The sequence below is a fragment of the Photinus pyralis genome, unplaced genomic scaffold (genome assembly GCF_008802855.1).
Source record: "Photinus pyralis isolate 1611_PpyrPB1 unplaced genomic scaffold, Ppyr1.3 Ppyr1.4_LG4, whole genome shotgun sequence".
In the NCBI taxonomy this organism is placed as follows: Eukaryota; Metazoa; Arthropoda; class Insecta; order Coleoptera; family Lampyridae; genus Photinus; species Photinus pyralis.
The window spans coordinates 27312980-27379031 of NW_022170511.1; the positions used below are offsets into that span (position 1 = coordinate 27312980).

Sequence of the window (66052 nt, forward strand, 5' to 3'; positions counted from 1 at the left end):
TACCTATACACCAAACGGCGATGGGAACACAAAAATAAAAATAATTGTTCTGAATTCAAGAAGTCGGAGAAAAAAAAAACCGTACGCAAATTTTGTTTAAGAGCTTCGCAAAAACGAATTAGGCTTACCCCCAAATCATCTCTCGCTTCCAGCTGGAAATTTTTGCTACTGCTCCCGATCTCTATGATTAGAGTGAACGCTTCCTTATCCAGTTAAAAGCACCGTTACCGGGTTTTGTTCCAAGTTTTCGACCACGTCTTTATGAAACTGTGATAGGAATCTAACAAGCCCAAAAATTAATAATTCATTTTTATATGCCGGGATGGGAACATCTTTAATACTTCTCCCTTTAAAAAAGGACGCACTTCGTTGATACGCAACTCCAAAAAGTTAATAGGTACTTTATACGTTTTAACTATGCCCCTACTCTTCTTTTAATTTAAATACTTCACAGTTTATATCCACGAATCTTCAACAGATTATGGGCCCAGCAAGTAATAATATTGTGAAGTTATATTGGGGTTAGTCTTTGAATGCGATAATAGTGCAATATAATGACGACCGCAACAAATGCTGTAACGGTTTCTACTTCCGTACCAGCTTTGAAAAATTAGAGGGCAATCCAATTATGGTTCTTGGAAATTTTAAATGAAAATGTGTCTAATGCTTGAGGGATTGCGGAACCAAGTTAGTGATACATTGGAAACGATTGATAAGGATAAGGACAACAGGGCACTTGCAAAAATATGTCTCACTATTAGACATTGTTGCTATATCCACGTATGTAATGCAACAAATGCAAAAGAGGCATGGAATAATCTTCAATCAGTTTTATGAAGGAAAAAGTATGAGTCGAGTGTTTCAATTAACAAGAAAATTGTTTGACATTACCTAAACAAGATCGGTGGAAGAATATCTGAGTCATATTTTATCAACAATTCAGCAACTGGCTCATATTGGAGAAATCATTGAAGATAAATGGATAGCTTTTGTGATGCTGAATGGCGTTAATTTAGAATATGAAGCGCTGATCACTCCAATTACCCATGGCTTGGAAAACATGAAATCAGATGAAGTTAAATCTTACTTGAAGAAAGTGCTAGACGTACTTTAAGAAATGAATCGGTAAATGACCAAACTACCTTAGTTACTAAGGATAATGGAAAAAGGACATTTTTCAAGAAAAATATGAGGTGTTATTCTTGTGGGGAAAGATGGTCATGTAAAGTCATCTTGCCCAAGAATGAAAGGGAAAGTGGGTTCTCAAAAGAAAAGCTCAAGGAAAACAACGGGGGGTCGCTTGCAAACGATTTGAAAAGTTTGTGGAAAACAAACCCGTGTGCACCGCGTATAGATGTCTTCGTACGTAATGATGCACCTGAAAATGAAAACGAAATGAAAAATGAACTAACTTTTTACACATACTTCTATGGGATGAGATGTCAAGATCTATGAAATCTTCACCAAAATGGCGGTTTGCTTACCTATCTTTATAGAGCCTTAAGGCCGATTCAGAGTTCCGTAGCGGTACGAGGTACGAAATAAGAAATAAGCGGTAACGTAAATCCGTAAGAGGTAAGAGAAGACCGTTTGCGTCATATGTTGTCAAACTGACGTTTGAGATTGTAGTACCAAAGGTTATTTTGCTTTTCATAGACGTCGTAGATAAACGAATATGGATAGTGACATCATAATCATAGCGCTTCTAGTGTTAATACACCTTCAACACAAAGGTTTAACGGTCGAATATACCTTCTCATCCTAATAAACAAAACATGATTCCGTAAGAGATAAGGTATGAAATGAAATAGGTAATCCATTTCTAAGAGGTTTACTACTTACGTCTTGCATCTTACGGAAAAACTCTGAATGTCACCATTATAATTTAAATGTTTATTTTTCTTATTAGCGCATTTCCACAAAAATAAAAAAAAATGCGCTATTGTGGCCACTTTGTCCGTCCGTCCTCTCGTTTTGCGACGCTACTAGTTCTTTATCTTAAGAGCTATTGTTCTACTTTTTTCGCTATTTGGTTCGTTATGGTGTCGAGTCTTGTACCAAGGAAGGAATATATAATACCAATGCCAAAAGTTGAGTCGAATCGATTCAAAATTCACAGTGCCCTTTTCGCATCTCGACCATTTATAAACCGAATTGCAAACTTTTTTAATTATAAAAGTATTTAAATGAAATTTGATACATAGGTGCTTGGAATAAAGGAAAATCTAGCGCCAGTTTCAAAATTTTATTTTGCACATGCGCAGTGCCAACCTTTTTATCTATGGAAGCATTTAAGTGAAATTTGATATTTAGGCGCTTGGAACAAAGGAAAATCTAACATTAGTTTCAAAATTTAGGTTTGCGCATGCGCAGTTTCAACTTTCTTATTTAGAAAAGCATTGAAATGAAATTCTTCTCATAAACTGAAATTGAAGTAGCACGTCAACAATGGATTGCCCATGTGCAACGCTATCTTTCATATGTGTGGCCGGATTTTTACGATTTTAACAGAAGTTGCATCTTACAAATGGGAAATGAATGCAAGTGGAAATGCGCTTTATGTAAATCGTTTACGATTACTTTTTAACTTGTTTCTTATCGTTACCTCTTACCGCTTATTACCGTTACGGAACTCTGAATCGGCCTTTACTATTAGCCCTATGCTTTCATAATAAACTAAAGTCCTGTAAATACCGTGATACCATGTACTCGGGGCGTGTAAATTCGGTTTACCCTGCAACTCCCACACCTGGACGATGTCTTTGGCCATATCTTATTTGCAATTGATGGTCCATGTAGGTACTGTATGACCACTTTCAAATCTCTGTAGCAGTCGGCTCGACGGGTTGCCACGAATAGAACTCCTACCGACATCACTAAAACAATAAGTGCCAACTACTCGCGCATATTTTTGATGCTACAAAAAACAAAATTAATCCAAGGCTTCGTTGGACACCCTGTATAGAAAAAAATGAAGAACAATGTGACAAAGAAAAATTAGCTCTCAAGAGAATTGTTTCCTGCGAGAAAATAGCAAGCTGCAAGCTGCTATTTCATTTGTTTACATTTAACTTCGTATCGATTTATCTTTCTTCAAAAACATTTTTAAAATGTGCAAATGCCAAAAGTGGGAGCCCAATCCAATAAAAAAATAAAAATAAGGAAGCGTTGTTGAGCAAAATTTTTTAAAAAACTTAGTGCTGGTTCTTTTCTAAAAAATGTGATATTTAAATAATTTCTGGAACCGGAAGACATGGATACTGCTGCCGCTAAAGACGTAAATGAAGCAACCCCGGCATTAGCGTCTACAGATAAAGAAGCAAATAATGCCGAAGAGGCAGTACGCGATGATGCGATTAGCAGCACTACATCAGATAAGTATTTAGATACCACTACCTCCAGTTTAGGTTGCGATTCGGAAGCCGATTTCCTAGAGGCAGAACTGAGCATTTCGAACATTACTCGCGAAAAAATCACCGAGAACGTTGAGGATATTGTGCAGGATTTGGAAAATTTGTTAGGTGGATCCGGGGAGTATTTTTCACGCGAGTCCAGCTCACAGTCCCTGAGTGTCGATCAGACTGATAATAGCAAAGAAACTATATCAGCAGAGATACCCCCTGTAGAACTCGTGGAATCGGTTGAACCCGCATTGAAATTATGCGAGGAAGATACTTATATCGTTGATAGTACTGTTAGTACGAAAACAGATAGTAGTGGTTGTGAGGCGAATGCAGGAGAAGCAAATAAAGATCTAACGGACGAATTTAGAGAGGATGTTCCGCCAGAAAGTGTTGGGACCACAGAGGCGTATCAAAACCTACCAGAATTTACTTCTGCTGAAAACTCCGAGATTGCAGTAATAGCTGCAGGTGTTGAGCCAAATGAAGCTGTTTTACTTTCAAACCAGTTAGAAGAGAGTGCAGAAATTGAAAGCCAGGAGTCTACCGAAGTAACAACTTCGCAGACCGGTAGCATAGAGTTAGCGGCACCAGTGGAAGTTGTGCATGATGCCAATCAAGCGGAAGCTGTATGCTCAATGGATGTGGACGAAGCGGTAAATCAATCTGAACAGTCTCAGGATACAGATTTGTCATCTACCAATGATGAAATAATCGAAGCGGTAGAGGCCAGTGCTACTACTGGTGATACTCGCGAGGCAAATGAAGCGGAAGCAGAGGTGGCCATCGTAAATCGGTCGGAACATGAAACTGAAGTTGTTAATTCAAACACTACAAGTGAAGCGATAGGTCCAGGATCCAAAGCCGTTAATTCAAGAATGCTTGGAATTGATGACCAAGTAGAGGTGCCTTGCTTAGAGGAAAATGTAAGGCCGGTTGACGGTGTAGCTGCGGAAGAAAATGGAGTAGTGGACTCGGCAACATCTGTAAAGGAATTATCTCAAGAGGACCAAGCAGTTATAGGTAATAATTGAGAAATTGATCACTTAGTAGTAAATTGGGGTGTATGAGTGTGGGTAAACGTAAAGTAATTGCTGTGAATCTCTCTAAATGTGTTATGAATGTAGTAAATCTGCTGTAAATGTCTTGACTATGGTTAATATGAAGCGAGTGGCAAATTCGCAAACTAAGGTCCTAGTCTCGGTCCTAGTACTTACGTCATGCCAAAAGTCCTAAAAAAATGTTTAACTTTATAATGATGTCGCAAAGTCTACTAAAGTCGCTGAAAGCTAGGGGAATTCGTAGCAGATATCGAGTGCATTTGGTACACATCCATAGGTATTTTAAGATTTCCAAAGATATTTGTGGATATCATCCACACAATGAAGGATATACTCGTCAATATTTTGGTGTAACTGACATGTACAAATTAATGAAATGCACTTGACAGGGGAACAGCTTTCATTTACTCTTGAGTTTTTACTTTGGGTGTGGTTCATAAGTGGTGTGGTTTCTCGTAGGAGAGATGAGGTAATTACAGTAGACAAGGGGGATATCAGTGTAAAATGTTGGTGTACACTACTAGTATTTTATAGAATTTTTTTTAAATCCTTTAGAATTTTTTTAGAACTTTTTTAGATTTTTTTAAAAATTTTTTCGATACGTTTTTACCGAGGTTTTTACCCAAATGATTATTTAAAAAAATTTTAGAACTTTTTAGAATTTCTTTTAGAATTTGAGTGTATACAAAATTTGAAGTGGTGCAAATCACTGTAGAATTTTGGTGTACAGTACTAGAACTTTTCTTGAATTTTTAACACAATTGTTATTTTACACTATTTTTAGAGATTTATAGAATTTTTTTGTAGAATTTTAGTATATAAAAAATTGGAAGTGGTTTACCCCGAGGGGAAAATCACTGTAGAATTTTGGTGTACATTACGTGCATTTTGTAGAATTTTTGAGAATGTTTTTAGAACTTTTATTGAATTTTCTAGATTTATTTCCCAAGCGCATATACCCAGAATTATTTTATACACTTTGTAGAATTCTAATAGAATTTATTTATTTTATTTTTATATTAATTTTATTAGAATTTTTTTAGAATTTTAGTGTACACACAATTTGAAGTGGTTTACCAGAGGGGAAAATTACTGTAGAATTTTGGTGTACCCTACTAACATTTTGTACAATTTTTCTAGAATGTCTTAGAATGTTCTAGAATTTAAAAATGCGCTATTGTGTCCCCCTGCCCCTATCGCTGTGACATTGTAAGCTATTGTCATACTTTTTTCACTATTTGATTCATTATGGTGTCAAGGTTTGCAACAAGGAATGAATTTTTTATGTGCCATTTACGAGCTAATTTGAAAACGCACGTCAAAACATTGCTTGCGCATGCGCAACCGATTTTCACTTGTGAGCGAATTTTTTTCAAATTTCAACAGAAGGGACTTCTTATAAAAGAAAACTAAACGGCTATTTCAAAGAGTGGCATGCGCATGCGCAGCCCTAATTTTTTTATTTGTGACCACCTTTTCTAAAATTTGAACTTCAACTTTTTATAAGAGCAAATTGAACTCGCACCTCAGACAGAACAAATTGCGCTAGCGCAATCAACTTCCTCTTGGCAGAGCGATTTTTTCAAGATTTTATCAGAAGTTTCTACTTATGAAAGTAAATTGAGCGCCTCGTTGAGCGCCAAAGAATGGATTGCGCATGCAACCCAATTTTCGTAATTATATATTTTCCAGAAATTTTAACTGAAAGCAAATTTGGTTGAGGTAACTACTTTTTCGTAAAAAAAGGCTGTTAATTTGGATATGCGATTTTTGTAAATCGTTTACCATTTGTTATAGACTGTGTCCAAAATAACGATGTCTATCATGGGAATTTCGGAAACCCTTGAAGATATGACGATGGTAAAATTACGGAAAAGTTGCGCAATTAAAGGGTTATAATAATGCAGTGAGAAAATTCCAATTACTTCCGAAGATATGCCAGAAAAACCGAAATTCGCCGATTTTGTTTTTATTTTTTTCTTATGTTATTTGAACAGATATAAAAAAATTAAAAACACTTTTTCATTGCCACTTTTTGAGCTCTACAAGACAGCGTTGAGAGATTTTTAATGCGTTTTGTTTCGGAGAAATCATCATCGTTTATTTTCTTATATGTCCCGCAAAAAAAGTACATACTGTATTGAGTAGAATTTTTTATTACGAATACTCACTTCGCTACTGTTAATTACACTTACTTAGGTAATTGTCCAGGTTGAATTTTCAAAATTCGGTAGTCCTTGTTGCGTGGAATTTCGGGTCAATCGCAAAAAGGTTTCTGTTATCTACGTGAACTGCACGCTACGGCGACCTTGTTGGTTTTGTATCAACATAGAACATTTGAACTAAAACAGAACTGAAATCATAAAATATTAATTTCTCATCATCTTCTAAAGGACAACAGCTTTTGGATGCTGCAGAGGAATAATTCCAATATCTCTATAGGAACAATTATAAAACTGATCAATTATAGATGAGCACTAGTTCCCTTTTCGGCGGCTAAAACGGCTCTACAAATTAAAACATTACTCTTAGCTTCTATTTCCTACTCCTAGAAGAAATAAATACATTTGGAAGCTACAGTTACTTTAGTAACGAAGTGCCCATACTAAAGCGTTTTTAGACACTGGATGTTCAGGTGATCAGAAAAACTGTAGGTTTCTCGGCGCTTCGTTATACAATACTCAGAAAAGCTGCCTTTGGTCTACTGCTATTTACGCCTGCGTGAACACTATTTGGGGAGGCGAAAATATGTTCGAATGTTCTCAGTTAATTTCGACGGTAAAATGTGAATAACTTATTTATACAGTCGTATGAACAGAACCATCTGACACTTTTACCAAATTTCGCCAAGATCAGACTTTTTTCACACCTCGTCGTTCAGAGGTTCACCATCTCGGGGTATGAATGTTGGAAATCTTTTACTAAATCAAAAGGTATACCCAAAAACCTGAAGTGAGACCTGAAGCAGCAAATCATCCTTTTATTTGCTATGGTTTCCGAGAAGGAAATTAGAGCAGAAATGGAAATTTTGAGACTTTTGGGGGCGTAGCTCTTACACCAAACATTTTAGTCCCTTCTACCCCCTTTTTTGACATACTTAGTTGTAACACACTGTACATTTAACATATCGGCAGGTCAGCTGATATCAAAACAGATTATTCTATTCCAAATATAAAACAAAATTTCAGGTTTGGACTGTGATAGCACAGTTTGCAAACAATGTCCCGATAATAAAAACTTTTTTATTTGTAGGAATTTTGAGAAACGGTTTTTACTTTTATTTCCCTTAGTCGTTTGGACCTACCTATGTCAAATAGTACCTAAAAGGACAATGTCAACAAATGGTTCACGGGTTCATTTACTTTTAAAAATATCAAAAAAAACTAGAAATTTATTATTTATTTATACTTGAGCTTTACATTCAGTTATGTTTTTTTGTACTTTTATTTATTTATTTATTTACGGTTGCCCATTATATAACAAAGAGAGAAAAAAAAACACAATAATACATATAAGAAAAATGAAACTTTATTATTTATTACTTTGGTTTTCAAGGGAAAGTAATAAGTTGTGTTGTTTTACATGGTAATTTTTTTTAATGTTACTGAATTTTTTTTTGCAAAAACGGCAGGAAAACGTGATGTGAAATTCGATTATGAGCAACTTTTTTTGTTTTTTGATATAAGTGAGGCATTTTTGCAAGTGACTTTGACAACCTCGAAATTTCGAAAAAATGGCCCAATTCGTATTTTAAAGATACCTCGCTTATTTCTAGAAATATCGAAAAAATCGAGGAAAAAACATATGGATCAAAGTTATTTAGAATCGAATTTTTCAGTCAATTTGAAAACAATGTGCCTTTTTACACAAGTAGTGTAGTACATTAAAAAGAACGGGTGGTAAGTATACAGGGTCTTCCAGTAGTAGGTCAGTCTTGCCTAGCTCATACCTGGTACAAAATATAAAAAAATCTTTTGTGCAAATGTCAATTATAGATGGTTGCCCATCTTTAGAAATTATTTTGCCATGTACAGGGTGTCCTATTTTTACGATGAAAATAAATAACTGATCTTTTAAATAGAACATCCAGTATAGTTGTAGTTCTTTGGATGCCATTTGTTAACCTCTACATTGAAAGCTGTTCACTTTTTGATTTTTTGTCAATGTTACCATCTTATTAATTTTTTTAGGAATACTTCCCCATAAGCAAGCCTCACTTTGATTAATCGTGATTTCAAAGTTAAGAAATAAATTTGAGCAATAATGTTAAGTCAAGGGCAACACTTCGATAATGAAAAAGTTGGATTTAGTGATACAGGGTGTTCACAAGGAAATGGTAAACTTTTCAAACTTCAAAGTGCCATAACTATTTTTTTCACCGATATTTTATTTCGCTATTCGATAGTCTTTTATGTTCTCTTCAATTTTTGTAAGGGGATCCTGTGCTTAAACTCCGTAGTTTTTATCTTATTCCTAGGGTTATTCATTATTTTTCACAAAAGCACCTACCCATTAATTAATTAAGTACATGTTTATACACCGGAGTAGGCTGTGATAATAAAAAACAAAAGAAAGTCAAAAAGTAAACAAGTGTCACAAATTAACTACTTATTATTTTGTAATAAAAAGACTGAAATTCAAAATTTCCATTATTCAAATCCATGGTGTAAATTAGATAGAGATGTATGAACGAGTGTATGAACTAGTTTTGAGCAGCATCGTGGTCAATCCAACGTAAGAAGGAAACCGCAAACTTACACTCAGTCTATCACGCTTCTGCTAGAAAAGTCAACGATTTTTTTTGCGAAAATCATGATCCCACGCAGGGCAGACCGAAATAGATACGAAAAAATGGTTTAGAATTATGCAACCAATTTTGGGGATTTATTGAACTAGTTTTTTTTCAACGATGCTGTTGAAATTGACTTTGACAAGATTTGTACATCAATTGTTTTATTTCCTATGAAGACTTCCAGTCAGGTAGGACACTGATTCTCTTCAAATCATGTTGAGATTGATCTTGTAATTTTTATTTATTTTAAAACTACAGTACTTACAAAACATGATACTACCACGTACCACCCATGGTGGGTAACGTAAAACATGATTGCGTATTTATGGAAAATGGAATCCTGGAGTCATTCTCAGAACAAATCCGTGGAGTGTTTCCGTGGCGCTCGGATTACATACAGAACTGTACTCGGACAGTGCACAATATTGTGCAATTTATACTCATACTTCTTGGGCCAATTCCCACTTTTTATTGGGGGGGGGGGGGTTAAGGGGGGGGCAAAACAAGACAATTTTAGCGGCAACTAATGGTAAATGTTGAATAAATGTGACAAAATATAGTAAATGTCAATGTGGCGTACGAGTTAATTTCAAGGGTTATGTAATGTTTTAGGTGAAGACACCTTGCAAAATGAAAACAATGCAGAAGATACGAATGTTGCAATAATTTCCGAAGATACTGAAAATTATAGTGGAGAAGGCAGAGACACTTTGGAAAATGAAGGGGGCATCGAAATGGTTTCCGAAGCAATGGAAAATTCCCATGTCGAAGGAGACGAAGATAAGTCGGAAAATGTAAATAATGCGGGAGTTGGTGGTGTTCAAATGGTTCCAGAGGGATATGAAAATGTCTCGGAAAATGTCAAAGCAGAATCAGATCAAATAGAAAATGTCAACACAGATGAAGTTGGTGGTGTTCAAATAGTTTCGGAGGCAATGGAGACTGAAAATATCGAACGAAACACAGATATGATGGAAGATATCAAAACTTATCACGTTGGAGACGTTCCAGTAGAGGCAATGGAGAATGAAAATGTCAGCGGAGGAAATATCAACACGGATGAATTTGGTGACATTCAAATGGTTCCAGAGCCAATGGAGAATGTAAATGTCGACGAAGGCGCAGATAAGGGGACTAATATCAACATTGACGTAGTTGGTGATATCCAAATGGTTTCGGAGGCAATGGAGAATGATTGTGCACAAGAAGGCGAGGACAAGATTGAAGATATAAACAGTGTAGAAGTTGACGTCCAAATGGTTTCACAGGCATTGGAAAGTGTATATGCTGAGGTACGCGAAGATAAGTTAGAAAACGAAACCAATGCAGAAATAGATGAAGCCCAAACGGTTCCAGAGCCAATGGAAAACGCAGAGGGAGGCAAAAACGTAAACATCGCAGAAGATTGTGATCACCAAACACTTTCAGAAATGACAAATGATAGTGAAGGCCTGTTAGAAAGTGTCAACTATGTAGAAGACGGAAATATGCTTCCAGAGTTAGATACCAAATTGGAAGAAAGTGAAGATATTGATGGGTCTAAAACTTTAAATGAAGGGACCAATTTGGATTTCAGTGCAGAAATCTCGGAAGATGCGAAGCAGGTGTACTTTGTAAATCAAGAAGAGATACTGCCAAGTTCAAACAATGCCGAAACTTCGGAAGATGTGAGGGAGCCAGAAGTTATCTCTTTGGATCAACCAACCAAATTGTCCCAAGACGAGAGTACAGATTTTGGAATTCTTCAACAAGTTGGAGAGGAACGTTTAGCCGAAACAGAAGAGGAGGAAAAGGCTGCAGTGGTAACGCAAGAGGATGTTGTTCCACCAACACTCCTCCAAGCCGAAGATGAAAAATCAGAACAGTGTATCGAGGAAGTTGAAAAAGAAGAATTTGGGGCAACTGAATCTCAAAGTCCAGCTGGATTAGAAGCAACTCAGTTGGACTGCGCTGATTTGATTGAGAGTGTTCTTCCAGAAATTTCATCTGGTGTAGATGAAGCAGCTAGTCCGGAAATGCCAGAATCTCAGAAACAGATGGAGATTTCTGACATAGACATGACACCGTTCATGAATCAGGTCCTGGATGCCGAAGGAACAGAATCTCCTACGTTTGCGCAAACGGATTCCTTGGGAATCACTGATGAAATGCTGGGTCAAATGAACGAAACCGAACCGATTTCAACTTCGGTCGAATACGCAGGAACTAGTGATTCAGCATCGGAGTATATCAATCAAGAAGATTTGCCGCTTGGTATTGATGAATCGGAAATGCAAGCCGCAACCCAGTACATCACGGAGGACACCTCGGAGCTTGATCTGGCATGCAAAAGCATACAGATTGAAATGGTATCGGAGAAGGAGCAGGACGATTTCCTCCAACAAGGCAGCTGTGGAACGAGATATATGGAGCTTGCTCCTGACGAAAGTATGAGCGAGCAGAGTATCGCAATAGCCTCAATTATGAGCGAAATGGGCGGGGAAGAGGGGGAAATTCCAATGTTAGGTTTAGAGGAGCCGGTATCTCTATCTGATTTGTCGGAACCTTCAGCGCCATTTATGGGTGAGAAGGACAACTTGGATGACCCGGGAAGCAATATGGACGGCGATCCGACGATTGAATTAAGACAACCGTTAACAGTAGAAGTCGAAGGAGCTATGAGCACAGAAGATATAACCGAAATTGAGGAGCCGAGTCAAAGTGATGTCGAATCGTTGAAAACTCTGACAAGTGAAAATGTACATTCCATATTAAAAATTTATAATCCCGAGGATTCAACTGTGGAGGCAGCTCAATCTGATACTTCCGTGAAAGTTGAGCTTCCTTCGACAACAACTGAATTTTTGCAGACTGCCAAAGAGGATGCTGATTCACCCGAATCCAATAGAATAACCAGTACAGAGTTTGTTTCCGAGACTAATGCTAGTGATACAGGAGTTTCATCAACTTATGACGCGGTAATGACGGAAGAAGCAGCAGTAGTCGATAAGCAAGAGGTCACTTCAGCGTGCTCATCTGACGAGAATAAGGTTTGTAACGTTTGTTTGATTTTGTACAATGTTTTCTTTCTTTTGTTTCTGTTTTATGCAGTCTGCTGATCGTTCTATATTCACTTACATATTTTTTATTGTCATAACACGGTAGTATTTGCGCAATTCTCTGACATTTTTTGTGTGTTTTGTTTTTTATTTCTATTGAAGAATTTAATGTCATTAAGTTGTCAATTTTGAAGGTAAGTTTTTATTTATTTTATTTCAATTTAAAACGCCTTTCACAATTGTTTATTGTGATTTATATTTGTACAACGCGGAAAGGAGAGGGGGACAATGGCAATCATAAGCATTTAAATTTGATTTGCTGATATAGATTGATCTTAAAATTGACACATGAACTGCATCGCCGTGATAAATCAGTAAAAAATCAGGTGGCGTTTAACGAAAATTGGACGCATATGTGAAAAGTCGAATATTTGATGCACAGAAGGTAAAACCAACTTTCTCCGTAGAGAATTTTAAAATAATATTGAATGTTTTATTTTATTGTAGTCCAGTTCTTTTTTGCATGGTCGCGAGGAAAATATTGCTAGCTGGATAGAACAGACATTAGCGTACGCGCACGCGCAGAATAAACTTCATGTCCATTTGTAATTGTAATATTAGACATTGTTGTTTGTTCATTCTGTATTGTTATAACGTTTAAAAATCAAGTCACAGACTTGGAAAAGTTGAGTTGGACATTATAATTTTGATTAATTGTAGTATATGTATTGCTATCACGAACTTGTAAATTAAGATGGACTGCCGATCAGTTGCATAGAGGTAGAAATGGTCCTAGCATGGTCGCCGCCTTGATGTGCACGTTTTAGTTATTTTCTAGGGGAATTTTCCTAGTGCTCAAGTTTTGAGACTATTGCAGCCTTGGAAAATGACATGTGTCACAGTAATTTATTTAGAAAACGTGAGGTTAATGTTGGGTTAATGCCATATATATAAGAGAAGTATATGGATAACCGCCTATGATTGCAATGTGCAAATTGTTCGCCATAAAAGAGAGCTGCCCTATTCCTTAGTCCTGAACTCTGTATTTATGCGCAAACTCCCCAAGTAAATATTTACTTCTCTCCGCCTACTTTTAAGTAGCGCCAATTTCAAATTTCATAACCTATAACTCGAAAATAGGGTTAAAATTTTATTAAACCATTATTGTGTGCAATTACCATATGTAAACACAACCACGCACCATTCGGAAACTTCACCCAGACTTCTATTCGCTTCATGCAAGTTCATATTCACCACATTGGCCCCATTCCACCTGCCGACTCCTATCACTATTGTCTGATCCTGTGATGTCTTTAGATAAGTATACTAGCTGGCCGAGGCCCACCCTCCCAAGACCAATCGCCGCCGAAACGTTTCTTACCTGTTGACTATATCGCTTCGATTCCCCTACTTGCATCTTCACCGAGAGGGACGACGACAATTTGAATCTTCCCTTTTTTGTGCCCTCAACATTGTTTTCGGCACACAAGGATTCGGGACCTGCAGTCAATGGCCTACTTGAATGATTTCACTGCCAACTCAAATCAGCGCTCACGTGCCCCCCAGTGCGTTCTGGTTCAAAGTACTCCGTATCGTTCTGCTTGGAAACTGTAGCATTTTCACGGAGAACTTTCGAGCTTCCTCAGCGGAGTTTGTTTACAGTTACACACTTCGAAGGCAAACTTTGTAACGATTTAGAAACTTAAATTGCAATTGAAATAATGAAATTGGATAAGTTCGAATCAGCTATAATATAAAGTGATACATTACCAATGTTCAAAGAAACACAATTAAATTAAAGACATTTACTGATTTTAAAATAAAATTAACATTGTCGAGTTGGAAATCTTTTAGGTGTTAAGGGACCCCCATATAACTTCGTGCCCCCATCATGCTTGCGTGCATCCAAATCAATGCAGTCATAGCGGTTAAAATGACGAGAACACAACCTTGTTTTTACATCATCGAATTCCGATAGTTCACATGCTTGCAGTCACCGATTCTTGTTGCTTTTTTCACTTGGGAATCTAATAACAAGTATGGCATAAATGAATTGATTGCAGATAATTGCATTGTAACTTACTTGTGCCATGAAACCGAAAAATCCACTTTCCCACAAGTACCTGCATTTCTTTATTTCTAAGTAATGAACACACTAAAATTGCCAAACATTAGGTATTCCATTACAATTAATGTGTATCACTTACGTATACTGATTTATATAACTACGAAAGGCTTCTTTACTATTAAAATTAAACAAAAGTTCAATAACTCATAAACAAAACAAACAATTTAACCTCAATCCGTTATGTCAAACTGGAGTAAATGCTTGGTAAATAACACTACATAATAACAGGCAAGCGCATTAGCGCCTAGTTCCCAACTAATGACAGAAGTATATTTCCATCCACTAACGTTGGCGATAGGCGTGTCCACTCGTTTATCCATATACTTCTCTTATATATATGGTTAATGCTTGTTTATTAGTTGATTTGAATTTCGCGCGTGAGTGGACATCATGGCGGCCCTCTTGTAGGTGTCATTTGTTAATTTAGCATTAGCTGTCCATCTCAATTTATAAGTTCGTGATTGCTATGCGCACTGGAAAACCCCAAACGCCCAAAAAAAGATTCATTTAACGTCCGGCTCTTCTATTTAAAACATTTTTTCCCTTCTACACTTTCCGCCTCTGCTTTTTTTTATCAAAATTACTGCGCGTGTTTGAATGATCCCAACACCTGTGTTTACATTCCACGCATATCTGCTATCTGCTTACCTGTAAGCTTAATTAGTTTTTACGCACCGATAACGAACTTCTTAGCGATGTGTAGAACTTCGATATGCTGATGTTGCATAATAAATATCGAATACCGATATACGTTTTGCCGCATTTTCATTTTTGCAGTTATTCTTTACATATGAAACAAGTTAAAAAAAACATTACAAACATTGCGTCTGTGGTCAAATCAAACCCTTGCTTTGCTTAACCCAAGTGTTTAACGCTTGTGATGTTGGGTTTCTAATTAACTAATTTAACCATTCACGATATGGACACAATATAGCAGTGTATTGTCCTTGTTTATCTGCTTAGTGGGTGCAAGCACTTTATAAGGGTGCCGTGAAATTTTTAAATATTTACTTAATTTAACATTACATTAATTAAAAAAGGAATTAAAATAATTATAAAAAATGAATATTCGTTTTTTATTACAATTCTTAGTTTTAGTTTCTTATTTTATTTATTTCTATGGTTCATAATTAATAATTATTAAGCAGATAAACAAGAACAATACACTGCTATATTGTGTCGATATCGTGGATGGTTAAATTAGTTAATTAGACACCCCACATCACAGGCGTTAAACACTTGGGTAAAGCAAGGCAAGGATTATGCAACATCAGCATTTTTCGAAGTTCTACACATCGCTATTCGATATTTCAATGTCGATATTGACGAACGATATTTCATATATCGATATTCGATATATCGATATTCGATATGTCGATATTCGATATATCGATATTCAATATGTCGATATATCGATCGTCGAGGTTTTGCCATATCGTCATATATTAGGATATTAGGAAAATATCGATATATCAGCCCACCCCTAGTGATTATATAATGAACTACCAAGCAAAGTTATGCAGGGAAAAGTTATACAATACTTTTAAATGTTTGAAATGTGCACACTGTAACGGCATTATCTCTATATATACAGGGTGGTGCACAGTAAGTAGGAACATTGAGATTTAACATGGGAAATTAGTTTTATGCAAAATCCCGCTCTGCTGTACATTTTACAGAAAAAACTGTAGAGTTTAAAGTTGTTCAGAATTAAAAGATGCATACAAAACTGTTTTTACATGTTTTATTAAGCTTTTGGTATATTCGCAAATTTAAAAATAAGTATTTATTATCTATACAGTGAGCTGCTAAAATATGGAAAATTTAAAATAAAAAATAAAAAATCAGGTATTGGGTTAAAAAATGCTCGTACACGTCTATTATTATCTTTTTTATGCATTTTTTGCTTTAAAAAGAATATATACAGGGTGCGTCAAAAAGTAGATTTTGGTACCGAAGTTGATTTTTTTAAATGGAACAATGTTCGATTCCTATGTCATATTCTACGCATAATAAAAATAATTCGAAAATAGATTTTTTGTAATTTCGTTATCAAATACTGAAATTTAGTTGGCGTTTTCAGTTTTAAAACAGCAGTCATTTAGCTACAAGTGTCACATTTTGACACATTGGCGCACAATCTAAATTGGCGCACTGGTACATTAGTCCCAAACTATAACTACATGACTCTCAATAATTGCCTGAACTACTAAAATTTTATTTTTTCTTTAACTTACAATTCAACGTAATCGATTATAGGAAAACGATTATTAACGAAAATACGCTAATAGGTACCTTCTCGTTAATGCTACTCAATTGTCGCTGCGTAACCCACACCTCAAAGCGTGCATATGCTGGACGTGAGTTTGGAGGAAGTAAATACGATCTAGCTTCTTTTGCAGCCGCTTCAACGTCGGATGAAATACTCACATTTTCATCGGAATGGTTCATTTTGCTAGCAAAAGTTTCCAAACGCGATTTAAACATAAAAGACGCTTCAAACAAAGATGACAGTTTGTTTATCCATAGCAACGCATTAGGTATTGCGATAATACATGGGTATTCAATCTTAAAATAAAGGTCTTTTCCCATGATAATAATTCACATTTTATCAATTTCTTGACGAAATTACAAAAAAAACCTTGTATGCAACACGTTGCAAATTTTGTCTTTGGCGCACACGACGTGTTTGTCCAACTCGCAGCGCTCATTGGACAAATACACGTCTAGTGCGCCAAAGACAGTCAATTTGCAACTTGTTACATAAATAGCTATAAAAAAAATCAACTTTGGTTGGTAATCTACTTTTTGACGCAACCTGTATATTTATTTTTAGTGCAAAAATTGCCCAAGAAAAAATTATGGTAAACGTGTGCGAGCATTTTTTTAACCCTAACACCTGATTTTTAAATGAATTTGTTCCATATTTTAGTCTCACTCTATAAATAAAAATGAATGAAATGTCTGTCTGTCTATCTTTTATGCCCACCTAAACCGTTCATCCATTGCGATGACACTTTGGGGAATGGTTGGACGTATGCCCGCGAAAGTTTCTAAGTTAGCAAATCACTTTCAAAAATTCCCATGAGAACGGGAAAAAATGCGATTTTACGATTTACAGTCGAAAAGATACTCGACATTTAGAACGTAGTTTTCTTTGAAGGCGTCAAGGTGTACTTCAAAAGCACTTCCTGAAGTTACCACGGGAACGATGAAAAACGGGAATGGGGTACGGGAAAAAATGAGATTTCCCAAAGGCGGAACGAAGTTCGCCGGGACTGCTAGTCTCAAATAGCAATCACACACAAAAATTCACATTACACAGGATGACCGATCATTACTATAGGAGCGAATCACAAAGAAAACGTCCGCATGACGTAGTTTACACAATAGTATTTATTCATAATTAATAAACGAAATGTGAAAGTGTTTTAGTTTTCAGTAATAATAGAAAATATTATATCCCATCCTCGTCGCCATTATAATAATTTCTATGATACTGATACACTCATTTTCACGTTTTGTTTATTAATTAAATGACTACATACATACATAGTTGACAATTAATCAAATTTATAACGTGTAATTCAACTTTTTCCAAATCTGTGACTTGATTTCTAAAAATTATAACAGGCGCTGTACAGTTGCAACACGTTGAGGCGTGTATTCATATAGCCAACGAATTCGGCCGAATGGTTTCGTTCTGCTAATGTGTACGTACAACCAATCTCGAGCGAACGAATATGTTATAGCATTCTCTAGATTTCGCTCACCAGGCGGCACTTCAAAGAAAATTCGCGATGAGTTCGTTCAGTATATTTTCTAGGTGTACGGCCCACAGTAATTCGCAATTATAACTCTGTTCAATAGTTAATGGATGCGTTCACCAGACGAAACGCTTCATGAGCGCTACCTAAAGGCGGGAATACTCTACCAAGGTTTTCCGCGCGAGCTGCTGTCTGATAGCACTTTTGAGGTGTACATATCACTGTAAGTCGGACAATAGATTGGTATTTACATCTTGACAGTGCTATCAGACAGCACCTCGCGCGAGTATTCTGGCCTTTAGGTAGCGCTTATGAAGCGCTTCGTCTGGTGGACGCGCCCATTGTCCTGGCAGGTAGCAATGGAATTTTGTTTTAATGTTTAATAAAATTAAAAAGTACAGGAGTGCCTAATTTGACTACTTGAAGTTAAACGTACAATGTTGTCAGTGCTTCGCTTATTGTACCATGGTCTAACTAAGGTGCTTCCACTTTTTTTTCCCACTAGACATAATATGTTATATCAGCGTCATGGAAACGTATCTGTTGAATACATTGAACCACATACTTTGTCACTGGAACGGCACCGCCCGTAATCAGCCGTTGCCAGGGGCCGTGGCGAAATTTTGTGAGAGAGATGGGTAGAGGTAGGTATCCCTTACCTTGTTTCACTCACATGCGCTTATGGGATGGTTTATACTACGTCTTACATTTTGCTTATTTTTGTCTAAAATAAGTTATTAAGAGATTTGCAAAAATGGTCATGAATTGTGATGCATATACATGGAATCATTTTCATAATAAAAATTCAATTTCATGGGTACGTTTTGATAACATTTTTCAACCTCGACGCGCGCATTTAATATTTTTGCGCATGGCGGCATTTGCACCGCTTAGATGTCTTTACTAATGTACCTCCCACTGGTTGAATATATGCCAAAAGTTATAAAATCAGATACTAAACCGCAAGGCCTACTTTGGGCTTTGTACTATTTTCGGTATCAGAAAAAAACCATTCATTTGTTTTTCGGGCGGTACACTTTTGAATTTGAACCTTCTGGAGTATATAAAAATTTTTCATTTCGGGAAGATTTGCAACGACAGAATTTGGAATTATCCCTAGTGAAATGAACACTTTACTTTGGCTGACTTACTAAGGGACGCGCGTGAAAATTTTGGTGTTGATAAGGGAAAAACTTTATATAATATTCTAAAGTCAATTTGCAAGGACAAGTATATCCACACAAAATATTTATACGATAACTGTTTAACTTTATATCTGACGAATTAATTTATATAATAAATTTTTTAATAGTGACAACAACAGTACATGTTTATTGCAGCATCTCACCAATCTCCAGGATAACGTGTAGTATAATTTTATACAAAACAACTTCAGCGTTCCATTTTTAATTAATTATACAAAACTAACACAAAATTACATAAAACCACTATAAAACAATTAAAATTAAATCTCGTAAAATTGACGTGGGTCAAATTTCGTTTCACAAAACGCAGAACTGCCTTGTGATGGCGCTGTTAATGTTGGCTTCATAAAGCAATCCAGTTATTTTTTTCATCCAAGATTTCATTACCCTAACATGGCCTACTACCGGGACAATAACTATTGAACGGAGTATACTATATACTGCGTATACACTCGCCAAAATAAACAAGTGCTTGAGAAAGCAGTTGTTTGGATGTATGTGGGCAGAAATATTAACGTCGAACGAATTTGGGAGAATTTGAATGAACCCATTCGTCCGAATTCGTTCTCTATATGAATACGGGCCTTTACGTAACTTAACGGGGTACATCACATAAGATTTATTGTTTACAATTTGTCAATTTGATTCTTCGTGTGTCAATAATTTCATTTCTTCCTTGTACTTAACTGCAGGGAGTTCGTAACTGCGTGCTTTTTCATTACTATTTTGCAATATTCATTCTCACATTTTGTTTTGTTCTCTTGACTTCTGTGTGGATGTGCCGTATTTGCATTATCTGGATCTGCGATCACAATGAATATAATAAAAACAATCGAAGAAGATATTAAAATAAAACATTGTCCACATTTATGTTGTTCTTCCGCTGGTTCCTTTTGGATTACTGCTATGATTAGTTATTTTATTACAGGTCGAAGTGGAACAAAGTTCAGGTGTAGTTGAGGATTTACCAAAATGCTCTAACTTAATATCGGATATTGTAGTTGAAAAAATTGAAAAAATGCATAGTCCAAAAATAACTATAAAACCAATAGTTAAACCATCGGACAGTCTTGGTATGTGTAGTCCCAAACCCGCAATTCTTAAACCCGAGGATGCAGAAAGGGAGAGTCTAAAAATAACTTTGAAATCGCTACTAAAGTCATCAAGTGAATCGCACTACGTTCCAGAAAGGTACAATACTAAAATGACTAGAAGGCAAGCTATGAAACAAGCGGAGCTTATGGCGGCAGAACAAGAGAAAGCTAACAAGCTCACGATAAAATCTATGTCCAAATATGACGGAAACGAGACAGAGGATCGGCATAGTCCAAAGATAACCATAAAACCCATTCGAAAGCCTGATGAATTGCAGATTTCCAGATTAACGATAAAACCAATTCCTCATTCGACGGAAGAAATGGAAGAGCAAAGGCCGAACCCAAAAATCACGATCAAGCCGATCATGAAACCAGTGGAGGAAGGTGACGAAGTCTATTCGAAGTTTAAGTCCAGGTATTCATCAGATATGGAAATTGAAGAACGGCACAGTCCGAAAATAACGATAAAACCGATCCCAAAACCTGACGATTATAATTCCAAGTTGATTATTAAACCGATTCCGAAAGGTGTCGATTTCGAGAATGCGCCCGAAGAAAGGCACAGTCCGAAAATAACTATAAAACCCATAAAACCTCCCGACGATATTCAAATTTCCGTCGAAGATCAGCATGGCGCAAAAGTGACAATTAAGCCAATTCCCAAAGACGAAACGGAGGACAGATCGTCACACAGGATGTTGCGAAAATCGATTGCTAAGCGCGAGGAGTATCAAGAGTCGTCGTCGAGTCCGCGTATTACGATCAAACCGATCGTGAAACCGCAAGAGGCGTACGAGCGAATGGACGAAGGCCCCTCGCACACCTTCAAATTAAACATTAAACCGGTCGTACGGCCCGCCGAAAGTAGCCTAAGTCCGAAAATCACAATAAAACCGATACCGAAAACCGATCAGGCGCAATCCTTTGAACTCATCGACTTTGAAGAACAGATTAAGCAAGAGCGAATAGTGCTTAAGATTCCAAAAAATCGAAAGGAAAGTGAGCGCGTTAATAAAATAAAAGTCAAGCTTTCCAAGGATCATGGAGTTGCGCAAATTTTGCCCGCCAAACGTCCGTCATCCGAAGCGATGGAGTCGGAACCGAAACTGTTCAAGACTGAGTTTTCATCGGATATGTCGATTAGCTTAGTGCCGAATCTGCCCGAGGTGAAGAAAGAAAATATCGAGATAAAACAGGAGGATACCGGTGATCCATTATCCGAAATACCAGTGTTTGAGATTCGGCTTGACTCGACATCCGGAGCGGGTACGGCGCCGAAACCTTCGTTGCCGGTACCGATTAGTAGGTTTTTTAATGCGTTTTGGAGTGAGGTTTCATTTTACGGGTTGCAGGTGTTCCACTGCCTACGCCTCGCAAACGAGGTAGGCCGAGAAAGGTACCGTTGGAGGTGAGGGAGGAGTTTAAAGACATCAAGGAAGAAGTGAAGGAGGAGCCGGTGGTGGAAGTCGTCGAGTCGAGTAGACCGAAGCGAAGCTGTAGAGGACCCTCGGTTCGAACGACTTTGGGTATTAAGCCGAGAAAGCCAAGGGGTAGCGGACGAGGGCGTGGTCGGCCACCTGGTCCTCGATCTGCAAAAAAGGTTTGTTGCATATGTTTTAATTTGTAGATTGTAATTAGTTTGACATTTTCATTTAAAAAAAAGACATCTCGTTTTCGAGAGCTACAAAGGTATAATGTAATCACAAATACAGAGGCAGTTAATGGACCAGTGTTTACTTGTTAAGTGTGTGATCAAATAAGATAGAAATAATGATAATTGTGTCAATTTAAAGCCATTTATTATGGCAGACTTGAAACAGTTTGGCTGCCATTATACATTACATATTAGGGCCATAAAAATTAATTGCGCTTTTACTTTCACGTAAACGAGGTATGGTATTTAATTACATTACATTTTTGCTACATGTGTTATGGTTGTTTGAATCACTTTTAACAAAAATTAGTGCATAGAAAATATACAAAAACGGAAATTTCAATAGTTATTTTCTTTGAACTTTTGTCTCACATCATTTTTGTACTGTACACCTGTAATAAGTCTGACAACACGCCGCTGAAGTTTGAAAATGTGTTTCGTTTTAGTGCAAAATCCTCAGACGATGATTCTATAAGTCATATAAGAAACAATAAGGCTATGAGTATTCAAAAACTACTGGGGACGACAATGTATACATTTTCCTTATTAAAAACATCTTCTTCGAAGTCTTCTTTGAAATATATGATATATGTTGCTCCCAAGTAATTGTGTGGTCTATGTATACTCCCAAAAACTGTACACTGCCATGATTCTTCATTACAGAAATTCATTTTTCCCATGAAAACGTAATTTCTGAGTTTTTGAGCTATTCTTATTTCTATTTATCCATTCGGTGGTAATTTCGAGTAAAAATTCTATTGTGTTAATTATCACGATCTACACTTTCTGTCATAAGATTAGGTTCGTCTGCATATAGAATTGGAAATGACGTAGGTATTGTTGGCAGTGGGTAAGGTTTTCCTAATATTATTAAAAGTCAGTATTAAATAATATTTAATTAATAACTAACAGAGCAACACATGAACAGTTACATGGCGTGCGCATGACAACAGACAGTCGACGGAAGTGACGTATAGATAAAAATGTAGATAATAATTCAAAATGTGAATTTACTAACAGGTATGTGTTTTAGTAGATCGTTTACATTGATTAAAAACGTAAAATAAACAAGTTGTAAATCAGAATATGCATGATGAAAGCGCATTTTTGGTAATACCGATCAGTATTTTATTAGCGAAGTTTAAAATTATCTATCTCATGAGTAATCTAACTCAAAATAGACTAGACCCCTCACATCTACACTATAGCAGAAAGCTTTTGGTGAAAATTTGAGGTCTAACTATTGTAATTGCTGAGATCTCAGCCGGACAGCCAGCCAGCCAGCCAGCGTTAACGAATATAATAGCGTATTTTTTTCAAAAATGCGCTAAAAATACATACATCAAGAGATCAAATACAAAAATCGGAGTAACTATAACAAATTCTAAAAATTAAAAATATTTTAAGATGGAAAATTACGAAAATTCGAAATACGAGAAAATTCAGACAAAATAACAGTCTAAAATTCAAATCTATCAAAATTCAAGAAACTTAAATTAAAAACTAAATCTGCGATGGTGTAGGCTCCAAGTTACAAGCCAAACTACCGTCTCGATCCCCTATGAAAATGTGCTTCCCCCTACCCCTGGTTTCTCTTTAATGAGACAATTTGTCAGAAATGCTCTAAAATATGTATGATGTTGTAATGTTCCTAGGGGGGTCTATCAAGCCGACACGGAAAACGTTGACTTACCCTATACTTACGGTTGGCAACTCTGGCAAAAACTACAAGCAGAGCCACCTACCTTTCAAGTCGAAACGATGGTAGTCTCGCGGTACTTTTGAATTTGGATGACAGTCGGCTCGATATGGGATGGTACGAATGGACTCCTACGTTGTGTAATCGGTTCTTTTATGTGTTGGGACGTGAGACATAATCGGGAAGGGAATTAAATAAAAGACAGAACTTTTGTGCGTAAGAAATGACAAGATCAAATAAATATATTAACGCACACACAAGACCATGCCAGGGAAACCTTCTACGGGACTAAAACCCTGGCATAGGCCATACAAATACATAAAATAAATCACCTACAGCAATAAAATGCAAGAGAAAATACACATAAATAAGACATCTCAAATGGTATGATAAAAATCAGATAATCAAATCAAATGCAATTAAACAAGTTCATAAAAACAAAATACACAAGACATCATAAATGCAGTGGAAAACATGATAAATCAATTCAGTGCAAAAAAACATCAAAATACCTGTACGATAAATAGAAATAACAAATACAACTCGTCAAATAAACAAATTGCATGTACATAGGAAACATGTAAATGGTGTGGCTCTACTCCATCCTTCAGTTAACATAATTTAATTTAACACGAAAAGTACATGTGAGAATGCCATTGGCCAAATAGCAAGTATTCATGTGAAAATCGATTATCGCTCAAACAGAACATATTTTAAATAGAGGAAATGTAAATGAGAGGGCCCCCACTCGTATTGCTAAGATGTTAAGAACTACAATCCGCACGAGACGAGTAAGCAACAGATACAGCGAACGATCTAACTGCATTAGGTACCTACTCCACGGAGACAGAAATACCCACTCGCACACACAAACATCAAAACATCAAATAAAAGAGCCCCCCTTCGTATAGCTAACGCACAAGAACTGTAGCGAGCCACGAAACAGAAAGTAACAGATACAGCGAACAATCAAACTGTATTAGGTGCTTCCCTCACGGAATTGTTACGGGTCAATCGAACAGAGCAACATCACACCGATAATCAACTCCTCATGAATAACAGAAGTAAATTACTTAATTAAACAAAATAATGGCATAATCATCTGTACAGTATTACACAAACATGATTCATCTAACGGTACTCACTCAAACAAAGGCATGGAGTACGCCGTGATTCAGATATCGTAGTTTATGCAAAATCAACAAAATGTAAATATCACATTGTGGCAAGAAATTCAATGATTAAATATCTAGTACATACATCTTCAAAACACCACCACCAAAATAATCAAGAATAATTTAAAAAACCGGGAAAGCGTGTGTCTTCCGTCGACCTCGTCGCCATCTTCTCCATATTCTCCCCTAGCTTCGTTACCAAAATCCCCTAGTATTCGGCATCTGCGCAAAACGGTCGTTGGTTATATACAGAGCATATTATATTTTTGTTTCGGATGTAAATGTGTGTTGCCTAACCATCAGGGTGGGTTATCACAATGTGAAAACCAAAAGAAAAAGACCGATGTTGCCCTGCTGGCCGAAATACGCTCTAGCACTTCGCACTCGGCCCAGGAAACCTTTTTAGGAAACAGATTTTATATTGGTACAAAGTAGATATAAGGACGGAGCCAAAAAACTTGGTGGGATACCAGGAGCTGATATATTCAGTGTTGTCATAATCTCTTCTTTTAACTTCTGACACTTTGCACATATGTACTTTGATTGGTAGGTAAACAGTATTAATTTACATTGTTACAAGTTTTCTTTAAAATGTAAATTTACCGATATTTTTTGCAACTTTCACAACTTCTGACAACCTTTTAGCTTTTTCTGCTGCATTTGTTTGCAACGAGTGATCGTTGAAGCAGAGTACGTTGAAAGTGTCGTGCTGAGTTTCTTTGTAACGGCAAAATCTTATTGTTTGCAATTAATTTTTTAATAATGAAATAATACCACGGCTAGCTCAGTAATGAATAAACTTTCAATGACTCTTAGCATGCGGAAAGTTGGTATGCACTTTATTTCTCCTTATAATCTCAAAATCAAAACATGAATCTTTGGTTTGATCACTCTTAAATAAATACCCATGTAAATTGGAGTGCTGGAATACACATATTAATGAAAATAATATCCGTCCAACTGCACTTTTTTTACATTTTTTTGTGATGTAAAATATCGAGGTGATGCATGTAACAAATACACAATAAAATCTCAAACCATATCACCATAATGTAATTAATTATCTAGAATAAACTCCTGTAGGTCGACCTCTTCAGGAAGTTGAATTGACTTTAAGCGTAAATTTTTTTGCAAATGCCCAAAACGATCGTTCTCGAATTAGACGAGGAACAGACGGACAAAACCATCACATAGCTAGTTCTTCCTCCTTTTTCTATTAATTTGACGTTGTTCCCTTACTTCCTGCAATGTCATTTTGTCCTCCGAACTGCTTTGAACATTTTCATCAACATAATTCATGTCAATATCTTATGGCGTACAAACCAGTGTACCGTTTAGACTTGGGGGGCCGTTCTGATATGATTTGCAAATAACCAAAATAAGTTTATACGTCCAATAAAACGTTTTTTTACAAAAAATGGTTCATACGTGTTTTTGATATGATACCTTCGATATGTAATTATTTATCTAGAATAAACTCCTGTAGGTTGACCTCTTCAGGAATGTTAAATTGATTAAGCGTAAACTTTTTATGCAAAATGCCCAAAACGATCGACGATTCTGTTTTTATATCAGTGTATGACTGCTCATTGAAGTTAAATTTTGAGAGATGGTTGACTACCCAAATCAGTTTAATAATTGAACTTTTGTTTATTCACTTTGCACCATTTGCCAATTTTCCGCAGTACCGTTTTATTTATAATCTATTAACCCTGTATACCTACACAAGAGACGTGCACGAATTTGGGTAGTAAACTTGTATTTTAATCATAACTAGCCATTCCAAATATAGACATAATGATCGTTCTGCACCTTGAACCACAACGCTTTCGTGGTAATAAAATATCACGCACATCTACACGGCTGACAATTCTTTCGTATACTTTGATTATATGGCTTCGTCTCGAATCTTTAATTGAAAATGAAATTTTATGCGATCTAAAAAATGCCGCGCTCAACGCACATGTAGTTTCGCTTCGAAAATTTGGCGAACAATTTAATATTACGCTATCTAAAATGTCGTGCTCGAGTTACATAGTTTTGCCTTGAAAAGGTGGCGAAGAATCTTTCTCTCCCACTTAATTTTTAGTTATGTACTCGTCAAGTTAAAAAAAACGGAAACGGACCCAACGAGAACCACGTTTCGGGTATGTTTTTTATACAGGCAACAATGTGGCGTTTCGACTCTTATCTAATTTTACACTCGCTTCTTATCTTAACGCACATCTCATCCATTATGAGACGAAAAAGTCTCCAAATATTGCTGTCATCTTTTAAAATATGCCTCTTATTTGTTGAAACCCCTCTTCTTCTTGGGTACAGAAAATATCATGGGGAGTTCTTCATCTTCCTCTTCATCTTCTAAATCATCACAGGATCGCTATCGCCCTGCTCTTACTGGTTTGTTGGATTACTTCATCCAATACTTTTTTGTTTTTTTTTAATAGAACAGCTTTTATGAAAATAACTTTCACAACTGAAACACTTAACCTTTTTAAAATCGCTGATTTTTTACAAAAACCGCCCTGATGCATTGCAGACATGCCGTTATTTTCCACCATCTTGTATAATATGCTGCAAAGCAATGCGCCTCTGAGATCAGAAACTGCTCACAAGATATTTGACACTTTCAAACTGAAAGTATTGCTCTCAATGCTATTCTTACAATACATAAATTAAATGGTGGTAGTGGTTTGCATTTTGATATTGACAGCAAGATCAAATATTTATCTTTTTGAGCATTTTGTCTTTTGCGGATTTTATAACGGACACTTTTGAGAAAAAGACTACTGCAATAAATTACCAGTTGAAAAGTATGCGTATGATTTTATTGTGAGTGGACAACAATTTTGAAGTGGCGCTCGTTGAGTAATACGGTAAGTGTGCAAATCAATTATAAGATTCATAATTACAGATTTTAGGCTTTAGCTAACCTGATGGGAAGCCAGGTTTAATTGTGTTACATGGAAGTAAAAATGTATGACCGAATGGATGATGGAATGACACTTATGAATGTGTATCTGCTTCTATTAGTAAAGTTCATGGTTGGCTACCGACTTTGCTGTCTAATTAGACAAATACATAAAACTGCCATCACTTTATCGAACATTGTTATTTATGGACGTGGAGAAAATAATAGTGTTGTCACATGTAATTGCCAATAACAACTCCACCTACTTCTTGCGAGTGAGTTACTGTAAGGACTATCTTTAACTATGGTCTTTTGTAAACATTTTCTTCAAAATTCCGACCCTAAGGTGATGAAGATTTTAACACCCATAAACTTGTAACAAATATAGCAAACGAGCTCATGGGTCACTGAAAATTGAATTAGTTCTTCCTTTCTCTGTACATGATAACTCGTGACCTGTTTTGAATTTTCCAATTCGGTTTTCAGTAAGTATTAAGTTTTATCATGACCCAAGCAAGAACTGATTAAATTTTCAGTGACCCAAGAGCTTGTAACAGACGGACGGACCCACAGGAGCTCCTGGGTCACTGAAAATTTAATCAGTTCTTCTTTGGGGGATGATAAACATAATACTGAAACGGGATTGAAAAATTCGAAACCGTTTGTTAGTTATCGTGTACACAGACAGATGGACGAGCAGACAGAAAGTTCATAGTTGAAATTTAATTCATTAATTAATTTTAAATTCCAAGAGCAATTCTTGACCAGACAACAATAGTTAGATATGTACCAAGTTTGCTGTCTGTACTATTTATGCGCATTTTCTTTATAAATATGTAACATGTGGAATGATTAAAACTTAAAAGTAAGGCTACATTCGTTTCCTTTCACGCAGTGGTCTTCAAATAAGATATTTATTCAAGCTCAGAATATTTTTTGTCCTTTTGGTTGCACCATTTTAGGGTAGGAATTTAAAAAAATGTGTGCAGCGTGGTTTAAATTAATGACTCACCATTGGGATCTCCTCGACGGTGAGAGATGTACTGTACAGGTTAAATGTGGGCAAAGTTACTCCTTTTTGTTACTAAAAAAATGCATTTGAAATTTTTATAAAAAATATCTGAATATAACTGAGATATCACCAAAAAACTGCAAATGTCAAATTTCGTTTTCATTTACTTCTATGGGTATTTTTTCGGAGAATCTGAATCTGTTTATCACTCATATGGACGCCATATTGAATTTTTACGAATAGATAGAAGACTAATGGCCGTTGCACCGACAAATTTAAGTGGAGCTTAGCTTAAGCGTAACTTAACATCCATGGCAACGATTATTGAGACAATGGTTGCCATGGATGTTAAGCTACGTTTAAGCTAAGCTCCACTTAAATTTGTCCGTGCAAACGACCATAAAAAAAATAATAGTGTCACTTCATGCCTTTACATAAATTTACAAGAAAAATTTCAAAATCAAATAGTTTACATTCATTTCTCAACAAAACATCCACGGATAACTAGATCTTGCTGAATCAACATGGCTATGATGGCGATGGATTTAAATGAATTTCTTTTTTTTTTTTGGAAATTATGATAACAACATAGAAAGTGATAACGGGAACCGTCCATTTCCAACTGTTGAAGCTACGGAGAAACCGTTGCGGTGATCCCAACGGTGAGCCACGAATTTGAACCACCCTGTGCAAGATCAGGACACAATTCCTATGTTAAGATAAAAAGATGAAATGTAGATTTTGGAATTTTGGAAAACTAGTTATCAAACAAACAATTTAGGTAGGTCTGTTTATTGGGAAAAAATGCTTCTTTTGCTACTGTCTACAAATTTTTTTGTTATGGTTATCTGTCACGCTCGGTATAACTGCTACACCACGATTTTGAAGGTCAGAAAAGTTGGCAACACATTGTAAGCAGGATCACTTAAACTCGGTGCCGCCATAATCCTACTTTAAAGTCGGGTCAGCAGCACCACTTATTCGAGATATGAATTTTTGAAATTTTGTTTCTAAATTTCTTCCCAGCAACACATTGGAAGCAGGACTCTAAGACCATCCTGCTTATGCGGAAATACATCCACATCATCCTGCTTCAAGTTTTAGGTCACGGTGAGGGTGCTGCTAACTTGAAATTTGAAGCAGGAGGAGGATGGTAGCAAGTAGGATAGTGCAAACCCTTACCTGTTTTGCCACCTTCCTTGACCTCGATTTTTACAAACTTTTATTCCGAGTCCAGGTTTAGTAGATTAGGACATTACAATCTTCTGTTGAAAAACATACAGGGAGATGATAATGCATGCGACATATCGTGTAATAATTATGATTTCAAAAACTAATAAATTGTGCTATTTTGATACTATTTAGTGCTATTTTCTTAAATACCATTAACTTGCTATTCAACGTTTTATTGAATTTTTTTAAAAGTATTGAAGTGTATGGGGAAATTTCGAGGGAAATTTAGATGTGTGATTACATAGATGTGAATTAAACGGGAATATGACCTTAGCTGTCTCACTCTCATAAAAAAAAAAAAAAACCAAAACGTTCCAGTGGCGTCAAAGTGAAAAGTAATAAAATGTTCGAATTTAAAGTGTTGGAGTTATTTATTTATGAATGTTTATGACCTTGCTTCGATCTACTATTGCAAGAATGACAAAATTAAATGCAATCTATTACATTCACAATGAAGTAGTAGTTTATCCAAAGCGATGTGGTAGACATTGTCATTCTAGAAGATTCAGATGAGCAGGAATAAAATGGTGTGATGTGTCCCTGCAGTATGAAGGAGCAGTGGCGGGGTAACGATTGTAAAATACAAACAGAGTGGTTGCAAGAATGAATTGGACCATAGGAATATTCCTCTTCAAGGTTGATTCGGGCTATCAAGCACCCACATCTATGAAGCATTTTCTAGAGCTCAAAAGGTACCCCTATGTTAGGTTTGTTATTCAATGGTATTTGAAATGTAATATTAGCTACCACAAGAAAATACACTTTAAGCAATGAAATATCCAGGTTGTTTCATTCTCAAACAAATACTGTGGAGCAACACAGATTTAAACAAATAAATACCACAAGGTTTAGGTTTAGTCTTGGGTACATGTTGATGCAACATATTCATCATCGCAATATCATCAATTGTGCAATAATTCCATTTAAGCAAAAATAGCGTAGATATTATCGTCTCTGGATAACTGGGGAAATATCGAAAATTATCTTTTTTTTTTACTTAACTTCCCTTCATTTTTGCTTCTCTTGTCTATCAACGGAAGGTAACAGGAGGGAAGCATTCTTCATTTTTCAAGTTACTATCTTGAATGGAAGACCTTAGGAACAGATAAAATACAAACAATCCATATACACTGTGTCTAAGACAAAGGATATCTATCATGAAGATCTTGGAAACCATAGAAGATACGACGATGGTCAAATTAGAGAAAATTTGCCTACTTAAAGAGTAGTTATCATGCTTTAAAGAAAATTGGAAAATTCCAATTACTTCCGATGATATGTCATCAATACAGCGTTTCGTTTCAGAGAAATCATCACGAACTTTATTTTTTATATGGCACACAACAAAAGTACATACTGTATTGGTTAGCATTTTTTATTACGAATACAAAGATGTACGGCACACAAAAAAAACAAAAGTTGGAAACTGTTGGTTTAAACAGGATGCTGCACCAGCACACAACGCCCGAACCATGTGAGAATACCTATTGGACAATTGGCAATGAGAAAGTATTTTTTTGTATATTTTCAAACATCAGAAAAAAAATAAAAACGAAATCGGCACATTTCAGTTTGTCTGGTACTTCAGAAGTAATCGAAATTTTGTGGTTTTCTTTAAATCATTATAAAAACTCTTTAATTGCGCAACTTTTCTTTAACGATCTTCTATAGTTTCCGAGATCTCCATGACAGATATCCTTCTCTTACACACAGTGTCTTTATTATATTACATTGACCCAGTTAGTGTACAATTTTGAGGTGAAGCATTGCTATTCTTTTTTGGTAACATTTTTAAATTTTGTATCTTTTTCCAATTTCATCCTGAAACGTAACTAGATAACTGAATTGGTAACCCCAAAATAAAGTGACAGGTGAATTGTTAATTGTTTATTTAAGCGTACTGTTTATAGCGCAAAACGTTGATGTTAATTGTAATCGAATGCAACTTGCATTTTTTTGCAATTGCAATTTTTTAATTAATTTTTGAGTAACATTTTGACTTTTGCTGATCGTCCGAGTCAATACACAAGAAAGGTAAGGGAATGATTTCGTTGCGTTATTTGATTGTATTTCCATGTTGCTCAAAAACTGACAATGGTCATCCCTCAACTTCAGTTTTCACTAAAATGTACCCACCCCAAATTTAATACCATTAGGGTTTGGGGAGTCGGTCGGTTATAACGTAACTGTATTTGCCCTCTAAAACTATATGACAGACAGTAAGAATAATTTATAGTTACGTGTAACTCTTTTACTAAAAAATGACAGAATAGAAATATTTTTTGCAGTGATCGTTCGTTACCGATTCAACTAAATGTTGGTTCTCCATTACGAAGATAGTGGCCGGCAGGAGTGTGTGAAACTAAGTTACTAAAACCGGACTGACTATACATTGTGTTTAAGTTTTATTTTTGCTAAAAAATTGTTGTTAATGCGTTAGTAATAAAAATTACTAATGTTTTTTTTGTTATATCAACGTTTAATATGTTTAAGTTTCTATGTATAATATTTATGTCATGAAGTTGTATTTTTGATACTATAGATTTAATTGTAGTGTATAAAATGGCTAATGCTTGTTAACTGATCAATTCTTGAGGTTAGTTGATTGGTTTAGGTGCAATTTGTGATTAGTGTAATCTCAATAGGTCATTTTTGCTTTAGATTTTTATATTTTTAAATCGTATTACTAGAATATATATTTTTTTTGTTATTTGATATCAGAGATTTTGTACACTTTCAGATTCTGTGTAAAACTTTGAATTTAGTAAATTACCTTTTATTAATAACTGTGGGTATTTTTTTTATGTATAACAATTTTGCTCTGTTCAAAATGCTGAAGATGGGTCATACTAAATATAGCTAAATTTGTTTCAGGTCACTGCTTTAATACAATTTTTTATGACTGCAAACAGTCAACAAATTACAATGTTTTACTATCTCACAAACTGTCTCATCTCCTTTTTTGAAAGTGATGGCAGTTTTTTGTTCTTTTCGAAAATGTACAGGGATATTGATTATAAATTACCCAATAGATATTTTTGTTATTATCGCAGGTATTCAAACATCTCAAATCACAGTGGCCCACCATAGCTTAGGGGTACAAAAAATTCGGTATACATATTTTTTAAATAGAACTGCCCATATTTGTCTGAATTCAAAAATATACTTGGCTTTTGGAAAATTATTCCATCAAAGTCAGCGATAGGACTTCCATAATATTGTTTCTTCTTTCTTCATTTGTAAAAACAACTCATCATACACAGTGTGACATTTAAGTATGTAAAAAAAAATGGCTGGTAGGGAGAGCAAAGCAAAATATCTTTTTATAATTCAGTCATTTTCTATTACATTCTGAAAATTTGCGTTCACAATTTTTTCTGGCTTTTCTGCTTAACGAATTTTTTAGATACTTTCATAAGTTACGAGGATAGCAACTTTCTTATTTTAAATAGAACACCCTGTATTTTATTGCATTTTCGAAATGTACATGACACACAAATGATTGACGTTTGACAGTTTTCTTTTGAGTCCTGTATCTATGACTCCATTGACTTGAATTGCAAAAAGTCTTCCAAAATCAACAATACTCACTACATGCTATACAAGAATGATTTCAATTTTAAATTTTGATCGGCTTTCTACAGGGTGTTTTAAAATGAATGGTCAATTAAAACTTCAAACCTTAAAAAGTTGATTTTTTCAAATGGAACATGCTTTTTTTGCACTTTCAAATGTCGAAAAAATTCTACATCGATCGATTGTTACATTCCCTATATCTATGTCTCATGCTTTCCGTTTTATTTTAGATTTTCTAAAATGATTACTTTTACACTTAATTTTCTTAGGAGGCTTTGAAATAAATGCGTTAGTATACCTGCCAGACAAATCTGTTTATGGTTATAATTGTTACTATTTGTTTTTGATGGTAGTTTATATCACTAAATATGAAAAGAATCCTATTTACTTTAATGAATAACAAGTTAAATAAATGTTACATAACAAACAGAACAGGTTCTACATGGCCACAGTTTTTTTTTCAATACATAATAGGATCCTTCAATGAATGCCGTTGGTAGTCACCTCTCGAATTTCTACTGTATCCATTTTATTAAAAGCTCTTCGAGAAGCAACTGGTGTGACAGTTTAGTGGAGTTATATATGGACCCAATTCACCTGTCTTCAAAAATGTTCTTCAAAGACATATAAGCATCATGGGTAGAATGAGTCGGCGCTCCGTCAAGTTGAAACCAGTAGCTTTCCCAGGTAATGTACAATGATATCACAGTCAAATCTAAATCTAATTGACCATTAGTTTTAAAACACCCTGTAGAAGGGCGATCAAAATTTAAATCATTCTCATGTAGCATCAAGTCAGTATTGCTGATTTTGGAAGACCTTTTGAAATTCAAGTTAACGGAGTCATAGGTACAGGGCTGAAATGAAAAGCAGTAATACGTCAAAAATTCTGAAAAATCTTGGATAACTTGAAAACCTTTGATGCTGGGTATAGGGCAATGTGGTATCAAATTACGTAGATTTCCATGGACATTTCGAAAATGTAATAAAATACAGGGTGTTCTATTTATAATAAGAAGGTTGCTATCCACATCCGGTAAAACAGGAAGTGCAGCAATCGTGATAATATTTTTGTTCGATAGATCATGAAAGCTATTAATGTGAATGTATTTTTTCTTTCGGTCTAAATACCCACACTATCAGTGAACTCAAGTTTACCTTAAGTGAAGTTCGATCTTAATTATCTGAAAGGGCTCATTTAATTTAAATAGGTGGATATTAGTTATTAACCCCAAATTGCGCAGGCGGAGAAGTGAGTCTTTTCTAGTTGGCATTCCGCGCTACACGATCATTTTATCCACATCCAATTTGCATACCAGAATTGTTGTATTGTTTTAGATTAGACCGTAATCTACAGCAACTTGGAATCGGGCAATAAGGGTTGAATTGGATGTATTTATTTTAATGACCTTCATGTAATTAAGTTCGAACTATGCTTAAGGTAAGTGTGCTTGATCTTATACTTTGTTCTTGTATCTATATCTTCAGTAAGATAATGATCAATATTTTTGAATATAATATGTAGAAGGCATCTGTATGTTTGAAGCTGAAATTCATAACAGAAAGTGCACATACGAATTCGATGAAGCTTGGTGTATAAGTTATCACTATGCCAAGCAAGTTTGAATCACACAGGTCAACTACCAGTGACAGGGGTCATAACGGGCTACCAGTGCTAGTAGTCTAAATAAATATAGCAAACTAGCTCCTGGCTATGGCTGTAGCTTGGCATTGCTTATTATATGGCTAATGCTATGCTCATTTCATGCAATTCAGTTCATAACTAACGGAGATCTCAAAAGAGTCTTGCTGAGATGGGGGCTCTGTGACGAAATAAGCCCAACCAATCAGCGGCTAGAACCAGATGACATCACAACTTGGCAATATTCCAGGAGAATTTCACAGGCACATGTCATTCCCTTTCACGTGGGAGTTTGGGCCTCGCGCAAGGTTGTCGGCTTACTTCTACGTGATTGGTTGTAGGTTTGTGACGTATTTAGACTGAAGCGTTTCAAATTCGGACTAAAAACACAGCTTTTCAATCATTTATTTTGGGTTTATTTTACTCGAAAATAAAAATTGAGGATACACGGTTCTTTTTATTTCTAATGTACTTCGTCGATCAGAAATGAAAAATGAAGCCGGGATGCCCCTTTTAAAAAAGAAAAGTGGAGTTCTAGAAGCAACATCAGTTTTTGTGTTTGTTTGTGCGTTCTGTTTGTTGAAAATCGCAATTACAACCGCATATTTTGAATTAATACGTTAAGGTAATTGTTGCAATCGACTTTTTGTGCGTGGTGTGTTATTTCGCCCTGAGCGCCTATTTTTCTTTCACCTTGATTGACTCATTTTGTCAAATAAACTTGTTTCATCTATAAATTTACGTCAATATCGAGATTCTCGTAGCTGGATGGACCTTGGAAAAATTTTTACTTCCTGAAAGGTTTTCGTTGTCTCTCCGTCTGTTTGTCCGTTAGCACGATATCTCGAAAACAAATGGATCGATTATCGATAAAATTTTGCAGGTGGATTCTGTATCATATTTGTAGATTGAAGTTTGTTAATTGGCAATGTAGTACAAAAAAATGGAGGGCCCTTTTGACATCTCTTACCCAGGAGCTCGTTTGTTATATTTAATTTATTGTTGTCACAAATTTCCAAAAATGAACAGAAGTTGTGGCTATACACTGTGTCCAAGATAACGATGTCTTAGCATGGGGGTCTCAGAAACCATAGAAGATACGATGATGTTATTATCATGTTTTTGGGCATTGTGCGCGGGTGCACCATCCTGTTGAAACCAACAGTTTCCAACTTTTGTGTGATGATGATTTCTCTGAAAATCTCTCAACAGTATTTTGTAGGACTCAAATAGTGGCAATGAGAAACTTGTTCAAATAACATCAGAAAAAAATATATAAACGAAATCGTCAAATTTTTGTTTTTCTGACGTATCTTCGGAAGTAATTGGAATTTTCTTATTTTCGTTACGGATTGATAATAATTGTTTTTTTCCCTAATTTGACCATCGTCGTATCGTCTATGGTTTCGGAGATAGGCATCCTTATCTCTGACACAGTGCATACAAGAGTGTTTTTCTTTAAATTTTCTGCTTCAGTGTAAAGTACCCATCAAAAAATTCTATGTAACTAGTTAGCGTTTTTCCAGTACTAAATCTGGGATGTAGGGGTTATTCTCTAAGTCTAAATGACTTCAACATGTTGAGCCTTGTGGCCCCTTCAATTGTTGGGCAGAGTGCAGTTTTTGTGTGGCGTTCAATTGTGCTTCAATAACTTTCATCATTAATCGTGGTTTTTTCTGTAATGTTTTACACCCTCACAGTCGCCATCAATTTTTCAGATAATGACTTGGTTTTGCCTTTTTTTGGGAGCGTACACGGTCCACCTACTGCATTGATTCCTGTTTTGTGAGAGGGTACTAGGCCCGTTTTATCTTTAAAATTAAGGCAGGGCTCCAGCATCATCATGAAGTTGCATCTGTGATCTTACTAAATGGGCTTTATGAATGACGATACCTAACAACCCCCCCCCCTCCCCCAGCGTGGAGTTGGAAACGTAATAAATTTAAACCATGTTGTACCTTGCTACTTCCTGCCCATTGCATTATCTCCAATGACATTTGGGTATCTATTTTGTATACAGGTAATAATCAAATTGAGACAATATTTATATAGAATTTTCTCCCTTAATATGTTGAACGACTATTTCGATGTGGATTTTTCAACACAACCGATCGCATAACACTCACCTGTTAGGATTCTCGCGACCATGTAAGCTAATAAGCGAAATTGTTATAAATAACTTGGGTACTAAAGTTCCTATTTTTGGTTGGACGTAAACACAGAGATTAGAGTGGTGTTTATTTGTAAATAAATCGAAATTGAAGTATATTAATCTACAACGTTAATGCATAATTTTTGTTACATTAATAGCTTTGTGGAGTAGTATCAAAATAGTTTGGTTTATTTATAGAAATTTAGCGAGCGTTTTGTATTACCTTAATTAAAATGTGTAAATTACTAATACGAATTTATACGTTTAGGAACGCAGGCCGTACACTAGAAGAAGTCTTCTCAAAGAATCTATAATACCGGATTTTGATAGCGACTTTAAACCCGTTCCTTTGCCAAATGAATCTGGAAATAGAGATGTTGTTATATATGAAGAAGAAACGCGTATGAGCGCTGATAATAGTAGCCGTGCACAAACGCCCGCCAAGCAGGTATGCGTGGTCCAGTTTGAATGTTATTATGAGGTTAAGTGTGTTTGTAGGTTTTGACATCGACCTCGGAGGTTATTGAGGAGTCGCAAAGCTCCATACAAAGCAATACCACAACGGAAAGTGGTGAAAAACCTCAAAAAGCTCGTAAGGGGACGCGATTGGAGGTGCATCAAGAGCCGGAAGGCGAAGTGATTTCCGCCGATAAATTGGCCGAATATTCTTGGGGAGGTGGTGGTCCCTATATGTTACAGGAGCAAGTCGCTCAGTTTCTCGGAATCAAATCATTTAAACGAAAATATCCTGGTAACTTTGAGAAATAGTGATTAAATGATCTCACACAATTTTTAGGAATTCATAGGCGCCCTGTTGATATGCAAGAGCGCGATTTTATACGCGAAAGTTGTTTAGCGTCCGAGGCAATGTGTGATATGGGATTGACTGCTGTAAAAAGAGAGGATATACTTGACATTATGTACACTGACTTTCAACACAAATATGAGGAGTACTGCAAACATCAACGCGACCGACAAGCAAAAGATGTCTCTAACAAACAGAAAGCGCTAAGTTTGGCGGCCAGTCAGGAAAAAAATAAGATTGATATTGTCGAGCAAGCAGTTCAATCTGCTTTTCAGTGGAATGCTAACTTTAATAAGGTATACTATGAATAATATTACTTTCAGCTGACCACTCACCTTGTAGACTCGCAAAGAACAAAGGCGCGCATGCTTAGATCTTCAAACATTTACAGTACATTATCCTAAAGGCAAAGTAAAACAAATTAATAAACCCCCACCGGGTCCATACCCTCTTGCGTTGGTTCCTGGTCAATACAGTGACTACTACAAGGTGATAACTGCATACATTTTTTTAATACACAAGTTGATTGCATGTTTTTAACAGCGATACACTCCATTTGAGTTGAGTAAATTACCATTAAATACTGTGGGAAGAAAGGCTATGAGCATTTACCATGATACTGAAGACAGCCAGTCCGACGGTTCTGGTTCCGATTCGGATTCGAGTAGTTCCGATTCTGATAGTTCCTACTCGGGATCGTCTGTTGAGGATTGCAAAATGTGTGGACCAGTGCCTCCGACGGCCAAAAAACTTTTGGTACATTGATTATTAAATATAACTTTTTCTATAGATACACAATTTTGTTAAGTATTTAAACATTAATGTGAAAATTCCTTTTTGTAATCTCTTAAATATTAAAGACATAGTTTGCTGTTAAACAGTTTATTGCCAAAAACGCTCGTGAAACAAACAGGTTAAGTTATCCAATGTGATTTTTAATTGTTTGTTTTACTGACTTATCACCCTGTTTTTAATCCTGGCCTTGACAACAGAGGGAGCAATTCCAAGGGCAGGCTTGGGCCTGACGAAGACCCCACCACTGCCTTCACGAGCCAGCTTACCCTAATAGACTTACCTAATCTATCTAGAGTTCGCCTGCAATAAAGCACCGTTGCCGATCGGAGCTTGTCTGGTAACAGCCCTCAGCACCGTTTGACTGTCACTGTATGTGTATACAGCGTGTTGCATCGACAGGCGGGACAATGGGACATAGGAAATCCCATGTAAATTTAAAGGAGGTTAATTATTGGGCTTCCCTAATTATTTTAAAGGAAAAAGTATTTAGGTTATTTGAAGAGCATTAAAATCCGCATTCTTTTGATGGGGGCATCCCACCTTCATTTTTTATTTCTGATCTACAAAGTACATTAAAAATATGTGTCCTCAATTTTTAATTTGCTAGTAAAATAAACCCAAAATAAATTATTGAAAAGCTGTGTTTGTAGTCCGAATTTGAAATGCTTCACTGTAAATACGTCCCAAACCTACAACATGCTACAACCAATCGCCCAGAAGTGAGCCGGCAACCTTGTGCGAGGGTCTGACGTTTGTCGGATTTGACGTTTTTAGAGGCATCTTAACGCGAAAGTGAACGACAAGTGACAAGTACCTGTGACAGGTGACGCAAGTTACAAATGACATTCTCCTGCTATTCTGCCAATTATCTGAATTATCTGAATGGTGTTAGGAGCTGATTGGTCAGGCTTATTATGACACAGAGCCCCGTCACAATCATATCGTTTTGAATAAACCGCACATGTTCATTATTTTTTATTAGAACTACGGAATTCAACTATACTGTAAACTCCCATTCTATCAACTGTTGATTTTGTGGGTATCGGCCTGTTCAGATACTGAGCAGAAAACATGTCTGATACTTGTTGATAACTATTTGATAATACCATTTAATCATCAATACCTTCTCTTCAGTAGTGTAATTCATCTCTAATAATAGAAATAAAGCATTAAGTTTCAACAAACTTCATTTGACAGTCAACCTTTACCTTAATTGTTCCCTGTAAGTACGCAGAAATTACAAAATATTTTTGGCAATATCTCGTTAAGGGGTTAATAAAAAATTATCGAAAGTTTAGATGCGGATTTTAATGCTCTTCAAATAACCTAAATACTTTTTCCATTAAAATAATTAGGGAAGCCAATAACTAGCCTCCTTTAAATTTACATGGGATTTGCTATGTCCCGCCTGTCGATGCAACGCGCTGTATATGCTTATTATGGTAACCTCTACGGAGGTTCTCCTGTGCACAAGTCATGGTTTCTGTCTGAAACACTTATACTGGTCAAGGAAGCCAATCACCATATAAACCCTTGCCCGTTTCTCTTTCTGTTAGGGATCCATCTGTAAACAACACAAATCCATCATGTTTGAGGTACGGGCAATCCGAGTTCAGAAACTGCTCTCTGTCCTGGAGGATGACTTTATATAACTCTTTGGTCTTAGTAAGCCAGTCCGGATCACATCCATTCTTGCGAGGAGGGCATCAGATCTGAGGGTTTCTTCCCATATCCGCCCATTCCCAAGGCTGCCTCGATCCACTCGTCCCAATCGTTTAACTGTATGGAAGCCTTCCGAGCTTCTGCCTCCACAGGTAAGTGTAGAAGAATTAAAAGTTGGCTTGGTTTTCATAGCTCCAGTGACTTCCAGGCAGGTGAGTCTCTGAACCATTCCTAGCCGCATCCCGTAGGTTTCCATACATTGACCATATCACTACAGTGTAAAGCCAATATTCCAGTCGAGGGTTCAAGTCCCAAAAGCTGTTCTATATACCCATGGACTATGCAGTGACCTTTTTGCTTATTCGCCCAATGGGACCTTTCCAGGTGAGCGTGAGGCGGGAGTGTATGATGACTCAAATATTTCACTGACCTCGTCAAACCCAGTTGACATCTTCGAAGAGTGAGCTCATCAAGGTCCGCTCTCCTATTCGTAAATGGAACAACCTCGGTCTTTTCCAGGTTAACGGAAAGGTCATGGCTACTGCACCACCTATCCACCAGTTCAAGAGCTCTTTTGTTGTGTTCGGACACTTTTCAGTTATCTGTGTATACGCTCCTTCCTCGGTCATAGTGCGGAGGAGCCCGTCTATAGTACCAGGCTTCACAACAGTGGTGACAACACCCCACCCTGCGGACATCCTCTAGTAACCGATGAGTGGTGTTAAACGCACCCTCAATATCTCCCTCCCTCCATGATCTTCTCTTAGACATTTGAATATGCCCCTTATACCTGCCCTAAGCGATCTTAATATCTTCCCAGTCCGCAGGCAGCTTAGTTCGCATGGGCCTCCAGCGAACCTCCTTACGCACCTTTGTAAAGCCTGACTTCCACCAAGGTGTTCTCTTCGTTTATCGAAAGGTGCGCAGTTTACAGCTGTCCTCGAATGACGCTGTTATGTCATCGTTTACTAATGCGGCTGCCCCTTCCACCTGCCTGCTTTCCGACAGTATGCTAATGTGAGCTATTGAAAAGGAGCCCAACGTCAAATCAATAACCCACGCTGTGACGAAGGTAGGGGCTGCTCCCTGATTTTTAAAACATTCAAATCAGTTGTTTGAAAATAAGTACTCCCCAAGGTGGTCGTCCCACGCAACCGGAAAATCCGGAATTTTCGCTTTCGTAACAAAAATGACGCGTGATCGCCCCCCCCCCCCCCTCGTGTGTATGAAAGTTTTGCCGCTAGAGTGCCTGATATGATGCCGACATCAAATGCGAGGAGGACTCTACCAGGCTTCTCCATGCGGAAGAACGCCCTCTAAGATCGTCCTGAAACCAGGATTTTGCCTCTGGATGTCCTTCAAGATGGTGGCTGTGCCATCCGGGAGCCCGTATAACACAGCCATCACCTTGGTGACCCTAGAGACGTGCGTGACTATAGAAACTCCCCGTTGATCCGACCGTATCGCTTATTTTTTAGGAAGATATGATATTTCCCTCGTAATCATGACTTTACAATAATATTTAAAATATTTATGTCCGTTTGCACCGACATTTAAGTGGAGCTTAGCTTAAGCGTAGCTTTAAATCCATGGCAACGATTATTGAGATAATATGGTTGCCATGGATTTTAAGCTACGCTTAAGCTAAGTTTCGTTTGAATTTGTCGGTGCAAACGGCCATTAGCCTTGTGATATATCACTAACGTTAAACTGTACGTGCAAGTTATCTGTCAAAAATGTAATTTTGCGTTATAACGCAAAATAACGTTTTTTGGCAGCTAACCTGAACGTTGACGTTTCTGAAACATCACAGGGCTGATTGTGTCACCATCTTACACGGAATAAAAGTTACTAATGGCCGTTTGCACCGGCAAATTTAAATGGAGCTTAGCCTTAAAATCTATGGCAACGATTATTGAGACAATGGTTGCCATGGATTTTAAGCTACCCTTAAGCTAAGCTCCGCTTAAATTTGTCGGTGCAAACGGGCATAAGGCTGTTATGTTATGTAAAGTAACCTGACTGTTACACCACGGTCTTACGGGCGATCTTTGATTAGTACTTATATAATCGAAGCGGGCGAAGGATATACATACATTGTTGTGGTTTATGGTTTTGTATGTGTGGCTAAAGCTCAGGCACCCGCCATTTTGCCCAGATACAATGTGGAAAATTCCATTTTATAGATACGTAAGTATACAAATAATCTTACAAGATATCCTAAATTGTATCAACGCCCTGTATATTAATCTTAAATGAAACACATGAACGCGATACCCTAAAGGACTAAACTATCTAAACACCCTCTGTAGGTACTAATATCTCGTTTGCGCCATAATTTGTAATGTTTATAAACGTGTACCTAATTCAATTTACGTTGTAGTGTACTTAACCCCCTGGTTCTACACTAACTTCACAGTAGAAGAACACGGAAATAAAGTCAACCGACAAGGTTTAAAAATGGCCACCCGAATGACTATTCCCTCCAAAACTAAACAAGATCCCGCTTAAATTTGAAAAGTGGCACGTTATCAAACATCTAAGGCAGGGCCCCCTTACGCTAGTTGTAAACAACGCTATGACCTGCAGCACAGTAGGGAAGGAACGCTAAAATAAAACACTCAAATTGTGAAAAGTTTGTTTAATAATTATCGCAATTATTATTGACTGTAAAAGCTCAGAAATTTTACTGGAAATAAATTACATTGCAAAAATAAACTTTGAAAATGGAAGTTCACCGAATCAAAATAGAAATAGGCTGGGAAAAAAAGAACTTACCAATAAAAAAAACCCAGCCGCCAAATTAATATCAAATTGTGTTGTAAAATTAATTGTTTGTAATGATGTGAATGCATAACATAAAATTATAACATCACAAAAAGTAGCAGGTAGACTTCAAGAGGTAACATATAGGTTAAAAACAAGGGAATTATGGGTCAGGTAAGCAGGTACCAACATTCTAAAAAAGGGTGAAATACACAGGATGTGACTCATCTTTGGTGCAATAAAGTCCTTTTCTTAAAAGCAAGATGGAAAATTACATGGCCTTGTAGGCAAATTTAACTAATAATAAGATATGTGGAAATTACGAATCGTAACTCAGTTATCACACATAGATTCTAAACTGAAGAGCTTTGATTAGCGTAATCCCGCTCCGGCAAGATAGGTAACCAGCCCCTGGTTTCGGGGTTTCGAGCCCACAGTTGGATGTCGAAGACAATCATGGAATTAGGTTCACGACCGCCGTTCAAGACAAGATGCCCAACGTAACCCCCGTCCGCGCTTTTTTTAGATGGGGCAGGCAGCTTTTTCCCACCTAGAAACTGCATGGTTGTCAACTCTCAAAAGTGTATGTAAGTGTCGTAAGTTGTATATACAGGGTGGCACCTCTCAACGTGATCAACGAAATTGTAACGTGCATGAGAAAGTATTCCGTATGTGCCATCCCTTAACAAATGCCCTTCAGTACAACCATAACTGACTTGATCTCATTTAAAAAAACTTAAACAAAAGTCCCTGCAAATTTGAATTTATAATAACAAACACCTAATAAACCGATAGCAAACAGAGACAACAAAACCACATTGTACCCCCATTTTACATTTAATGTTACAATCACAAAGAAAAATTAAAGGAAAACAATTACAGCCGATCCAGCTGACAAGACGAACGCGCGTTGAGCGGCAAATTCAAATATACCAAATGGCAGCGTTACTGGTAGAAATTCTAGCCAATGGTGGTTTCAGGTCAGTGACGACGCTCATTGACTTCTTCAGGTCAGCGTCAGTGACGACGCTAAGTTGCTAGGAGATGGCTGCGTACTTGTGCTTTAGCTTAACGCAAGTCGCCTGTACCTGACACGTACACATTGAAAGCTACTTATTCTTCTCCCTTCTCAACAAAGAAATTGGCATTCTCCTTTCTCTAGCTCAGATGAAAACCCATCATGCGCATCTGCCTGTGAGTCTTCTTTCCCCGAGTATCACATTAACTAAGACACCGTTATTAAAGGGTGCAATTGATAAGTAAGCTTGCGTAAACTGGAGCTAGCAAACAATACTGATCAGTTTCGGGAAAGATGTGATGCCGTAACTTTGCCATTCTTGACTTGCTTTTAATCGCAAGCAATATATGTGGTAGGTACGTATGATTTTTGCCATATTATGTATTTCCCCTCTTTAGGCTAGGTTTCTTGTTATAACAAATTGGGGTTCGACTATTTGCGAGGAAACGATTGATATCCAGGTTGATTTCAAAATACAGATTAAAATAAACACATAGGTAGGTAACTACAAAATAAACTTATTTTTCAAAATTAAGAAACATGTTACTTATAACACTTTATTGTTTACCAAACATTCACAGTAAATATTTATTTACTTACGGGAACGGGAATTAAAAAAAAAATAAGATTCCCATTTACAACTTCTAAAGGCACAGTACCTACTTTAAGTGTAAATATGAGGTATGTCTGTAGGTGTTTAGCGGTGTTGTAGGTTATGCACTAGCATTAATAGTGTGATGGCGCTTATCTTATTTACCTACCTATATATTAAACTCGCTAAAACGGAATTAAAAAGAAAGGCAGTGAAGTTGCTTCGTCGTGTATATTAGAATCGATTTTATTGTCGTTTTTTAAGTACCTGGGAGTGTCGTTTTTATTTTTTAAAAATACATTCATTATTTAATTCAGATAGCCAATAATTAATTTAAATTTTTAAATTTTTCTTTCAACAGTCGAGCTGCAAACGATGGGGTTGATTAAATAGCAGCTGAAATAAAAAGAGAATTTGATTAGAGTGGAGGGAAATGGAAAGTTCAGTTTACATAACAAACCAACACTGTCATGATCTTGAGTGAATGATACAAGGGGCTATAGGTATACAAAAAAATCGAAAAATCGAGGACAGCAGAAACTACCACTACATAACTCTATATACAAAAATCACTACGAGCCAGGTAAATAAATAATTGCAGACTGTTAGGGTTAAAGAATGAAGGATATGGGGGTAAGGAATTGAGTTTTGGGATAACGACTCATTGTTTGTGATCAAATTATCCAGCTGTCCTTTCCAAAAAAGCCCATAGTTTGACGGAACTGTTAATGATATGGACTAGACTTACCGAAAGGTCTGACGGGGTGTTTGTCCCATAGGTAAGTCCTCTTGACGGGAGATAGGTACGAATCTCTGAGGAAATATGGGGATTTTCCCCACTTGCTTAAAGGTTCATAGGGTTTTAAAGCGGGATGATTCCACCACCAGGGATCGCGAGTGATGGCAGACAGAGGCAAACTAGGGGATGGATTTAATAAATCTGACCATAGAAGCTTACTTGGTCGCAGACCACCACGCGTGTAAATTGGTTGACCGAAATAATTAAAAGCGACTTCGTTTGGCCTTGGTGCAAACTCTCCAATCTGTAAGAGCAAGGTCGTTATTCCCGGCGTTGAAAAAATTGTCAAGTTTTTACCTTAATGGGTGTCGGACTCCACCATTTCGGGAACATGCTGGACAATTTGTCGAGATCGTTCATACGATCTAAGTGATCCAACCAAGAATCATGGGGATTTCTTTTTTCCTCATCAGTTAAGCGTGGCCTTTTTGCATGGACCAAGTAAAGAGGGTAACGACTGAATGGATAAGTCGTGTGGAAATTGTCGAAGGCGCTGGGATACATACGTTCTCTTTCTGCTTTACGTGCAAGATGATCGTCCCAAGCTTGTTCAGCGTCAAAAGGCCTGACTTTGGGTATGTGGAACACTGCGTAGATAGCACAAAGTTTATTTACGATCACTGGTGGATGTTAACACATTAACGTTACGAGTAAGTATGACAATGTAGCAGTAGTATGCGTGTGGTTGCGTTAAACTTTTCGCTCAGTTTTATTATTGGGTGGTGGGTACCAAAAATATCTCACCTGGTACTGTGCCAAAAATATTAAAAGTTGCACATCTATTTCACAAAAATGTAAAAACTATTTACATCTGCAATTAAAAGTTTATTTCATTAAAGGGATGGGGGAAACGGTTGTCGGGTAAGTAAATAAAAGAGTTACATCGCCCGGGCAAATGCTAGAGCGATAGGATGATGAGCAAATGTTAAGTAAGCATAACGGCACGACGCAGCAACAAAGCATCATGCTTTAGTGGTGATTGTATGAAGAAATTCGGATTGCGCCACTTTTTACTTCAGAAAATCGATACGGCTCAAGCTTTTGCAGGGGCAATTTTTTTTAATTTTTTATCGAATTTTTTATTTCTATTACAAACATATTGGCATTATTTACAAACCACCAAGTAAATAAACAGCTTGCTTAAGCTTTTTTTATAAATTAATATACAATTACGGTATTATTATAACACGTGTACTAAATCGAGTTATGGTCGCGCAGCTGAGTAATAAAACACACTAGTGATCATTAATGTAAAATTTTGTACACAGAACACGTGTTTATTCCATTACGATAAAAATCCAAAAATTTCGCAATGGATGTTTGGGAAAGTTTATCACGTTAATCAAAGGATAACTCTAATAAATTTCTCTAAAAAACTTAACGGTATCACTAATGTCGCGGTAATTAACGTGATAAACAATCTGATGTTCTAGATTCTGGTAGATGTTTAATTTTTACAGAAGATGCCTACAGAGAGGCGCCTCTGCGGTGCCCTAAACAGTAACTAAGTAGGCATGATAGGATGTTTTCAAAGCTTTGTTGTTAGTTCTTACCAGGCCGGTATCTTGCTAACGGCGAATATCCATAGTTATGTGGGAAAATTCGGCGCGGTGAATATCCATATATGTCGCGGTGAAGTGGATCGTAACGATATCCGGGTACGTTAACGCGTTCACCGGCATGAATGGGATCATCGTAGATCGATTTGCCGTATGGCCAAGTGTCCCATGTCGATGATAGTTGAGGGAACTCACTTATCGGCCGGAAAATTCCACGGGGGCTTCTGTGGGAACCTTCTGGAGCTCGCAAATCTTCGGATCCTAAACTGTTAAGATTAGCAGAGGCAAGCCACTTTTCTACTTTTACCTTTTAGGGAACCGACAAACGCTTGCCAGAATTTTGCTTTCTTCGAAGCCGTTTCGTTCCGGCTTATCATTTCTAGGTGGTTTTTAAACATTTTGACGTTTTCCTCGATCGATCGCTGAAATTGACGTCAACAATTATTTCCGTTCAGATCGAGGCCAGGCCAGAAAAGTTTCACTTTTCAAGTGCAGAAATTACGGAGGCTATTTTTACAACGTTACGTCAAGTGTTGGTTCGATATCAAATGGCAAATTAATTTCAATCGAATTTGTCAGAAGAATCTAAATTTGAGAATACATTTCCAATTAAAGAAAAAAAAGAGCCGAAGTGAGCAATCGGTAATGTATGGCAAAACACCCACTTGATAGTCTCTAAAATTATTCGTCCCTGCATCGAGACCTACACGAGGATAATATGGACCGCACCCGTCTTGGTGTTTTCTATTTTTAGTATCCCAGCGTCTCACTGTTACCTCACCATGAAACATATCATTTGTAATTTGGTACAAACGTCATTTACTCTTCGATACGTCCACATGCTGGACCTACGATTATGAAAACTGCAGTTTTGCAATGAGCATTACAGAGTTAGTTATTTTTGATTTGCAATTTTTTCTGCGTAAGCACGCTTATTGCCTGACCAATGTAGGGCACGAACCGAAATGGCGCTCCTATTTTAGATCTCTGGATATATTTACATCGAAAAATCCACTCGCGTTTTATAACGGAAGCGCAAAACGGACGGAATCGAGAGACGCGCGAAATTACTTTGGAAATTGCGTTTTTCTTTAGGGTAGGTAAATTATAAAGCTGCTCTACTTACAGTTCCAATAGAAAAAGAACTAACACTAACAGTGCCTAATTTATTTTACTGACCTAGTGGTGTGTACGTGACGTGATAAGCGAATCGTTTGCGGCGACTGGCGTTCGACACTGAATTACTCTCGACGCTTAACGTCGGCAGCGTCCACGGATTGGAAAAAGGGGCGGTAGGGGGTCAAATCTTGGAAATGTTCGGCTCGCTTTTTGTTTATAAAGCCATCTGAACGCTACGTAGACATTTAAGAGTTTTTCATTCTCGTACTATTTTGGGTATGTGTCGATACAACAGGTGTGGGTGACTTATTTTTTAAGCACGCTGATGCAGCGTTTACGTAGGTACTTACTCGAATTGCACTGTTATCAAACAACACAGTTTATAGTTTATATTTAAAAATGTTAAAACGGTCGATATGAACAAAATAATGTATATATTGGAACATTTCTTGGAATTTCGCCAAATATGCGAAATGAAGATTCTATAAAGTATCAAAATACCATTTTCAGCTGTGAATAACACAAAATGACGTAGATAATTTCAGTTTGGCTCATATTGTTCGCACCAGTTGCTTTATTATTAGAATGGAAGGTATATTTACCTTATATAGACTTTTCAAGAATGATTCAAAGATGAATGAGCGTCATGCATGTACATGCAAGAGGTAAAACTCAGTAGTACAGTGCTGCACTGCATTTACGTGTAATGAACCCACAAACTAATATCCTTATGAAGTGACTAAATATTTTACTGTTTTTAAAATTATTCTTTTAGCGAAAGTGCACTGCATTTATTGTACCTACATACATATTAATTATTGCGAGAAGATGTGAATCTCGCGGCTAACAACTAGCTCTGTGTTATCACAGACAAATGTTGTGTGGTATTATTTAGGGCTGGTTTTTCCTCGTCTTTTAAAGCGATCTTATTATAGATAATCTTATTCTTTGTGAAAACATTTGCTCCCGTTGAAAGTAACTGTCGGAGAAATTTAATTGGGGCTCATGCAAGAGGCCAGAGATGCAAAATGTATGGAACTTAACGCAAATCAGCTTTACTTGCATAAAATACAGTCCAACATGTATCTACGTATACAGAGTGGCCCAACGAGAAGCATACAGAGGGCTTTTAGGGTATTAAATTTAGAAATTTCAAAAAATCCTCGAACACGTCAATTTTGTATTCGAGGGGGACAACTTTTGGAATACAAATCACGAACCCAAGTCTTCACCCCTCTACGTAGGGAGCTTAACCCCTAAAATTTTAAATGGAATCCTATGGCAAATGGCACACTATTTGAAAGCCAATTTAATCGTGATTACTAATCTGCTTTGCTTTTTAAATTCTATTGATTCGTTTCGGAGATATTCGCATTTGAAATGGTTTTTTCTAAAAAAAAACCAAAACAAATGCGATCTAAGTCACCTTGTATTAAAATTTTTAAATTGGTTTAAATTGTGCAAAAAATAGCAAATAACTTTAAACACACAACATTTATTTCAATAAATGCTCGAATTGCCTTCCGCCTGCTTCCATGCAATAATAAAGATTTCCTTCAAAACGCTGCCGTACATGTTGCAAAATTTCAGGGGTAATCGCTCGAAATTGTTGAGTTATACCATAGTGTATTCTATTCTTACACTATGGTTATACGTGCTCGCAACCCTTGTAATGTTTCGGGCGGAGTAGCATAAACTTTATTCTTTAAATATCCCCACAAGAAGTAATCTAAAGGACATAAATCAGGGGAAAAAAACCACTTCAAATGCGAATATCTCCGAAACGAATCAAAAGAATTTAAAAAGCAAAGCAGATTAGTAATCACGATTAAATTGGCTTTCAAATAATGTGCCATTTGCCATAGGATTCCATTTAAAATTTTAGGGGTTAAGCTCCCTACGTAGAGGGGTCAAGACTTGGGTTCGTGATTTGTATTCTAAAAGTTGTCCCCCTCGAATACAAAATTGACATATTCGAGGATTTTTCGAAATTCCTAAATTTAATACCGTAAAAGCCCTCTGTATACTTCTCGTTGGGCCACTCTGTATGTATGTACCTACAAATGAGAACTTAGAACTTCATGAGTACGAGGCACCATGTGTCAATATTTTTTCAATTCTATCGGGAAAACACTCCAAGAAGAAATTTTACTCGTACCCATTTTACGTTACACTGCAAACTGACCTAGAATGGGTAAGTATATATAGAACTTAACTTTGTTTGCAAAAAAATTTCAAACGAATACTTCTCGATCACTGTCAAATCAGCTGTTATTTGCCAAGAGGAAATTGTAAAAAGTATTTTTATTACTTCAGAAATTATCATAGAGTGTTAAAGTTGTCCACTACTTTCTACTTTGATGTATTATTAGCATTGTATATGAGTATATGTTATTAGCCAACAATGAATTATGAAATAATAGTTATTTATTACTTATATAAGACAATAAAAGGGTATTTTAACCAATGAGATGGTTAGTTTCCCTTTATCGTCGTATATAATAGACAATTTTATTTTATAGCAGAAACCATACAAATCATTGTATAACTTCCGACGATTCTGAATTTAATTTAAAGGTCAAAAATAGCACGTTTAGAATCTGGCGTCGTTGTCGTTTCTATAGAAACAGGATTGTTGTGTTCTGAACGTCAGTTTATATCGTGCTTGGCGACCCATTTGAAATAAGAATGCCAGATGTTTTTAGAATGCACAATCATCTGTTTCACTTTATGTATCCTTACCACAGAATAAAAACTGGCGTACACTTTATTCTGTGTCCTTACGGTTAAAGCGATCACGTTATCAACCCCACGGTTAAAGAGTGACTCATTTAAACCTATTAATTAATGCTATAAAATAATAGTATTTTGCTTACCAAGGACGAGAAGTGAGTTTTCGCTGACAAGTCGGAAGTATTACGTAGGTGCCTCGTACGAAAATTCCGACGTATCAGCGGATCTCACTCGTCCGTGGTAAATACTAATTTTGTTATTAGTATACTGGAATTGCTTGTATTTAAACGGGTAGTCAGTACAGATATAGAATTCAAAAGAAGCAGAGAAGTAAAATTTCTCTGCCTCTTTTCCGCTTCTCTGCTCCTAGCAACGAAACAATAATTCGCCGTTTGAATATGATCAGCGCAATGTTCCATTTGACGTACCTACGTGTAAAAAATAGTTTGGGTGCCATCTTGAAATAATATATAAGTTAAAAGAGGATATTGCATTTAATGAAGTCACATGCAACAAATAACAGAAAACACTGCTCAAACATCGAATAGGGTTGAACTATACACGGTATACATTTGAGGAAGTACTCTGTCAAGAAGAACATTATTGTTCAAAAATTGCTAGATTATTTCGGGGTGGAGTTGATTGTTGAATGCAGACACTTTTGCATCTCCTAAATGAATTAAAGATATCCAGATTTACATTTACCTAAGTTGCATTCTCTATCCTACTGAAGAAAAAATCACTCATTGGGGACAACTTTACCATTTGATTATATTAACGAGCTCCTAGCGAGTTTATAATTTTGCAGTGTCTGTCCGTCCATCCGTCTATTAGCACGATAACTCATAAACGAATGGACCGATTACGATGAAATTTTGCAGGTGGATTCTTTATCAAATTTTTAGATCGGAGTTCGCGAATTGGCAATGTAGACAAAAAAATAAAGTAGGCCCTTTTGACATCTCCGTTAGTTATGAACCGAATAGCATGAAATTCAAAATGCGCATAGCTTTAGCCATATAGAACACAATTTCAAAAGTTGAGCCTAATCGACCAGCATTCACATTGCCCTTTGCACATCTCGACCATTTACAGACCGAATTGCAAACTTTCTTATTTATGGAGGCATTTAAATGAAATTTGATACATACCACTTGGAATAAAAGCAAATTTAACGCCAGTTTCTAAATGTGGTTTTGCGCATGCGCAGTGCCAACTTTCTTATTTATGGCGAGGCATTTAAATGAAATTTGATACATAGCCACTTGGATTAAAAGCAAATATAATGCCATTTTCTAAATTTGGTTTTGTGTATGATGTGCAGTGCCAACTTTCCTATTTATGGAAGCAATTAAATTAAATTTCATACACATACACTTTAAATAAAAGCAAAACTAACATCAGATTTAAAAGTTGGTTTTGCACATGCTATAGCCATACCCAGGAGCTCGTTTGCTATATTTGCTATTCAATGAACCTACGAAGAATATAAGCGTTTTCGAGCATCTGTGGCCGAGCTTGTAGTGCAAACTATTCACTGAGAGATATTCAAGGAGGAAAAGTAAAAAGGAAATATACAAAAACCACAATAACCAGATTACAAAAAAGTGAACTCTTTCTCGAGAGCCGCATTCATTTCAAGATCTACTAAGAAAATTATGCAGAACAGTCACAATTTTATAGAATCTTAAATAATACGAAAAGCATAACAGATATGTATAGGGAATTTAATAATTGCTCGATGTAGGTTTTTTTTTGTACATTTGAAAGTGCAAAAAAATAAAGCAGGCTTCATGTTAAACAATCAACTTTTTTTAAGGGTGATCGAAATTTGAATCATTCTCATGTAGCATCAAGTTAGTATCGTTAATTTTTTGAAATTCAAGTCAACGGTATAGGACCCTAAAGAAAAGCAGTCAAACGCCAACAATTTTGAAAAATCTTGATTAACTTGAAAACCTTTCATGCTGGATGTAGGGGAATGTGGTATCAAACGACGCAGATTTTTATATAGATTACGAAAATGCAATCAAATATAGGGCGTTCTATTTAAAATAAGAAAGTTGCTATCTACATCCGGTAAAACCGGAAATGAAACGGTCATGATAATATTTTCATTCAATAGATCATGAAAACCTATGTTGGTTTGCAGATTTTCAGGTTTAAATTGTTAATGGTAGTCTGAATACTTTTACGTAACGGTTTGCGTCAAAGCATGATTTAACAGGGGAAATTAGTTTTATGCAAAATCCTGCTCTCCTGTACATTTTACAGAAAAAACTGTAGAGTTTAAAGTTGTTCAGAATTAAAAGATACATGCAAAACTGTTTTTATATGTTTTATAAAGCTTTTGGTATACCCGCAAATTTAAAAATAAGCTTCAACATTTCTGTTATTAGTAGCAATAGCCATCATGACTGTTGTTTTATGAATTGCCATTAATAACAGAAATGTGGAAATTTATTTTTAAATTTGCGGGTGTACCAAAAGCTTTATAAAACAGTTTTGTATGCATCTTTTAATTCTGAACAACTTTAAACTCTACAGTTTTTTCTGTAAAATGTACAGGATTTTGCATAAAACTAATTTCCCATGTTAAATCCCTATGTTCCTACTTACCGTGCACCACCCTGTATAATATATGCATATGCCTGACGGTTATTGAACATACAAATTTATCAGCAGTGTACAGGGTGCGCTATCTAGACCTTTCCTATTTAAACATTGAATCACTCCGCTATTTCTCTGCCCATTTTGACAAATGAACAAGATTTATTTAGGATATATAATGCCATTTATTGAAAATCAATTCAAAATACAATTTGGATCAAATAACCGCCGCGATCAGATACCTACATAAAAAGCGGGCCTTTTCGGGCATTTTCCATAGTGTTTGACAGCATTTCGGGCGTAATAGCAGCAATTTCTGCTCTTATATTAGCTTTTAGTTCTTCAGTAGTCGGCTTGCTAGCATACACCTTACTCTTCAAGTAGCCCCACAGCAAAAAGTCCAGTGCCGTCAAATCCGGAGAACAGTCGAAATTGCCCTTCTTTGACACAACGCGTTCCGGGAACTTGCTCTGCAAAAATTTCATAGTAGCGACTGCGGTGTTGAAAATAGAAGTACCTCCAGACCATGTTTACTCATTTCTGGACAAATAAAGTACGCCATCATCCAACGATAGCGTGCGCCGTGGCCGGTTTTTCCAACTTTGAAAAAAAATGGTCTAATAATCGTTCTTGAGCACACTCCGGCCCAAACAGTAACCTTTCGTTGTGCAATGGTGTTTCGTGAATGACGTGTGGATTCTCTGTTCCCCAAATTTTACAGTTTTGTAATGAAATTTTGTAATACTGTTGTGAATTGTGCCAATTGATGAATTTTGCTTATAGGGATATTTAGCGGCAAATCATTGTGAGTACTGAATTAACTACACCTGTAACATTTCCATTTTATTCACAATATAAGTAATAATCTTAATTTAATAAATAATTTAGATATTGACGTTTATCGAAAAATATTTAATAAAGATGAAAGTATGTAAGATTGGTTGCATATTTTAAGGGGTATTTGACTTATATATTTAAGAATTGAACATAGGAGATTTGGATGTTCAGAGTTAAAATTTACGCACTGCACATATGATTTATCCCAACGATTATTTTTGAAGTGGGGTGTACTTCTTAAAACAAAATTTTAATGATGTTTTTGTTTGCTCAATTGCTTGATTATACGTATTTTATATTTTATATATTTATATTTATATTTTATATTTTTCTTCATATCTACAAGGATTGCCTTGATTTGGAAAAGATTTTAGATAAGTCTCTATAGTGTATGATGGATTGGTTAATTTAACACATTTCTTATATATCTTCTTACTCATACAATCCCCTCACGTTGTTAGCTTATTATTACATTTTAAATCTGTTCTTAATCTATGTAATTAAGTTCGTAATTAATTCTTCGGAAAAACCATTATATAGGTACAGTAATCTCTTTGAAGTTACAGGGAAGGTGAGTAATTGTGTAATGCAAATTTGATGCGCATCGGTTTTTATTTTTTCATGAATATTTTTCCAAAGTTTCTGTTCGGTGAGCTTATGGGTCGTTGTCGTGTATAGCGAAGCACTACTACTCCATATTGCTCCATTTCAGATTTTACATTGCTAATATACTTATACTTTTTCCTGCAGCAACCCTTTTAATTAAGACTGATGTTAAGATTACTATCAAAAACTAAACAGAAAGTTAAATCCTAGGTTAAATCAGTTAAATGTGAACTGCGTATTCTGAAGTGAAATGCATTCAAAAGGAATTTTTCTTATGTAAAAAATACCGTCTTTCGATCAACCCCTTTTTTGTGTCATGATCTCATCATATACTCAAGACGTCTCCTTAATTGCGTAGTTAAAGGGAGTTCTTTAATGTTAGTATATTCTGAAATGTTTATTACAAAGTTATTTTCGTTTCCTGTCCATCCTTAATCTCGATTGGATGTGAATAGGTTTGTTTGGGACAGATTGATGTGTCGGGGAGCTTTTGTATGCACGAGTGGATCCCGTGCCGGAACATAGCAGTAAATAGTGAATAATGCTCCGAGTTTTTCAGTTTGGCTCCGGGAGTTCAAACTTTCGTTATTTTCTTCCAACAACTAAAAGTTTCGTAGTCTCTTATCGATTCCTTGTTTTCCACTTCCTCGCCGTAAAAAGTTGACTACAAAACGAAGTCGTGCGGTTCTCTGTTTCTATTATATCAAAACGGCAATGTTCGAGAGACCTTTCCCGTCACTGTTTTTGCCGCCTACCACAATTTCAGTAATTATTGACAAATTTCCCAAAATATTTACAACCACTTAACCGCTAAATATAAAATGGGTACAAGTGCGCAAACATTCCCAATCAATTTCTATTAATAATGATTATCTGCAATATTTATTACTTCCCTGGATTGTGACGCAATTCATATGCCACATTTCGATGTTAAAAAACAGCATTATATGAAACTATTTTTATATTGGCGAGAAATTTTGTGGCTGGGTGAGCGGAACTGTAATTACTTTTGACATTGTCACATTTTAAAAATAGGCCAATATCAGGGAAGTATGCAAGCGATTTTCATAGGCATTGAGTAAAACATTAATGCTGTTCTTGAGACACGCATTAGAATAATGTGCACGTGGACGACCTTCCGTACAGATGAAAGTGGTTTGTATTAATAGGCTTCGTAACTACCTATAATTCTGAATTAGAAATCCAGTAGCAGCTATTTCAAGTTTCAAAGTCAGCAACACCTACATTTTTCAGATCCGCTCTAAATACCTACTCAAATTGTTCCAGTTACCTACACACAATGCAGCAATGCAAATGCAATGATGACAATTATGACGTGGTACCATGGTCAAGTTAAAACGTCAATTTATTATTATTATTATTATGAGAGTAAGCTGTTATAAAAAATGGAAAAAACCTCATTAACGCCACCTATACTGTTATGAACCTAAAGACAAATGTAATTGGCATTGGCATGAATTATATGGAAATAAAGCAGATCACAGCACAATCTACAACCTCTTCCTCTGTAAGTTTGAAACGTGCTAGCAAGCGATCCCTAAGCTTAACCATAACTTACCACAATCGTCCTTCCGCTTGAAATGGACGTACATCTCCGGTATTCGTTGCAAGTGGAAAAACTTAGCCAACGTTGGGAAAGGGAACTCTTAAAAACCATCATCTTTCGTTGTACGTGTAGGTGCCATTTTTTGGTTTGAACAGTAGAATATGTTTGGATCTTCTCCTTGCTGTTTCCTGCTTTTAAAAAGAAAATGCTTTCGTCACTAGCGAAATAAGAGTGATTATTATCATAGCGACGATTTCCTTCTTTTTCCGCATCATCTGCCTCTGGCAATATTCTGTAATGTTTGCATATAGTGATGAGAAACACTTTATTTCTGTCATTGCTGTGGAAACTGCTGTTTTCCTTTATACTGATGTTTTTCGTTGGAACAAACAGCGCGTGTGGCCAAGATAACGTAATTGTGTAAATGGGTCATTCTGGTTAACGTTTCTTGTACTCAATTAATTAAGTTAGTTAAGGAATTATACAAATTTAAATTTTAGTCGATTTGATTTGAGATGTGGCCTTAAGGGATGGCGGTGCCATGTAAACGTATTCGATCATGGATTAAGGTGGTATTGGGTTGGCTCCTCAAGCAATCGTAATTTTAACTACCGAGGAGGTTTGTTGTTTCTTTTCTTTGTTTTAGAGTGAATTGCTGGAAGCGTCGGAAGATAGCTCCATTCCTATGTGACCCATTACACCATTAAGAGTAAGATTATTACATTAACTCACGTCACAGAATGTAAGCCTATTTTCTTCCAACAGCATTTGATTTGATATGATTCTACAATTGGCATTTAAAAATGGGAAACGATGAAATCCAATGTACCAATATTACCAGTAGATTAATAGAAGTGTGGGTGTTTCACTATAACCAAAAGACAAACATAAGATTACACGTGCCAATTTTTGCTTCAATTTTAAGCGTAAATTGAAACAATAATCGAGAATCATTAAGTTCAATATGACTTCTACATATTGGCCCGCATGAATAAAAATAAGCAAATGCTTATACTTGCAAAATTCAAAGTAAATACTCGTAACCGTAAGTGCCCCTTTATACTGGTTTGTTTAGCAGCGCTGCACTGCGTCCTGTCCTGCTTAGCAGCGCTGTTAAGTCGCCCAGTGCGAAGGAGCACTTACGAGTATTTACTTTGAATTTTTCAAGTATAAGCATTTGCTTACTTTTATTCATACGGGCCATTGTGTTACCAACCCAGACGTATAAGGTTTCTTCTACCGTTGCATATAAATCTAATAGGTAATTGCATTTTTGCACTCCTTCGTTCTAAATCGCGTTTTCCCAATAAAACACGAAAGTCGGGAACGTCAATTTTACAATTGACTATCTACTTTCGCGCACTAGTGCCTAAAAATTCAACGAAATTATCTATTTAGTGCGGATCATAAACTAATAAGTAGTATGATGGAAGAGTAACAAGTTAAAAAGTAATCGTAAACGATTTACATAAAGCGCATTTCCACTTGCATTCATTTCCCGTTTGTAAGATGCAACTTCTGTTAAAATCGTAAAAATCCGGCCACAAATATGAAAGATAGCGTTGCACATGGGCAATCCATTGTTGACGTGCTACTTCAATTTCAGTTTATGAGAAGAATTTCATATCAATGCTTCTAAATAAGAAAGTTGGAACTGCGCATGCGCAAACCTAAATTTTAAAACTAATGTTAGATTTTCCTTTGTTCCAAGTGCCTAAGTATCAAATTTCACTTAAATAGTTCCATAGATAAAAAAGTTGGCACTGCGCATGCGCAAAATAAAATTTTGAAACTGGCGCTAGATTTTCCTTTAAACCCAGTGCCTATGTATCAAATTTCGTTTAAATTCTTCCATAAATAAAAAAGTTGGCACTGCGCATGCCCAAAACCAAATTTTGAAATTGGCGTTTGATTTTCCTTTATTCGGAGTGCTTATGTATCAAATTTCGTTTAAATTCTTCCATAAATAAAAAAGTTGGCACTGCGCATGCGCAAAACCAAATTTTGAAATTGGCGTTTGATTTTCCTTTATTCGAAGTGCTTATGTATCAAATTTCGTTTAAATTCTTCCATAAATAAAAAAGTTGGCACTGCGCATGCGCAAAACCAAATTTGAAATTGGCGTTTGATTTTCCTTTATCCCAAGTGCCTATGTATCAAATTTCGTTTAAATTCTTCCATAAATAAAAAAGTTGGCACTGCGCATGCGCAAAACCAAATTTTTGAAATTGGCGTTTGATTTTCCTTTATTCGAAGTGCTTATGTATCAAATTTCGTTTCTTTTATAAGTAAAAAAGTTTGCAATTCGGTTTATAAATGGTCGAGATGCGAAAAGGGCACTGTGAATTTTGAATCGATCCGATTCAACTTTTGGCATTGCGTATTATATGGCTAAAGCTATGCCCATATTGAATTTCATGCAATTCAGTTCATAACTAACGGAGATGTAAAAGCGATCGAACATTTCAACAAAGTTATCGTTCACACGGACAGATAGATGGACAGACAGACAAAGGAACAGACGGAGAGACCAACCGGCAGGCGACAGATAGCAATGCAAAATTGTAAGCGATCTCTAGGATCGTTAATAAACGGCAAAAGTGTAAAATTATGGAACATGTAAAAAACGGTTTTTTGTTTTTTTTTACAATAACTTTTTTTGTAAGCGGTACAGAAAAAATTCCTTCCTTGGTACAAAACTCGACACCATAACGAACCAAATAGCGAAAAAAGTAGAACAATTAGCTCTTAAGATAAAGAACTAGTAGCGTCGCAAAACGAGCGGACGGACGGACGGACAGCCGGACGGACGGACGGACGGACGGACAAAGTGGCCACAATAGCGCATTTTTTTTATTTTTGTGGAAATGCGCTAAAAAAGAGAATATAAATACACTTTCCGCACAGGATTTCAGTCAGTTCTTAAAATTGAAGATAACAGAAAGACATGTTTCATGTATCAACTTGAACATTTGAAGTGTCCATTTCATTGGCCTAAATGATATTGAAACCATAATGCTATTAAAAATGGTCCATACAGAGGACGCGTCTTTTAAATAGAGTTAGGGCATTTTATTTGAAAGGAGGCACACAATTTACTGTACAATAACTTCAATTTCAATAACTAAATAAACTGTTTCAAACCAATATAGACAACGAGTGAGAAACACAGACGGGCGGACTTTAGAAAGTCCAAATGACCAAAATTAATCAGTTAGTCCCTTGAGCATTGTCTATCTATTCCTGAAAATAGCAGTCGAAACCGTTCGCGTCATGTAGGTACACATACCGACGGACTGACGGATAGAAAGCTCAAAATCATGAACGTGCTGGGTTGCTCGCTAATAAAAGAATCTTGTTAATTTCTTAAGGAATCACCCTTATACAGGGTGTAGCATCTAAGATCCCTCGGATCATAATTCCTTTAGGTGCTATAAAAGATGCCGAAAAACGTCTTAGAGCAAAATTGTACGCAATTACCGCCGGCATGTTTCTAAAATATTTTTGAACACCAGGGGAGTGCTGTATTCCAGTGGCGTATCAAACTTGCATTTTTTAAATGCAACACCCCATATTTTATTGTTGATTTGAAGAGTAGGTACTTAAAAAGTACCTATTTTTTAGCGCATTTTTACAAATTTATTTGTAAAAAAGAAGCTTTTAATCTCACTTTGGCTGGCTGGCTGGCTGACTGACTGGATGGCTGGCAGTAAATGCGATCCCGTAAAAGACCGCTTGTAAAAAGACGAGGAGTGTACATGTACTTATCGGAGCCGTGTAATTAACAACTTAAGAGACGGGACTACAAGATGTGGGGTCGGCGACATCTGGGCGCCATCGCCGAGCGTGTTATGCTAACCTGGCAATTTTTCCGTTTTTTCTATCTTCTACAGTTTTTCTCCGATTGTTTTCAAATTAGTGTCGTTACTGATGGTGGAGTCAAAAGTTCAAACCCGAATTGTGGGTGAACGGGACGTCGGAGGTGGATACCGACAAAGGGAATATGGTAACTCCCGGTGAGATTTTACTGATGGTAGAGTCAAAACTTCAAACGCGTGGATCTGAATGTGTTCTGCCTGGATATCTCCCAGCGTACACGCCAGCAAATAATTCCGATAACGGTCTACACTTAGGTACTACACTCTGATCGTAGCCAAACGCCGAGAAGCGAAAGAATAAACACTATATCAACCATTCCTGCTTGAGTTTGGGACATTTTTGCAACGTTCATTAAAAAACAATCATACACTGCCGACACTTTACTGTTAATTGTGAGAATTGAACCTCTTTTGTTTCATCATGGCACACTTGGGTTCGGAAAATAAGGTTTTTTTTTACAAATTGGCGATTCCACTTGGTTTTTCTCTGAAATTTTTTTATGGAATGAGTGGTATTCTTTGTACCAATGGAAAATTTGTAGTTTTGGCTACCCAAAGATATAATTTGCTTAGGGGGGTGCCTTTTGAATTTTAAAAAAAATATGATATTTGGTGAAAGTCAATCAAACATTTAATTTTTTTGATAAAGTACCTAAAAAAATTATTTGACTGTGGAAGAGTTGCCTCAGTCCAGAACTTAACTACCTGCGCGATTGATTCATCAAAAAATAAAATAAAATATGGCGACGGTAAATATGTAGAATTTTGCTTTAAGACTTTTTTCGTTATCTTTTATGGTAAAGGAATTATGATCCGAGGTGTCTTAGGTGCTACACCCTGTATACCAAACATGCAAGTCAGCAATTCCAACGTACGAGGGTGGTACCCACACGAGGCGACAAAACTGATCGTAAGTGAGTTTGCTGATATAGCAGCATCAAAATTCTTTGACTTTGACCTTTTTAGTGTTTTCTAAGATTTTCCCTCAGCGTCGTTATAGGTGTCAGTACTTCAGATTCGAGAGAGACAAGTCTGGCATTAAAACTCAAAGTAGCTACTGTCCATAAGTAGTTTCCTTTCAAAATCCAGATTCTTCATTCTTCAATCGTGTTATTGTACTCGTATTTTAAAAACTTCGGATAAAATGGTAGATCGGATAAGCTATTACATTCTACCACTTTCATTTTTATAATATACTATTTGGTTTTGAAGTCACAACTAGAGCATTGTTAAACTGAAATTACTTACCCGACTTCGACTAAAGCATTTTCAATCTAAAAACCCATTCCGCTTATGCAAGTGCATTGGTCGAAATATGGGTCATTCATTATCTAATGTGAAAGAAACAGAAATTATTGCTAAGCCTTTCTCATTTTTAGCAGATATAGTGCGGGTATAGGTACCTACCTATTTAAGGAAAATTTCCGGTTCCACAAATACACTTTTACAACTGGGTATAATGAGTACTCCTTTGTCTAAGACTGTGTAAAGCTTATTTTACGAAAAAAATGTTTGGGATTTGATTCATCATGAATACAAAGCTGCATTAATGTTTCTTCTGTCCATTAATTCGCAAAAAAGCGATCAACAGTGAATATAAATCTTAGGCTAACCGTTGGTTAAATTTTAATTAACTGCTTATAAACATACAGCATGCGAATCTAATAAATTATATACCTGCGTCATATGTACATAACGATTAATCACAAAGTTAATGAAATGGAAAACAAATTAGATTTAGGCAGTAACGTGCAACCCAAATTAAATAAACCTTAATATAAAACGTTTACAAACACGACATTTTAGGGGTCGAATTTGATCTTCAATGGAATTGTATTCCGAAAGTAGGGCATAATCTAAACTTCTAACTTCAACAGGCACTATAAAACCTATACGAGCACTCTAACAGATATAAGGGAGTAAAAGAGACGAGTTCGATATTTTTATAAAATGAGTTCCGCTGTCGCACAAAGGCGGGGATATTGAGGGGTTTGCCGACTATTTCCTTCCGGTTACTAGCCAATGAGAGTGTAGAATGCAGGTAGCCATAGCAACTGAACCGGATATAGCATATATACCATATATTATCCAGGTACTTTAGCCTCCGACCCCCCGTTTTCCCTTGACGATCCCTTTTAGGACTTGATTAACTTTAAAAGCAGAACTTATAGTCGTCATATATCTCTTCCCGCTTAAATGGAGGAGCGAACGAGACTGCAATCTTCTAAAATTTCATCAGATCTTTATTGAGGATTCTTATCGTTTCTGTAACGACGCTTGACTACCAATTACGCGAGTAAGTAATTCGACTTTTTAGTTACAAAGCGCGAGTGGAGCATTAGACTCCAATATTTTTCAACTAAAAATATCGTGAAGGTTTTTTGTTATTATTTATATACACCAAGCGTAAGTACGGATAATTTATACGTCTCGACAGTTTCAGATATGACAATTTATAATTGACATAATAAGTTTACGACGAAATGTAAACAGATAATCTAAATAGATCGATGATACTCTGCAGGTTTCCTTAAACAAGTTAAAAAGTCTATGCACGTGTGCCAACAGTTAGGTAGTAGCGCATTTTCCCTACCTACTGCGCTGCGTTCCCAATGAATTTGCCCAAAAATTATGCGCTAAGGCAGAATGAGTACATAAGTTAGGTGCATCAAGGCAAATTCTAACAACGTAATTATTGAATAAATGAAGAGGAAGACTTCGCTCTACCGACTTCCAGTCAATGTGTTTCGCAATTTCCTCCATGAAATTGGTACATAAATAAAGATTTTGCTCTACCAAAAAGGGAGTATTACAGGAAGGTTACAAAAGTTTCTTCCTGTACATCAAGCCAATGTGTTGTGCCGTTTTTTCGACGACATTGGTGAATAATTGAAAATTTTACCCAAATTTGGTCATTATCCAAATTTCTTACTCCATACCTATATATTTATTAATGAGTCTAAGACCTCATTAGTTAAAACGGAAATTACTACGGAATTTTTTTAAACGTTCAGTAACCGAAATAAGATAATCTGGCGCCATGTTTTTAAGTTATATTCAAGTTTTATACGGAGATCATACCTGATTGCACTGTGGTTTAACTGCGAAATTTAAATTTCTTTTAACTTTTCGAAATTTTTATGGACTGTCGCAACAATCGTTTCCTAGCGAATTTTATTATTATCTCGGGCAAAGAAATATTTGCTCTCCCGATCAAATTCCAATTTTTTGTGGTCACCCAGGTGTTTACCTGCTCTAATCCCTTCTACTTTGAATTAATTAATTCCCACCTATACAATGGTGGATCATTAATCCCGACTGCCATGTCTAATTGTTTATCGGTTAATGTCTTTTGTTACTACCGATCCCAAGTGATTTTAAAGTTAATCAATCTCATGCAACCCAAAACTGCATTTTCTGCAGTTTGTAGTTTTTATCCCGCTGGGCTGGGAAATGCAATATCTGTACTAAAAAGGATGTAATTTGAGCTATACCTCAGACTTCAAGACGCTAGAAGTGATTAAAGAACAAAGGTTGTACACAAAAACAACTACACACTATTTTCATCTTAAACATTCAACGAAATCCCTTATTTGTGTGGGAAATCACTGTTTAACTAGAAATTGTTATTTACATAAAAGTCAGGAAAATGACACATTACTGGCGAGGAAAGGCAAGTAGTGTCATTTTACTGACGAGTATTTGGAGTATTGCATTAAATTATCACATAGAACTTTGGATTAATGTCAACCTGTCAGTGATGACAGGAGTGTCATTATAGACAGGTGTGGCCGGAAAAGTTACAGGTGCGGTTAGTAAAGTGACCGGTGCGACCGGTAAAGTGACGGCCTCCAAGATTTCAATTGAGCCCCATACACGAACTTTAGAGTACATACAGGGTGGTGCACGGTAAGTAGGAATATAGGGATTTAACATGGGAAATTAGTTTTATGCAATATTCTGCCCTCCTGTACATTTTACGGAAAAACCTGTAGAGTTCAAAGTTGTTCAGAATTAAAAGGTGCATTCAAAACTGTTTTCACATGTTTTATTAATCTTTTGGTATACCTGCAAATTTAAAAATAAATTTCAACATTTTTGTTATTAGTAGCAATAGCCATGACTTTTATGTTTTATGAAAAATAAAATAACAGAAATGTTGAAATTTATTTTTGAATTTGCGGGTATACCAAAAGATTACTGAAACATGTAAAAACAGTTTAGAATGCACCTTTTAATTCTGAACAACTTTGAACTCCATAGGTTTTTCCGTAAAATGTACAGGAGGGCAGGATATTGGATAAAACAAATTTCCCATATTAAATCCCTATCTTCCTACTTACCGTGAACCACCCGGTATAAATGCACATGGCCTTACCGATTTCAGGGATCATAGAATCGGGAAGAACCTATTTTCTTTGACTTTCTTTTATTCATCGCACGACGCACACAATAATAGTACATCATATACCAAGGTAGAGAAATCTAGTATTATTCCAAGGTAGAGAAATCTAGTATTATTACCTGAGCACCAAGATTACATCCCGAGCTGCTTGCGCCGAGGGGTGTAAGGTGCAAAAAGGTTAATAATCATGTCATCAGACGCTAGTAGTGAAAAAATTTCTTAATGAGTCAGTAGCAGGGTCAGTAGTTGCATGTGTCTGCCTGCAATTACCGCATATTTTGCAGTTTCTTGAATGAAGTAGGTTTCAAAAATAATATGACCTCTATCGATTAATTTCCGATACTAGAAATCTGGTCACCATGGCATTAGCAATTTTATTATAAATAACGGATACAAATGAGTATGGAGACTTTGGGTGACTAGACTACCTCTTCCTGTTCTCCATTAGAATCAATTTTAAGTTGGTAGATATCTGGGCTCAAAGCACGTATGGCCCTCATAAAAGAAAACACTCTATTAATCTCCTATTCTTTTTTTTTAGTGAACCATGAGGGTATAACCAATGTGGATCAATAAGTAACAGAAAAGTAAACGACAAACAAACAGTAAAGGTGCTTTTATTAATAAAAAGTAAGTAGCTAAAGTAATATTTAAGAAAATGTTCCATTAAGTTTAAATGTTTAAAAAAGATAAAAATAAGTACTTTCCAGGCATAGACTTTCGCTTTTTTACCTTTACAACATGTTCTGATTACCTTT

At 36.3% G+C, this 66052-nt stretch overlaps 2 protein-coding genes across 5 annotated transcripts; one reads left to right on the forward strand and one right to left on the reverse strand.

Moving 5' to 3' along the window:
- Positions 1-3049: 3049 nt before the first annotated feature.
- Positions 3050-39226, forward strand: LOC116169962. 3 transcript variants are annotated; one of them, XM_031486176.1, is made up of 9 exons: positions 3052-4424; positions 9867-12283; positions 20321-21791; positions 21842-22089; positions 37812-37991; positions 38042-38294; positions 38340-38644; positions 38691-38837; positions 38892-39226. In XM_031486176.1, the coding sequence occupies exons 1-9, from the start codon at positions 3254-3256 to the stop codon at positions 39111-39113; spliced, it is 6414 nt and encodes a 2137-aa protein (XP_031342036.1). In that variant the 5' UTR covers positions 3052-3253; the 3' UTR covers positions 39114-39226. The 3 variants fall into 3 exon arrangements, with proteins under 3 accessions (XP_031342037.1, XP_031342038.1, XP_031342036.1); XM_031486177.1 differs by lacking the exons at positions 38042-38294; positions 38340-38644; positions 38691-38837; positions 38892-39226 and having other exon boundaries at positions 3050-4424; positions 21842-22088; positions 37810-37963; XM_031486178.1 differs by lacking the exons at positions 37812-37991; positions 38042-38294; positions 38340-38644; positions 38691-38837; positions 38892-39226 and adding an exon at positions 32462-32876 and having other exon boundaries at positions 3050-4424.
- A 6172-nt stretch (positions 39227-45398) lies between these two features.
- LOC116168186 lies at positions 45399-48877 on the reverse strand. Of its 2 annotated transcripts, none has more exons than XM_031483867.1 (6): positions 48719-48877; positions 47847-47961; positions 47534-47800; positions 46278-46567; positions 45930-46224; positions 45399-45577 (listed from the first exon to the last, which is right to left on the reverse strand). In XM_031483867.1, exons 2-6 carry the CDS (start codon positions 47935-47937, stop codon positions 45567-45569), a joined length of 954 nt encoding a protein of 317 aa, XP_031339727.1. In that variant the 5' UTR covers positions 47938-47961; positions 48719-48877; the 3' UTR covers positions 45399-45566. The 2 variants fall into 2 exon arrangements, with proteins under 2 accessions (XP_031339727.1, XP_031339728.1); XM_031483868.1 differs by lacking the exon at positions 48719-48877 and adding an exon at positions 48666-48690.
- Between the last annotated feature and the right edge of the window lie 17175 nt (positions 48878-66052).

What these genes read in the sequence shown, in the direction of transcription:
- LOC116169962 (XM_031486176.1), top strand. Translation starts at nt 3,254, where the DNA reads ATGGATACTGCTGCCGCTAAAGACGTAAATGAAGCAACCCCGGCATTA. An exon ending in GTCCTCGATCTGCAAAAAAG is followed by an intron (nt 22,090 to 37,811) that starts GTTTGTTGCATA and finishes TTATACGTTTAG; the next exon opens with GAACGCAGGCCGTACACTAG. An exon ending in ATTTAAACGAAAATATCCTG is followed by an intron (nt 38,295 to 38,339) that starts GTAACTTTGAGA and finishes CACAATTTTTAG; the next exon opens with GAATTCATAGGCGCCCTGTT.
- LOC116168186 (XM_031483867.1), bottom strand. Translation starts at nt 47,937, where the DNA reads ATGTTTAAAAACCACCTAGAAATGATAAGCCGGAACGAAACGGCTTCG. An exon ending in GTTAGCAAGATACCGGCCTG is followed by an intron (nt 46,568 to 47,533) that starts GTAAGAACTAAC and finishes CTATCTACGCAG; the next exon opens with TGTTCCACATACCCAAAGTC. An exon ending in GGAGTCCGACACCCATTAAG is followed by an intron (nt 46,225 to 46,277) that starts GTAAAAACTTGA and finishes TTGCTCTTACAG; the next exon opens with ATTGGAGAGTTTGCACCAAG.